This window comes from Pleurodeles waltl, chromosome 4_2 (genome assembly GCF_031143425.1).
Source record: "Pleurodeles waltl isolate 20211129_DDA chromosome 4_2, aPleWal1.hap1.20221129, whole genome shotgun sequence".
Classification (NCBI taxonomy): Eukaryota; Metazoa; Chordata; class Amphibia; order Caudata; family Salamandridae; genus Pleurodeles; species Pleurodeles waltl.
In genome coordinates this window covers 572,067,090-572,139,178 of record NC_090443.1, presented here as the reverse complement: position 1 = coordinate 572,139,178, position 72,089 = coordinate 572,067,090, and positions in this window count along the sequence as shown.

Sequence of the window (72,089 nt, the reverse complement as noted above, 5' to 3'; positions counted from 1 at the left end):
CACTGTGTGGTTTTAAATTGGTCACTTGTGGCTCTGGAGTGGCATCTCTTGTTATTTGCATCTGTCATTTGTCCATAGGAGTGTATCTCATTGGGTCAGGATATCAAACATGACTACCAGTGTCACAACCTCAGTGTCTTCCTGGCCACGTGTCATTGTCGTGGTGTATGTGTTGTGTGTCATACAGGGTTGCTGTGCTGTGTGTAGATGACTAGGTTTCTGTACTTACCAACCATTAGCCATTGCCACATCATCCATCCTGGAAGTGCTGATTGATGGTGCTGTGGCGGAAGATGAATGAATCATGTACACTCCCAGGATACTTTGCCATGATGTTGGTGAACAATCCACGGTGACCCACAATGGCCTGCACATTGATGGAGTGTGTGTGGTTCCTGTTGCGGTATAGATGCTCCATTGCAGAAGGTGGCACAATCCGTACGTGAGTGCAGTCAATGGCTCCAAGTACGTGTGGGACGGCATTAATGTGATGGACCCCCTGTTTGGTCTCCTGCTGCTTCTGCTGTGTGTTGGGGAAGCTGATATGGTGGGGTGTGAGGGAGATGATGGCATCAAGGGGCATATTTATACTCCGTTTGCGCCGAATTAGCGTCGTTTTTTTCGACGCAAATTCGGCGCGAAACTAACGCCATATTTATACTTTGGCGTTAGACGCGTCTAGCGCCAAAGTATGGGCAAATAGCGTCATTTTTTTGCGTGAACGCCTTCCTTGCGTTAATGAGATGCAAGGAAGGCGTTCCCGTCTAAAAAAATGACGGCGACGCAAATGCGTCGTATTTATACTCCCGGGCAAAAATCACGCCCGGGAGTGGTCGGGTCAAAAAACCCCACATTTGCGCCACTTTTTAACGCCTGGGTCAGGGTAGGCGTTAAGGGACCTGTGGGCTCAAAATGAGCCCACAGCTGCCCTCCCATGCCCCCAGGGACCCCCCTGCCACCCTTGCCCACCCCAGGAGGACACCCAAGGGTGGAGGGACCCATCCCAGGGACATTCAGGTAAGTTCAGGTAAGTATAATTTTTTTTTTTGTTTTTTTTTTTGGGTGGCATAGGGGGGCCTTATTTGTGCCCCCCTACATGCCACTATGCCCAATGACCATGCCCAGGGGACACAAGTCCCCTGGGCATGGCCATTGGGCAAGGGGGCATGACTCCTGTCTTTACTAAGACAGGAGTCATGTAAATGGCATCTGGGCGTCGTTAAAAATGGCGCAAATCGGGTGGAGGCGTTTTTTTGCGTCAACCTGACTTGCACCATTTTTAAGACTCCCTAGCGCCACTTTTCCCAACGCCGGCGCTGCCTGGTGTACGTGGTTTTTTTCCACGCACACCAGGCAGCGCCGGTCTGCTTGCGCCGGCTAACGCCATTCAATAAATACGGCGCCCGCATGGCGCTTCAGAATGACGTTAGCCGGCGCAACATTTTTTGACGCTAAACTGCGTTAGCGCAGTTTAGCGTCAAAAAGTATAAATACGGGCCCAAGTACCTTGGGAAGGAAGGCAGAGAATGAGGGATGTGAGATCCCGGCAACCAGGGCACCAGTGGTTTGAAAAGAGCCACTTGCCAACATGTGCAGGACAGCTAGCTGATTGTTGTCTGGTGGATTGATGTGGGGTGTCTGCAAGCTGAGTGCCAACTGTGGCTCAATGTGGCGCAGCAGCTGCTGTATGGCTTGCCAGTTTAGCCTGTACCCCTGGATGATTTCATGTTCTCTGAGGCCCAGGATGGTTGTCCTGGTCCTGAATATCCTCTCATGCCTTCTGCATTGCCTTTGGGGTCCCTGTTGGTGTGGTGGTAGCTGCTGCTGTTGCTTCTGTGCTCCGCGTCTTCATGCATACTGGATGAATAGCACCTCCATGTCTTCCTTTTTGTGTTCTGATGTTGCTTCTGTGAGTTTTCCTTACGTAGTGGTGTGTTTGCCCCATTTTAACAGCTGCCTTGATCCAGGCGTTAAATTTTGACACAAATCAGGATTTGCGCCATTTTCCGGCTCTGCCTACCAGACGTGCACCTTTTTTGCACGGTTGGTTAAATATGGCGCACAGGAGTTCAAGTCATTTTTTAGACAGGAATCCTACCTTGCATCTCATTGACGCAAGGCGATTTCACGCATCCAGAAAATGACAAACACTGGGATATTTTGACGTTAGACGGGTCTAGTGTGAAAGTATAAATATGGTGTTAGCTTTGCGCCGAATTAGCATACAAAAAATTACACTAATCCGGCGCAAAGGGAGTATAAATATGGGCTTGGGGGTAGTGAAAATCTGGGCTATGGTGTCTGGGGTCTGGTGGTATGCACCCAGGACCTGGTTGAGGGCCTCCTGGCCAGTCTGATGTTGTTGCTGCCCCTTCCCTTGGACCACAGATCCCCTCCCACAAGCCCTGGCCCCCTGTGCCTCTGACACAGTGTGCCCACTTCCAGTAGCACCAAGGCCTTCATTGTCTGGGGCGGGTGCCCGTGACTCAGGCCCCTGTACTGTGGGACACACCTCTAATTGAATTGTCCCTGATGCACCGGTTTGGGGGGAGGGGCTAGCCGTGGTGTTGTAGCCACATAGGAGGGTGAGTCCTGGGTGTCTAGATTGGGGCTGCTGGAGGTGGACTGGCCAGTCACCCCATATGGCCCAGGCATTTCGTCGTCCTCCAGACATCCATTGGGGCCTTCATCCTGGGAGGTCTGTCTGACCCTGGAATCCTCTGCTGGATGGCAGTAGCAGGGTTAGCTGTTGATGGAAAGGGTGAGAGTTATTATGTGGAAATGTCATTGTAGTGTCATGGTGTGCAGCTTCCAGTGGGTGGAAACGTTACCTAGGGATGGCAATGACATTTGCAGCAATGCTGACACTGCATGGTGAATGGCCTTTGGGCCATACTTGTCATATCAATTGTAGTTGTGGGTTTGCTGTTTGACATTGCTGTAATTGGCATTGGTAGTGAGGTGGTGTTAGCTAGCAGTCTGGGTGGGCTGTGGGATGACTATCCATGCAGGTGCACCATTGTGAGATGTGAGTGTGACTCGGATCAAGCATTCCTAGTGATGGATTGTGGGAGTGGTAGTTGAGGCGATAGAGAAGGTTTTGTGTGCATTGTGCTGGGTGGTGTGTGGATGATGGGAGATGGGTGCTGTGGCATGGATGGTAGGATGGTGGGGTGATAGTGGGGGGTGCATTCTTGTGGTTTGTGATATGATGGGCAGTGGTAGGTTCTTGGGAGGCATGCAGGACTGGAATGGTTAGTGCTCTGTGGGGGTGTAGGTTCCTTACAAGTTTCAATCCCTCTAACAATTCATGCCAGGCCTTCATGATGCATGATGTCCAAAACCTTCTCCTCCTAGGTTGTCAGGTCAAGGGGAGGAGGTGGGGGTCCACCACCAGTCTTGTTGAGGGCGATGTTGTGCCTGGATGCAGTGGCACACACCTTCCCCCTGAGGTCGTTCCACCTCTTTCTGATGTCCTCCTTTGTGAGTGGGTAGCTGCCGACTACGTTCACCCTGTCGACGATCCTCTGCCATAGCTCGGTTTTCCTGGCCATTGATGTTTGCTGGACTTGTGCTCCCATCAGTTGTGGCTCAACTCTGATGATCTCGTCCACCATGACCTGCAACTCATTGTTGGTGAAGTGTGGGTGCTTGAGGCATGACATGTTGTGGGGGGGTGTGCTATGCGTGTGAGGTGCAGTGCGGGTGGATGATTTTTATGGGGGGTGTGCGCTATGCATGAGAGGTGCAGTGCGGCAGATGATTGTTGTGGGGGTGCATGCAACGTGAAAATTATTGCTCAATGTGCAGTGATTTGTGGGTTGCATATCTCTGGTGATATTTGCAAGGGTTTGTGTGTGTTTGAGGGTGTGTGTATTTTAGTGCGGTGAACAGGTGGTGTGGTGTGTGTATATGTTTCAGGTGTGGGGTATTCTGACTGTCCAATCTAGTGTTGCCTTCTATTGGCAGTGATTTTCTAGCCCGCTGCGGTGCGCACCGCCAATGGTTTACCACCATGCATGTTCCGTTGTAACTCATAATATGGCGGCCGGAATGGTGTCAGCATGGTGGGCCCAGAGGACGGACAGTCAATCTTTTGCCGTCAGTGGCACTGGCGATGTTGGATTTCTTGCTGTGTTTTGTCGGCTTGGTGTTTGTGACTCGTAATATGGCAGACACTGTACTGCCAACACTGGTGGGATGGTGGAAGGATTTTGTATGGTGGTCTTGCCTGATGACTGCCAAACTCATAATGAGGACCATAGTGTGGTATGTGGCCTTTGTGCATCTTTACTGCAACTGAGCATTTTGTTGCCTGCACAGCATTGCATAAATAAACACTTCTGCAGATGCAGGTGGCAAAATGCCTGTCAACAGAATGGTAAGAGAGACTGGGGGAGCTAGAGGGAACCACGTAAATAAAAGTAATACAGAGCACATTGGCGTTTGCCCTACTGTGAAATGTCCACAACTCACATTATAAATGGTCATACTACCCATGCATAAGTTAAAATAGGTTCATGTTCTTTAGTATGTATAATGTGTAAAAGTATTAAACAAACATTTACATACAATTGGGTTTGGCTAAAGGTTGAAAAAAAAAGCAAACATACTAGATCCCAGCTCTTCAAAGGTCCCGGCCAACAAATTTGAAAAACTTTCATTAAGGTTACCAAAGATGGAGCCTGGGTCAGGTACACCAAGTGGATTAGTCCCAGTGAAAGTCCGCAAGTCAAGCATGTTGAAGCACGTTGAAAAAAACTTGGAGGATAGAAGTGTCCTAGCAGGCATTACTGAACTCTTAGCTAACATGAAAGAATATTTGTAAACAATTTCCAACCATATAGCTAATATGTTACCTGTTGTTGTAGAGTATTTATGTAACAGATGACAACAATTCCTCAAGTACATTTTTGCATGTGTAATTTTCCGCTCCCAGTCGATTTCTTCAAAGAAACTTGAGGCATAATTTTGTTGTCAGCTGTAAGGGCAGATGGAAGGAGAGAAAGAGGAACATTGTTTTGTTTAGGATTTACAATTTAGTGTTTATTTCTAGCACATTCAGGTAAAATGTTAAAGACAAAATTAGATGTTAAGTCTAGTGGTGGTCTCTGCCAACAAAAATGAATTACCGACCTTGTGAAGGGTCCTGTCAACGTTTTTAAAAGCACTTGATACCTGTGTTGTGGCTCTTCCTAAACCCTTCTCTGATATTTTCATATAATGGGAATAGCAGAAGTAGATTGTGAAACCTTTACTTTAGATACAGGCACTAGGTGGGACCAGGACAGTATCTCTTGGGGGATAATGTGGTGATATTTCAGGCATTTAGACTATTTCATTCCAAACGATGATGGAGTTATTCACTTTGAAAACCTATCTCTCCAAAGGGGCTAGTCGTGGGCAGTCAAGACGTACCCCAGGAGGTGATATAGGGGCTAGAACTCAAGCACAGTAAGATAGAGTAATAGACTTGATTAGCTCAGTATCTCACCAAGTAAGATCTTTCATAAAGACCTGTTTTAGAAGACTGAGCTATGTAATTACACCCCCAAAATGTGCTCCAAGGCTCATGATCCCTCCTATTTCCCGATAAACGTCTTCTGATATGTTTGAGCGTGCTGAGTGTCTACATGAGCACAGTGTCCTGCAATGTGAGCATAAATTGGAGGTACCTGGCTGATATAAACAAATTTTGTGAAAAGTACACGTACACAAAGACAAGGATGTATGCTGCATTAGTATACTTCGTGGCCATGCACGAGATATCAACATGTCACAATTATCAAAACACAAGTTGACCCAAGCTGACATCAAACAAAGAATCATTCTGGTAATTATGATGGTTTGCACAGAGCTTTTTCCTTAGACTGGATTGTGCCATTAACAGATGCTAGGCAGCAGAAAATAAAGGATAAGTACAAAAACAATTTTTTAAGAAGAGTAAGCGTAGGAGGATGACTGAAAGTGGGTCCACTCCGAATTAAGGCCCATATTTATACTTTTTGACACAAAACTGTGCCGACGCAGTTTTACGTCAAAAAATGTAACGCCATTTCTTTGAGCCACTCGGGCCTCAAATTTATACTTTGATGCACGGCGGCGCAAACCATTGGTGTGAGTCATTTTTTTGTACTCAAACCAATGTGTCACGTCGTAAAGAAAAACAACGTTAACGCGGCTAAAAGGACTTTGAACCGGTTTACGACGTCGCAAACCAGATACGTGCCTTTTTTGGATGCAATTGCATCAAAAAGCATTGCAAAGACTGCAAAATGTGCAAAGGAGAGCCAAAATGGATCCCAGAAGCTCTGAGAGACCCCAGGAAGATGACAACAGACCAGGAACCAGCCAGGAGGACCCACACAAGACCCAGGAGAGGGAGAAGAAGAAAAGGAAATGTTGGTTCAGTGCAGAGGAGCAGGAAATACTGGTAAGAGAGGTGACGGAACACCAGCACCAACTTTTTGTCACCTCTAAATTGCCAATTGGTAGGAGAGAGGCAATTTGGCAACACATTGTTGACAAGATAAATAGTGTGGCAGAAGTACGGAGAAAAGTCATTGAGTGCAAGAAACGCTGGCAATACTGAAAGCGCAGGACCAAGGAAAAGTTTGCCAGGAACAGGAAGGCAGCACTGCAGACTGGAGGTGGGAGTCCAGCACCGCAGGAGGCCGTGGACCACATGGAGGAGATGGTGACAGCCATCATCCCTGAAGAGATCATCACAGGGATTCAAGAAGAGGACAGCGCAGACTACCAGGAGACAACACAGATGCAGGGTAAGTCGCATGGGGAACTAAAATGCCTAATTGATAAATGCAAGCAGGGGGGGACATACCTACTACACAATGCATGGAAGTCATGATATTCAGGGAGTGGAATGGGCAAAGGGACACGGAACGGGGGCATGGGCTGTTCAGAGGAAACCTGGGGCACAGTACTACACTACACCAACAATCGTAGCATTGGGGTATGCTGCCATGCCAAGGATGATGGAAAGGTAAAGCCAGTCCAGGAGGGTAGGGTAAAACGTAAAACTGGCCTGCTGCCACATGACAGCTGGTATTGTCGCTACATGAACTAGGGCTCAATTGACAGTCTCAGGCCAAATCCGTAAGTGGAATGTAACATTGACAACAGTTGCCACTACCACCTCTGCCTTGTGTGCAGGTCAAGTAGCTAATGGCAGTTATGTGCCCATGGATCAAACACACCCAAATTAGAGGATTCAGGATAACTACGTTATCAATCTCCTGATATCAATAAAACTGTGCTAAACCTGTCAAATGTGAATGTCCATAGTCGCTACAAACCTCAGCCCTTGTCATAAACATTATGAGGTACACAGCAGTAATGTCATACCCATGCTGCATATGTCAGGGTCCACCCTGTGCCTGGGTCACAATAGTTGCAATGACACCAAGCAACATCCCAACTGTCATACTGCTCGGACAACAGCATTGAGGGACTGGCTAGTGAAATACACCCGCACAGTCAAAGGAGGAACTAGAACACTGCTAGGACCATCAGTGCAATCCAATGTAGCACACATTCCCCAACATCAACATTACACACTACTAATGCTGACATCTGTAGCGTGCCATGCCTATGCTATACATAGTATATGCTAGGTCTCAGAAACATATAGCTGGATGTGAAATATCTGAGACTGTGGCAGTTCCACATTGTTAAGTGTGGTGCAAGTGCCATCAGAACAACCACAGCCAGTACAAGGCCACAAAATGAGAATGGAAGTAGACGGAGGGTTGAGTAGGACAAGAAAGTGGCAACATACAATGTGGGCTCAACCTACACCTAGAGGATATGACGCTGACATTGCCCCAAACTGCTCTCACTACATGTGACATGCAGATGGGGCATAGACCTGGGAGAATGCTAATATTAATGACAGGAACAATGAACAGGAACCAATATCACAATGTGCAACTATTAGGAATACAGGCACGTCACAATACAAATGCCGCAACACAGACACACTAATTGTACCATATATCATGGCAGAGGACGATGGCTCTCCTGCGATATGCCTGTCCTAGACTTCCCTGATGACATGGATGATGAGCTGACAAACATCAGCCTAGAGGCTATCCAAGATGTCCTCGTAACCCTCCAGACCCCACCTTAAGTCACAAGGAGAAGCACAGATACAACAGCCATCACAGAGGACCCACCCACCACCCCAATAGTATGATCTGCCAGCTCCAACCCAGCTGAGGACTCTGACGACACTGGCACCAGCTTTGAGAGAACTGTAGTTGGAGTACAGAGGGAGCAGGCAGCAGCCATGCAAGGACAAACATCTATCTTGCAAGAACTGCAACAAAGTGAGAAGGAAATCAGCACAGCAGTAAGGGAGTTGACACAACACCTCCAACAACAAACCTTTCAATACGTGCACAAATGCAATATTGACCCCTCAGGGCCAACCTGGCTGCCTACCAAAGTGATGTAGCTGCTATCCTTAAGAACCAGCAGCTCCTCCTTACTGCAGTACTGCCCTTAATAGCCCCACAGTTAGCAGCTACTGGGATTTCTGACTCCACGTCTTCAAACACTGAAGTGAAAACTGTAAACTTGTATAGCGCACTACTCACCCATTAGGGTCTCAAGGTGCTGTACGCAAACCGCTGTGGAACCCTTCCTAGCTTTTTCCTGTAAGGCGCCCACTCCTGGGCACCCCCATGGTGAAGCCAGGCATCCAAGCACTGTCAGGGACTTTGTGGAGATTAAGCAAGCTATTGCCCAGAGTTACAGAGTGGGACCCATTAATTATATTAGGCAGTGAGGTGCGAATTATCTGGTCCAAGGAAATTGAGTCCAAGACCCGCTGAGGTGGGAATTGAACCCTGGTTCCAGGCCAGATCTCTGCATCAGGGTCTGCTGCTCTAACCATGGTGCCACTATTCTCCACAAGTGTGTGTTGCCCCTTCAAGCCCACCACCACCAAGGGCAGAGGAGACAACACACACATCAGAAGATGAAGACGTGGAACAGATCACCTTCACCCGTAAGAGTACCCGGTAGCACAAGTCCATGCCACATGGCCACTTATAACTAAGGTCCTGTGCTTTGTAACGTGCCAGTCTTGCCACAGCTGCTCACAAGCACTGTTCTCCAGCCCACTGTTTATCTTGTCACTCTGCCCTGTGATTGTCTCTCATTACCTCATTGGCAATTCATGTCCCTCTGCACTGTATGACACTTCACCCCAGCATGTCCAATGACATGTCCTTTTGCACTTGTGTAGGATCACAATGGAAGGTGTCACACTAATGGACTCACAATCCTTGACTATGTAAATATAGCACTACAGCACTTTAAAATAAATAGCACTTACACAACCACTTTGTCTTTGTGTAATGTGACACATCAAGCGTGAGGGAGATTAATGATGTTTGCCCCATGTCAATGCGTAGAGAATGTCAATACAACTGACCTGAAAGAATGTGGGCTGATAACTATGCACTGTGATCTGGATTGTACCATCATCTACCCTTCCTGAGGCTTAATTCTGAGGTAACTGGAAACTATACAATATAATGCTGTGTTGGACAGAATAAGTCTTCTTCAAGGGATGTCTAAGCAGAAAAATATTGTGTTCTAATTTTTCTCTCAGACAATCTTACGTATGTGACATTTGACACAAATTTTTCCTCACACACACCATACAGCAGGAATGGATGTGTATGAGTGTACGTACAAATAAGTAACCTGGCTGTACAATGTAACAAATGATAGGTGTGAGTTATATATACTATACTACATGAGATTATACCATCACTCACCTTATCAGGGTTCCCATGAACATCAGGCTGCAGGCAGACATAACACAGTGTCCTTAATACCAAATCTAGTGTCAAAGTATGTCAGATTGAAAACATGCATCCAAACTTAACAACACATTGGGATCCATAGTAACCTTGACTGGTGGGTGCAATGGATGGCAGATGCATAGAGAAGTAACTTTGGTGTAGCTGCCAATGTGACAGCTCAATTGGGATTTGGATGTAGGATGGAACACAAATGCAAATACTAAATTGACACTGTTCACCCATGCCAAGGTACTGATCCCCAAGCATATGACACATACTGTAAAGGAATACCTAAATATTTATTTAACAGTAAAAAATTGATATTTAAAGTAGGGGAAACACCTTAACTAACCTAACCTATCCTATCCACACATTAGCCACAACTGGCCCTAACTAACCTAAGGTAAACTTACTTATCACATTTAACTAAACACTCTAAACATCAACCCCCGCCCCCCTTATATGACGGAACACATCGAGGACAACATATACTAACCTAAACACATACTATCTTATACTAAACAAATATTTTTGTTGTTGTTGATTGTTTCTATATATATATATATATATATATATTTATGTTAAACTCAAAATACCCAACATCATCCCCCACCCACACACCCACACACATATAAAAACATGTAAAAATATCATACCCCCACCCCACAACCCACTACTACTAACTAAACTAACAGCCTATTCTAACCTAACACTAAGCCCCCAAAACCCACTAATTAAAAGAACCTGGAACGACAAGGGAGGGGAGGGAATCATGGGTGACGGTATCCAATTTACAAGTTCGCACTCCGCATGGTCTTCTTAATGGCATGCTGTAGGAGGCTGGCCTGGCTTGTAGTGGGTACCAGAGGTACTTACACCTTGTGCCAGGTCCAGTTATCCCTTATTAGTGTAGAAGAGGCGTTTCTAGCAGCTTAGGCTGATAGAAGGTAGCTATGGCAAAGCAGCTTAGGCTGAACTAGGAGACATGTAAAGCTCCTACTATACCACTGGTGTCATGTGCACAATATCATAAGAAAACACAATACACAGAAGTACTAAAAATAAAGGTACTTTATTTTTATGACAATATGCCAAAAGTATCTCAGTGAGTACCCTCAGTATGAGGATAAGTTATATACACAAGATATATGTACACAAACCAAAATTATGCAGGTAATAGCAAGAAAAGTAATGCAAGCAGTGTAAAATTACAGTAGATTGCAATAGGAGCACATAGGTATAGGGGCAACACAAACCATATACTCCAAAAGTGGAATGCAAACCACGAATGGACCCCAAACCTATGTGAGCTTGTAGAGGGTCGCTGGGACTGTAAGAAAACAGTGAGGGTTAGAAAAATAGCCCACCCCAAGACCCTGAAAGGTAGGTGTAAAGTGCACCTACTACCCCCAGAGAGCACAGAAGTCGTGATATGGGGATTCTGCAGGAAGAACAAACACCAGCAATGCAACAACAGTGGATTTCCAGACCTGAGTACCTGTAAGACAAGGGGACCAAGTCCAATAGTTGCGACAGTGTCAAGAGTGGGCAGGAGTCCAGGAAATGTCAGCTGAGGGTGCAAGGAAGCTACCACCTGTTGGAAGACACTTGGAGTTCTGCAAGAAAGAAGAGGACTAGGAACTTCTCCTTTGGAGGATGGATGTCCCACATCGAGATGAAGCTTTCAGAGGTATTCCCACGCAGAAAGACCACAAACAAGCCTTGCTAGCTGCAAGGGTCATGGTAGATGTTTTTTGGTGCTGTTGAGACCTAGGAGGGACCAGGATGTTGCCACTTGGAGGAGAAGACAGAGGGGGCACCCAGCAACTCAGGGAGCCCTCACAGAAGCAGGCAGCACCCACAGAAGCAGCTGAACAGGCACTTGGAAGAAGAGTGAACCGGAGTCCATGCGAAGTCACAAAAGGGAGACCCACGACGCCGGAGGACAATTCAGAATGCTGTGCACTGCAGGAAGGAGTGTTGGGGACCTAGGCTTGGCTGTGCATGAAGGAAATCCTGGAAGAGTGCACAGGAGCCAGAGCAGCTGCAAATCACGTGGTACCCAGCAATGCAGTCTAGCGTGGGAGGCAAGGACTAACCTCCACCAAACTTGGACTGAAGAGTCACTGGACTGTGGGAGTCACTTGGACAGAGGTGCTGAGTTCCAGGAACCACGTTCGTCAGGATGAGAGGGGACCCAGAGGACCAGTGATGCAGTCCTTTGGTGCCTGCGGTTGCAGGGGGAAGATTCAGTCGACCCACAGGAGATTTCTTCAGAGCTCCTGGTGCAGAGAGGAGGCAGGCTACCCACAGAGCATGCACCACCTGGAAGCAGTCGAGAAAGCCGGCAGGATGAAGCAATACGAGGTTGCTAGTAGTCGTCTTGTTACTTTGTTGTGGTTTTGCAGGTGTCCTGAGCAGTCAACGGTCGATCTTTTGGTAGAAAGTGAAGAGGGAGATGCAGAGGAACTCTGATGAGCTCTTGCATTCGTTATCTGGTGAGATCCCCAAAGCAGAGACCCTAAATAGCCAGAAAAGGAGGTTTGGCTACCTAGGAAGGAGGATTGGCTTCCAAGAGAGGTAAGAGCCTATCAGAAGGAGCCTCTTACGTCACCTGTTGTCACTGGCCACTCAGAGCAGTCCAGTGTGTCACAGACACCTCTATTTCCAAGATGGCAGAGGTCTGGGACACACTGGAGGAGCTCTAGGCACCTCCCCTGGGAGGTGCAGGTCAGGGGAGTGGTCACTCCCCTTTCCTTTGTCCAGTTTCGCGCCAGAGCAGGGCTGGGGGATCCCTAAACCGCTGTCGACTGGCTTATGCAGAGATAGGCACCATCTGTGCCCATCAAAGCATTTCCAGAGGCTGGGGGAGGCTACTCCTACCCAGCCTTCACACCTATTTTCAAAGGGAGAGGGTGATACACCCTCTCTCAGAGGAAGTCCTTTGTTCTGCTTTCCTGGGCCAGGGCTGCCTGGACCCCAGGAGGGCAGAAACCTGTCTGAGGGGTTGGCAGCAGCTGCAGTGGAGACCCCGGAAAGGCAGTTTGGCAGTACCCGGGTTCTGTGCTAGAGACCCGGGGGATCATGGAATTGTCCCCCCAATGCCACCTGGGCATTGGGGTGACTATTCCATGATCTTAGACATGTTACATGGCCATGTTCGGAGTTACCATTGTGACGCTGTACATAGGTAGTGACCTGTGTACAGTGCACTCGTGTAATGGTGTCCCCGCACTCACAAAGTCCGGGGAATTTGCCCTGAATGATGTGGGGGCACCTTGGCTAGTGCCAGGGTGCCCACACACTAAGTAATTTTGCACCCAACCTTCACCTGGTGAAGGTTAGACATATAGGTGACTATTAAGTTACTCAAGTGCAGTGGTAAATGGCTGTGAAATAACGTGGACGTTATTTCACGCAGGCTGCAGTGGCAGGCCTGTGTAAGAATTGTCAGAGCTCCCTATGGGTGGCAAAAGAAATGCTGCAGCCTATAGGGATCTCCTGGAACCCCAATACCCTGGGTACCTCAGTACCATATACTAGGGAATTATATGGGTGTACCAGTATGCCAATGTGGATTGGTACATTTAGTCACTAGCCTGTTAGTGACAAATTTGAAAAGCAGAGCCAGCATAACCACGGAGGTTCTGGTTAGCAAAGCCTCAGTGAGACAGTTAGGCATCACACAGGGAACACATACAGGGCACATACTTATGAGCACTGGGGCCCTGGCTGGCAGGGTCCAGTGACACATAGACTAAAACAACATATATACAGTGAAATATGGGGGTAACATGCCAGGCAAGATGGTACTTTCCTACACACGCACCCTCTTATTTATTTGTGACACCTCCTGCTGCAGCCTGTCTAGTCTGCGCAACATACGTTGCATGTCACATTGCATAGCTCGAAAATCGGCAGGGTCAATGACTGCAGCAGGGGTGGTCTGAGTGCCAGTTGTTGAGGGTTGTCCAGTTGGTTGTGTCATGCTTGGAGGGGGAGGTGCAGGTGGTGTTGTCAGTGGTCCTGGAGCTGAGGAAGTCGATGGTCCTGCAGTGGTGGCGGTCATCCTTGGTGCCACCTGGGTCGTAGTGGTGGTGCTGGTGGTGGCACCGAAGGGCCCCCTTGGGCAAATGCTTTCCATACCCCTGAGGCTCTTTCATGGCAACAACGCTGTGCCATGTGGCAGAACCCAGACTCCACATCTAAAATGTGGCGGTAATGCATCGCCCGCCGCTGAAATTCACGGATCTGGTTGAAATCCATACTGATTGCTGTTAAAAAAGATAAAGCCAAACATTAGGTACTTCATTGTGTGATATAGGTACTGATGAGAATCAGACAATACATCTAATGTAGCTGGAACAGGCCATATCACCATACAGATCACTGATTCTCCCTGAGGAAGTACATGCCAACGCAGCCTACACATGTCCTATCTAACAGCACAGCAATGCTCTAAAAGATGTGTACCAACTTAAATGACCTATGCATCATTGTTCAGTCATTAGTCACGTAAAAAATGCTGCAAGTCCTCCACATGTGACAGACCAACTAATGACTATGTTCTGGATGACAATCAAGGGCCATAAGATCTGTGATTTGTAAATAGATTTGCCAGGATGATATGCAGTTGCTAATCAAGAGTGGGTGCCCTAGATTTGGACAGGGGGGGATGGACAAGCAACACATACTTTCAAACATCAAGGACACCCAGGAAGCTTTGGACAGCTGTACATGGGTTTAGGCAGTCCACCACAGGTAAGGAGGGTGTTGAACTAGGATATACACAACCTTGGACAATCCCATCAACATTTATGATTGTAATTGCAGACAATTTTCAACATCATTTGATACCACTAATACCTGTCCTACAACAAGCTGATAGATGCAAGCACACATCTGGGCATGAACTGTATGCACACCTATGACATTTTACTCAAGTGCCACCGACACATAGCACAACATGTGGAGCTACATGCTGCTAGGAAGTCAAACATACAGTTGAACATGTTCATTAGTGAACAGGGAGGCTCAAGTCTGTGGGTAAGACTTTGGCATCCCTATTCTGTGAGATTCAGGGTCTGACTTGCTGACTAAATCATGAAAATGGCCCTCTGTTAATTTTTCTTTATAAACATTTCAAAAACAAATGTCACCCTCTTCACATGGCCATGACTACAGGGCTTCACTACAATCCCAAAATATGACTATACGCTACTGATTGTCCGACTCAAAGATGGAAGAAAAGTGAAACTCCAGTCAAGTTACATATCAGATCATGTGCCAGCACATCATACCTTCCTATGTATCCAACACACAGGAGTCAATCACACAACAGCTGCAAACACAACACAGAATAGAAATATCAACACTTACTGGAAATGTCTGGGTCCGCAAATCGAGCCACTTCTCCGATTGTGTAAGTAATTGGTCACGGGTCCCTTGCACAACATCATGCATGTAATGCATTGTGAGCATGCATTCCCCAACGTCAGGTATCCCATGATGACCCCATAACTTATGAGAAGTGCATTGCTATAGAGTAACACAGATGGGAAATGCATTAGCTCTGTTCCATCTATTGTGCCCAAGACCATTTTAAAACACAAAGGTACAATGAACAGAGGGCTATGGATAGTTGTTATCCCTCAATTTGTATCATTTGCTTCATGGTATATGCCACAGCTATGGAAAGTAGCACCAAACATTTAGATATGAACCTGTGTGCATTACTTTGGCATGCATTCCTAATTTAATTGCGGCACAACCAAGTCAAACTATCAGCCTAAGATATTACCTGAGGTTAGAAATAAATGTGTACGTATGCACCAGAATACAGTTCAGACATGTATTTGAAATAATTGGGAAACACATTAATTCTTGGAATTAGCTTGTGAAAAACATCTCTTTCCTGGTACACTCACAGACCATGGATAAAACATATGTTTGAGCCGCATTAGCATAATCTATTGACGTGAAGGCAGCACTAATTTACAAGGTACAGTTGTGTTTTGTAATTTAGTGCAGCTGTTGCGTCAACAAATGACGGTAATCTGTAGCAATTATTGTATAACTCGGGCCACTGTATGTTTAACTTGCATTCCACATGTCCAAAAACATTGCCTGCAGCATATCAACAAATCTGCTAGTGTCACTACAGAGCATGTAAATGTGCACATTACTCTGAATTGTACTCACCAACAGGGCTATCAGTCACAGTACTCAGGTGGTCCAACAGGTCTTGCTCTCTGGCAACAAGGTCAGCCCAGCAGTGCTTTAGTTGGTGGTCGGTGCACAGTGTGTTGTAGACGCGTTGCAGATGGTACAACACTTTTGACCACCGGAGCCTCCTCGTCTCTATGTGATACCCCTGTATCACCCTGCCAACTGCTTCGATCATCAAGTGGAGGAAGTAGCACACCAGCCAAATGAATCCCCCCAGCTCCTCCTCACCCATTCTTCCCAGACGTGGCTTACCCAACATGACAGAAATTATATGAAAATTAAAAGGTACAGAGGATAATAAAGAGAAAGGTGGGAGGAAAATTAAATAAAAGTAACCCTAAAACAGCCCAACTAGCCCCAAACTAACAATATCCACTACAGATTCCCAATAGTACAAAGACAAAATTAGACACCAAAAATGACAAACAAACACTTACAATGAACAACAGAGACAATTAGAAATGGCACAAATGACAAATTGGATGGCACACGGGAGACAAAATCACAATTGGGACAGACAAAACTCTAATCACAGCCACACAGTCTAGAAAAACCACAGACTGCAAAGTAAAAGTGAAAGTGCACCCACTGTACCAATGCTGTAAACAGGATATCCTATTACATCACTTCCTGCCTCAAATGTGGTGCGTTTTTATTAGGATGCGTCAAAATATTATGACGCTTACAGTCTGTGAGTCATTTGTTTTTACGCACATGCTTAAAAATGACCCCGCATCCATAGTTCCAAATATTTAGCATTGGTAACCAATTTCATGGGGTACAGTGTAGGAATTACTGCTCGGGGCCAATGGATGTATCATGGCTGTGAGCGTCATTTTTCTATGCATATGCAGCAAATTTTGACCACCGTCGTATGGCCCAGGCCAACCCCGCCCGGGGCTCGGATCCGTTTTTCCGCCCGCCACTTCTCATATGCGGCGCAGCGATTGCTTCCCTCTTCTACACGCTGTGTCTTTGCGCGCGGGTGCCACTCCCTTCCAACAGAGCCTGGTTTCACTTGCTGCTCGCCACCTGGGCCGCCATTTTGTCAGGCAGCCCCTCCGCGCAGCTCAGGTCGATCGTACTTCTAGGTCTCATTCTGCTCTTTGCTCCGCGACCGTCGACCATCTCGGGGTTTCCCCCACTTGCCGCAATGTTTTTTGGGTGAAGGCCGGGGGTCGGGGGATCAGGATAAGTGCTTATAGGTTGGAGGCCGTCGGGAATACCTCTTTACGTGTGCTGCTCCATCGGCCTCAGGCCACGACCCCAACAAATGCTGAGTGCACTTTCCTGACTTTTGGGACAAAAGCCTCTCCCATGACAAACTATGCACAGGATAGATAGAGGACGGGTGATATTGGCAATGTTACAGGACTAAGCCATCACATGTACTGGAATGTTGAATACCACTGTCTGGTCACTTGTTTGTATACTACCCATAAGTCAGGCATTTGACAATGCTATGTGGATACTGTGTTTGGTGACACAGAGTCCCAAAACCAATCCACAAATGTAATGTCACTCCACAGTTTGAGTCATATAAATGACCTATGTTTCTCCTGTGGCATTGGAGGACCAGCAGACAAAGCAGCACGTGTTCACATATTTCCATTGATTAATTGCACAAAGGTGTCCAATTCAACTGTGTGGCCATGTGTACCCTGTGTCATTATTGGGGTCCATGTTGTCACAGTTACGTGTAGGTCTAGTCATGAGTCTGTGGAGCCATTCTCTGAATTAACAAAGTGTCCTTCAAAGCAGAATTGAACGAAAGCCAAAGAGGAAATGACAACACACATGGGGATAGTCCAGCTATGGCACTGCCGAAGTTTCATGCGACTGATAACAGGGCAACCTTGGTGTGCTCACAAAGTTAATGAATCAGTAATTTTAAACCAGCAGGTTTCATCACAACATTTGTACACAGGGTGGCCTCTAGAATTCCCACTGCAACCGGGAACATTAGTGCCTCTGTGCTGATTAATCTTACAGCTATTCACCACGCAAGCCCCATCAATAGGTTGGGGCCGATGTGAATCTGTGTGTGGACCGTCAGGGCACAAACATGTTTTGTCCTTTCATGCACATTAGCAAACGTTGTTTGTTGTGCTGGAGGCACCATACCCAATCCATGCATACAACCATGGTACACTGTCACTGTTTGTCACTCATGCATACATGAAACCCAGACAAGGGATGGGCCATGATTAGGCTATTTGAAGACATGTCCCACACCATGATACGATAAGTAAACTGATTACGTTATACAATCTATTTGAAGATTCATCGTAGACCTACCAGACACAATACCCTAGGAGGAAAGAGAGGGCATGGAAAGCAACTTTGAGACAAATGTAGCCACAGGGAACCTTTATGGTAACACAAAGACAGGAACCAATCAGGCTAACAGGATGGAGGCTCTGTTAGGAACTAACATGAACAAGGCAAATATACAGTGAGCAGACTCTGACTGGGAAAAGCTGGAACAACACTGTGGAAAATGAAAACTGTATTTGTCCTGTGGGCTGCAATGTTACACAATCACCCAAAGCCTGTGTTACACAAGTGATTTATACGGCAATGCATAACAAGGATATACATATAATGGCAGCTTCTAAGCGTTCCAGGCAGCAGCAAGGGAAGTTCAGGTTCAAATGGCTGATCTGCATGCAAGTGCTCACAGGTGTATGCAGCTTCAGTCTCTCACAAGTCCTGTAGGTGAGAATCAAGTTCAAAGGGCCAACAGTACCTTTCACATGGGAAGCAATGGACAGGTGATTACAGGTCCTACAGACTACCAGGCTGTGCATTATCTGACCTGAAGTCCATGGAGACAGATGAACTATGACTATGGCATGCCATACTAAAGAGGGAAGCACACTGGAGTCAGAATGGAAGTCTGGGTGTGTGTAGATGAAGGATTATCTGGGTACAAACAGTCCATTTCCAGGGCCCCCTAGAGAATGGTGGGGTGAGACTGAAAACATGGCAGTGGCAGGACGTATGACCTGGGATGGACTGTTCAGGGAATGTCTTGTGAGCAATGCTTGTCATACCTGGGGCACTTGTGCTATCCATTTGCAGCTTACATGGACTTCTTGTCACACATACTCCTTGCAGAGATAGCTGATGTCACACTTACTGCTGTCAAGGGTCTGGTCATACAATCCTGTTACCAATGCAATAGCACATCCACTGCCTCATCTATGAAGCAGGTTATTACCTTATGAATGATGGTGTCTTAGTTGTGTGCCATATGCTGCAATGAACCATGTTGCCAACATGTATGCGTGCCATAGCTGTGGTCCTCTGCTATTGCCCTTCAAATGTGGAATAGACAGGATATATGTCATTTACAGTGTATGTGAAGTTGGTTGTACATTCATACCCTCCAAATGTAATGTGGATTTTTCAGGATCCTAATCTGTATATCTGCAATGCTCCATGAGGCTAAACTCTGATTATAAATTCTAGGAATAATGTGATGCATAAATAATTACCCAGACCATGATTTGGTGATTAGAATAGGTGTTTAATGACAAATGATAAGACAGTGGTGATGGTGAGTAGAGTTAAAATAATTTTTGTACAATGTGTTGTCTCCGACGCAATCCTGCTGCAGTGTTTGGATGGTCCCCCTCATGTTGGTGGACAACATCTTCCTTTTCCTCCTCTTCAGGCATTTGTGGGTCTGGTTCATAGAGGGAAATGTTCCTCCTTACACAAATGTTGTGCAGGATGGCACAGGTCAAAATGATCTTGAAGACCATTTCAGGTGAGTATGGGAGGCTGCCTCCGGTGATGTCGAGGCACCTGAATCTTGACTTCAGGATGCCAAAGGTCCTCTCTACTATGGTGCGTGTCCTCTGATGTGCATAATTATAGGCACGCTCTGATACTGTGCTTGGGTTTGCAAATGGGGTCATGATCCATAGCTGGATCCCATACCCCTGATTAGCTGAAAGGGAAAATGAGTGAAAATGTTTGATGGAGCTTGCACCATGCTTATCACTTTGCATGACAGTTGTTATCTTGTGTTGTCTGTGACTCATCTGTGTTCGTGTTATTGTGTGGAATCCTAGGCTTCTAGGATGTACCATCGTCATTGGGATGTTTCATTATCTGAACTGCTGTTTGGCTGATTGACCGGATGTCAGCGGTATTTTTGTAGACTTGCAGTACATTGTGTACTCCCATGCATTATGTCATGTAAAAGAGGTGTCCATGTGTCTTAACTGGGGGTGACATGATACTTCCATACACAGAATCAATTCCACAGTGGGGGTAACACGGTTGCATCTATATGGCCTAGAAATCCCATTCAATTTAACATATGCAATAGAATTTGTTAAACATCAGTGAGACCCTTTGATTTGGCTAGGTGACAATGTACAACACATCTCCATAAGTTGGCAGCACTGACGTGTTGACAATTGACAATGCACAAATATCCCATGTGTGACAAGTTTTCTGCAGAGCTATTTATCTACCCTTACTGAGTTGACTCATGTTCAAATGTGTACATACACTACTGAACCTGGTCCAGTTCAGCTGGCTAACTTGGTTGTAGGGTTGACGGTTTAAGTGTCAGAAGGTCCATATGCCAGTACATATGTTGTGTATATGTGTAATTGTCTCAAACCGTATGTGTAGGATTGTGCACTTGGAAATATTGTCACATCTATATGTGTTCTTGGCACAGTCCGCTTGCTTATTGGTAGTGGGTAATTTCAGCCCAGGAGTGATGTGAGATGTTGGTACAGCCTCAATGATTCCATGTCCTATTCATTAGAGTCATCATCATCATGCTATGTGTGTCATGGTGTTATACCTGCAGCGAAACACACTGCATACCCCTTACACTGTACAGATTGTTTGGACGGGTGTGTGATTGAGTGTTATTGTTGTGATATTGTAAGAGTAATCTTCCAAGTTGTACTGGCAGTTAAGGCCATGTCATTGACACTGTGTTGTTTTAAATTGGTCCCTTGTGGCTCTGGAGTGGCATCTGTTGTTATTTGCATCTGTCATTTGTCCATCTGTGTGTATCCCATTGGGTGAGGATATCACACATGACTAGCAGTGTCACAACCTCAGTGTCTTCCTGGCCATGTGCCAGTGTATTGGTGTATGTGTTGTGTGTCCTACAGGGTTGCTGTGCTGTGTGTATATAAGTAGGTTTCTGTACTTACCAACAAGTAGGCCATTGGCATATCATCCATCCCACATGTTGATTGATGGTGCAGTGACAAAAGATGAATGAATCATGTACACTCCCAGGATACTTTGCCACGATGTTGGTGATCAAACCCCTGTGATCGACAATGGCCTGCACATTTATGGAGTGTGTGTACTTCCTGTTGCGGGATAGATGATCAGTTGCAGCAGGTGGTACAATCCGTACATGTGTGCAGTCAATGGCACCAAGCATGTGTGAGAAGCCGTTGATTTGGTAGAAGCCCTGTTTGGTCTCCTGCTGCTTCAGCTGTGTGTTGGGGAAGTTGATGTTGCGGGATGTGAGGGAGATGATGGCATCCAATACCTTGGGTAGGAAGGCAGAGAATGAGGGCTGTGAGATCCCGGCAACCAGGGCACCAGTGGTTTGAAACGAGCCACTTGCCAACATGTGGAGGACAGCTAGCAGCTTGGTCTCTGGTGGAATGATGTGGTGTGTCTGCAAGCTGGGTGCCGACTGTGGCTCAATGTGGCACAGCAGCTGCTGAATATCCTCTCCTGCCTTCTGGGTTGCCTTTGGGGTCCCTGCTGCTGTGGTGGAAGCTGCTGGTGTTAGTCCTGTGCTCTGCTTCTTCGTGCATGCTGGATGAATAGCACCTCCACATCTTCCTTTTTGAGCTCTGCTGTTGCTTCTGTGTGTTTTCCTTAAGTAGTGGTGTGTTTGCCCCATTTTAACGGCTGCCCTGACCCTGGAGTTATTATTTTACGCAAATCGGGTTGTGCGTCATTCTCCGACTCCTCTTCCCAGCCGTGCAGGATTTTTGCGTGGTAGGATAAATATGACACACGAGTGCTTATGTCATTTTTTGGACAGGAACACCTACCTTGCATGTCATTAACCATTTCCCCCCCAGTGCTGAGCCCTTTTTTGGCAATTTGGGGTAGTTCGCGCTTAGGCCTTCATAACTTTTTGTCCACATAAGCTATCCATGCCAAATTTGCGTCCTTTTTTTCCCAACATCCTAGGAATTCTAATGGTACCCAGAGTTTGTGGTTTCCCCTGGAGGAGACCAAGAAATTAGCCAAAATACAGTGAAAATTTAGTTTTTTCCAAAGAAATTGGAAAAAAGGGCTGCAGAAGAAGGCTTGTGGTTTTTTCCTTGAAAATGGCATCAACAAAGGGTTTCTGGTGCTAAAATCACCATCTTCCTACCTTTCAGGAACGGGCAGACTTGATTCAGAAAACCACATTTTTCAACACAAATTTGGCATTTTACTGGGACATGCCCCATTTTTACTATTTTTGGTGCTTATAGCCTCCTTCCAGTTAGTGACAGGAATGGGTGTGAACCAATGCTGGATCCCGGAAAGCTAAACATTTCTGAAAAGTAGACACAATTCTGAATTCAGCAAGGGGTCATTTGTGTAGATCCTACAAGGTTTTCCTACAGAAAATAACAGCTGAAATAAAAAAATATTGAAATTGAGCTGAAAACAATAGCCATTTTTCTTTATGTTTTACTCTGTAACTTTCTCCTGCGATGTCAGATTTTTGAAAGCAATATACCGTTATGTCTGCCGGACTATTCTGGTTGCGGGGATATATAGGGCTTGTAGGTTCATCAAGAACCCAAGGTACCCAGAGCCAATAAATGAGCTGCACCCTGCAGTTGGTTTTCATTCTATACTGGGTATACAGCAATTCATTTGCTGAAATATGAAGAGTGAAAAATAGGTATCAAGAAAACCTTTGCATTTCCAAAATGGGCTCAAGATAAGGTTTTGAGGAGCAGTGGTTATTTGCACATCTCTGAATTACGGGGTGCCCATACTAGCATGTGAATTGCAGGGCATTTCTCAAATAAACGTCTTTTTTACATGCTCTCTTATATTTGGAAGGGAAAAATGTAGAAAAAGATAAGAGGCAATAACACTTGTTTTGCTATTCTATGTTCCCCCACGTCTCCCGATAAAAATTATACCTCACTTATGTGGGTAGGCCTATCGCCCGCAACAGGAAATGCCCCAAAACACAATGTGGACACATCCCATTTTTTGACAGAAAACAGAGCTGTTTTTTGCAAAGTGCCTACCTGTAGATTTTGGCCTCTAGCTCAGCCGGCACCTAGGGAAACCTAACAAACCTGTGCATTTTTGAAAAATAGAGACCTAGGAATCCAAGATGGGGTGACTTGTGGTGCTAGGACCAGGTTCTGTTACCCAGAATCCTTTGCAAACCTCAAAATTTGGCTAAAAAAACACGTTTTCCTCATATTTCGGTGACAGAAAGTTCTGGAATCTGAGGGGAGCCACAAATTTCCCTCCACCCAGCGTTCCCCCAAGTCTCCCGATAAAAATGATACCTCACTTGTGTGGGTAGGCCTAGCGCCCGCGACAGGAAATGCCCCAAAATACAACGTGGACACATCCCATTTTTTGACAGAAAACAGAGCTGTTTTTTGCAAAGTGCCTACCTGTAGATTTTGGCCTCTAGCTCAACCGGCACCTAGGGAAACCTACCAAACCTGTACATTTTTTAAAACTAGAGACCTAGGGGAATCCAAGATGGGGTGACTTGTGGGGCTCTGAGCAGGTTCTGTTACCCAGAATCCTTTGCAAACCTAAAAATTTGGCTAAAAAAACACGTTTTCCTCACATTTCGGTGACAGAAAGTTCTGGAATCTGAGAGGAGCCACAGATTTCCTTCCACCCAGCGTTCCCCCAAGTCTCCCGATAAAAGTGATACCTCACTTGTGTGGGTAGGCCTAGGGCCCGCGACAGGAAATGCCTCAAAACACAAGGTGGACACATCCCATTTTTTCATAGAAAACAGTGCCTACCTGTGGATTTTGGCCTCTAGCTCAGCCGGCACCTGTGGAAACCTAGCAAACCAGCGCATTTTTGAAAACTAGAAACCCAGGGGAATCCACGATGGGGTGACTTGTGGGGCTCTGACCAGGTTCTGTTACCCAGAATCCTTTGCAAACATAAAAATTTGGCCAAAAAACACTTTTTCCTCTCATTTCGGTGACAGAAAGTTCTGTAATCTGAGAGGAGCCACACATTTCCATCCACCCAGCGTTCCCCCAAGTCTCCCGATAAAAATGATACCTCACTTGTGTGGGTAGGCCTAGCCCCCGCAACAGCAAATGCCCCAAAACACAATGTGGACACATCCCATTTTTTTACAGAAAACAGAGCTGTTTTTTGCAAAGTGCCTACCTGTAGATTTTGGCCTCTAGCTCAGCCGGCACCTAGGGAAACCTACCAAACCTGTGCATTTTTGAAAACTAGAGACCTAGGGGAATCCAAGATGGGGTGACTTGTGGGGCTCTGACCAGGTTCTGTTACCCAGAATCCTTTGCAAACCTCAAAATGTGGCTAAAAAAACAAGTTTTCCTCACATTTCGGTGACAGAAAGTTCTGGAATCTGAGAGGAGCCACAGATTTCCTTCCACCCAGCGTTCCCCCAAGTCTCCCGATAAAAATGATACCTCACTTGTGTGGGTAGGCCTAGTGCCCGCGACAGGAAATGCCTCAAAACACAAGGTGGACACATCCCATTTTTTCATAGAAAACAGTGCCTACCTGTGGATTTTGGCCTCTATCTCAGCCGGCACCTGGGGAAACCTAGCAAACCAGCGCATTTTTGAAAACTAGAAACCCAGGGGAATCCACGATGGGGTGACTTGTGGGGCTCTGACCAGGTTCTGTTACCCAGAATCCTTTGCAAACATAAAAATTTGGCCAAAAAACACTTTTTCCTCTCATTTCGATGACAGAAAGTTCTGGAATGTGAGAGGAGCCACAAATGTCCTTCCGCTCAGCGTTCCCCCAAGTCTCCCGATACAAATGATACCTCACTTGTGTGGGTAGGCCTAGCGCCCGCGACAGGAAATGCCCCAAAATACAACGTGGACACATCCCATTTTTTGACAGAAAACAGAGCTGTTTTTTGCAAAGTTCCTACCTGTAGATTTTGGCCTCTAGCTCAACCGGCACCTAGGGAAACCTACCAAACCTGTACATTTTTTTAAACTAGAGACCTAGGGGAATCGAAAATGGGGTGACTTGTGGGGCTCTGAGCAGGTTCTGTTACCCAGAATTCTTTGCAAACCTAAAAATGTGGCTAAAAAAACACGTTTTCCTCACATTTCGGTGACAGAAAGTTCTGGAATCGGAGGGGAGCCACGAATTTCCTTCCACCCAGCGTTCCCCCAAGTCTCCCGATAAAAATGATACCTCACTTGTCTGGGTAGGCCTAGCGCCCGCGACAGGAAATGCCCCAAAATACAACGTGGACACATCCCATTTTTTGACAGAAAACAGAGCTGTTTTTTGCAAAGTGCCTACCTGTAGATTTTGGCCTCTAGCTCAGCCGGCACCTAGGGAAACCTACCAAACCTGTGCATTTTTGAAAACTAGAGACCTAGGGGAATCCAAGATGGGGTGACTTGTGGGGCTCTGACCAGGTTCTGTTACCCAGAATCCTTTGCAAACCTCAAAATGTGGCTAAAAAACAAGTTTTCCTCACATTTCGGTGACAGAAAGTTCTGGAATCTGAGAGGAGCCACAGATTTCCTTCCACCCAGGGTTCTCCCAAGTCTCCCGATAAAAATGATACCTCACTTGTGTGGGTAGGCCTAGCGCCCGCGACAGGAAATGCCTCAAAACACAAGGTGGACACATCCCATTTTTTCATAGAAAACAGTGCCTACCTGTGGATTTTGGCCTCTAGCTCAGCCGGCACCTGGGGAAACGTAGCAAACCAGCGCATTTTTGAAAACTAGAAACCCAGGGGAATCCACGATGGGGTGACTTGTGGGGCTCTGAGCAGGTTCTGTTACCCAGAATCCTTTGCAAACCTAAAAATGTGGCAAAAAAAACACGTTTTCCTCACATTTCGGTGACAAAAAAATCTGTAATCTGAGAGGAGCCACAAATTTCCTTCCACCCAGCGTTCCCCCAAGTCTCCCGATAAAAATGATGCCTCACTTGTGTGGGTAGGCCTAGCCCCCGCGACTGCAAATGCCCCAAAACACAACGTGGACACATCACATTTTTTCATAGAAAACAGAGCTGTTTGTTGCAAAGTGCCTACCTGTAGATTTTGGCCTCTAGCTCAGCCGGCACCTAGGGAAACCTACGAAACCTGTGCATTTTTGAAAACTAGAGATATAGGGGAATCCAAGATGGGTTGACTTGTGGGGCTCTGAGCAGGTTCTGTTACCCAGAATGCTTTGCAAACCTAAAAATGTGGCTAAAAAACACGTTTTCCTCACATTTCGGTGACAGAAAGTTCTGGAATCTGAGAGGAGCCACAAATTTCCTTCCACCCAGCGTTCCCCCAAGTCTCCAGATAAAAATGATACCTCACTTGTGTGGGTAGGCCCAGCGCCCGCGACAGGAAATGCCCCAAAACACAACGTGGACACATCCCATTTTTTGATAGAAAACAGTGCCTACCTGTGGATTTTGGCCTCTAGCTCAGCTGGCACCTGGGGAAACTTAGCAAACCAGTGCATTTTTGAAAACTAGAAACCCAGGGGAATCCAAGATGGGGTGACTTGTGGGGCTCTGACCAGGTTCTGTTACCCAGAATCCTTTGCAAACATCAAAATTTGGCCAAAAAAACACTTTTTCCTCTCATTTCGGTGACAGAAAGTTCTAGAATCTTAGAGGAGCCACAAATTTCCTTCGACCCAGCGCTCCCCCAAGTCTCCCGATAAAAATGGCACCTCACTTGTGTGGGTAGGCCTGGTGCCCACGACAGGAATAGATCACACAACAGTCAATGTTGGTCCTTACATGAGGCAGCTTTTGACCCTGGGGTGATCCATTCCTGATGCAAGCACTAGGTGTAGGCACTCAAGTGGGGTAGTGTTTTTATCAGGACAGGTGAGGAATCACTAGGTGGTAGGAATTTTGTGGATCCCAGCATATTCCTGTAGTTTGTGTGACAGAAATGCGAGAAAAATAGAGTTTTTATTCAACATTTCAGCTTTGCAGGGTATTCTGGGTAAGAAAACTTTGGGGAATCCACACAAGTCACACCTCTGTGGACTCCCCCGAATGTCTAGTTTCCAGAAATGTTTGGGTTTAGTGTGTTTCTCTATATGGCCGCCGAACCCAGGACCAAAAACACAGGTGCCTGCCTTACAAAACCAGTTTGTTTTGCGATAGATCATTTTGATGTCTCCACAATATGATTTGGGCGGTGGAATTTGGGGCTGAACTAAATTGGGGAGCTCCCAAGAGAGCACTCTCTCTCTCTGCTTGCCGCCGCATTCACCTGCTCTCTGGGTTGGGCTAACCCACTATTACCCAGTTGCACAGACTGCTTGCGAAGGGACAGCAGGACTGTCCTCATCACCTCCCTCATAATTTACTGGAAGAGGAGTTATCAAATGGGACTCCTCCGACTGAAAAATCACTCCCAGAGTCTGCGCCATTGTCCTATCCCTCAGATGCTGTCTCAGTATCTGATGTCTCAGTCTCTGATCCTATGTCAGAGCTGTCCTCTATAACCCGACTGACGGCAGCAGTCATCCATCAAGATGCCATCTCTGCTATTGGCTAAACTGTTGCTCTAAAACACTAGCCTACGTAGACAGTCACAAAATCGATGGTGTGTGTGAGATACGTGCAACAGTAGAGGCCATCTTATCTGCGCTTCTTCCCTCAATCAGCACGTTCTTTCAAGACACTCAAAAAACACCTTGTCACATACCATTCGTCACAGTCTTTAGCACCTCCTGCGCCCAGTCCAACAATCATTATTGGTGCTCCCACTCCCTCCTCCTCGGATTCCCTCATTACCACCCAGCAAAAGTGCCCTTCATCTCTCCATAGCCGCCCTCCACCCCGCACATACATTTCATTTGTATTATAGGTAGTGGCTGACTTTACTAATGTACTCAGCTATTTACATAAAATACGGATTTGCTCTTTGCAGTAGGCATGTAAACCTTCTGCACTTCTTTATGGCACTAAAACTGCCACTAGACAAGTCTTACCCTTTTGTAGCAGAAACATAATCACAATACTTACTTGACTTTTTTACTGCTGCCTAAAAGCTACAGTTGAAAAGCGTCAGTTGAAGTATGTGCATTGCTTTGAAGACACAAGCTGCAACTGCAAGACAACTGGTGGCAAATCTCTCTATATATATATGTATATATATATATATATATATATCTGTATATATATATATATATATATATATCACTTTTATATGTGTGTCTGGTTTTCCTGGGGGCCGATCGCAGCCCCCAGGGAAACCACACACATATTGACAAAAGTGATATATATATATATATAGATCTATCTCTATATATCTATCTATCTACATAGATATATCTATAGATAGATGTATATATATATATGTATATATATATATATATATATATACATATATCTATAGATCTATCTATAGATATATCCATGTACATAGATATATCTACATAGATATATTTATATATATATAGATCTATATATATATATATATATATATATATATATATATATATATATTTTTTTTAGTTGTTGTATGGTTTCTTGGGGGCAAAATGGCCCCCACGGAAACCCTACAACAACTGAAAAAAAACTATTGCCCCCACAGGGGGTCGCACTGCCCACAGGCAACACCCTGTCCATTTTTTTTTTTTTTTTTTTAATTTAGCCCCGGGGGGGGTGCGATTGCGCCCCCCCCCGGGGGCACCTACCTTTAAAAAAAATAAAATATGCCCGACCCCCCCAAGTGAAATCCCTGGTGTCTAGTGGTGTTTCCTGGCCCCCAATCGCAGCACAGACCAGACCAGGAAACACTTTCAGAAGGCCTCGTAAGAAAGGGGAGACTCTCCCCTTTCTTACGAGGCCTTCCCGAACGTGGGGAAGGCCGCTTGTGGCCGATTTCCCCATCGGAGCAGGAAGCGGCCACAAGGCCGCTTCCTGCTCCGATGGGGAAATCCACATAGTAACGTCAGTCACAAAGGGGCGGGGGGGGGGGGGAGACACGAAGAGCTTCTGGGGCATATTTATACTCTGTTTGCGCCGGAACTGCGTCGTTTTTTTTTACGCAATTCCGACGCAAAACTAACTCCATATTTATACTTTGGCGTTAGACGCGTCTAGCGCCAAAGTCCATGGAGTTTGCGTCATTTTTTAGCGTGGTCATCTACTTTGCGTTAATGATATGCAAGGTAGGCGTTCCTGTCTAAAAAATTGACTCCGAGGCATGTGCGCCGTATTTACACTCCCGGGCAAAATTCACGCCCGTATATATATATATTTTTTTTTTAGTTGTTGTATGGTTTCTTGGGGGCAAAATGGCCCCCACGGAAACCCTACAACAACTGAAAAAAAACTATTGCCCCCACAGGGGGTCGCACTGCCCACAGGCAACCCCCTGTCCATTTTTTTTTTTTTTTTTTTTAATTTAGCCCCGGGGGGGTGCGATTGCGCCCCCCCCGGGGGCACCTGCCTTTAAAAAAAATAAAATATGCCCCGACCCCCCCAAGTGAAATCCCTGGTGTCTAGGGGTGTTTCCTGGCCCCCGATCGCAGCACAGACCAGACCAGGAAACACTTTCAGAAGGCCTCGTAAGAAAGGGGAGACTCTCCCCTTTCTTACGAGGCCTTCCCGAACGTGGGGAAGGCCGCTTGTGGCCGATTTCCCCATCGGAGCAGGAAGCGGCCACAAGGCCGCTTCCTGCTCCGATGGGGAAATCCACATAGTAACGTCAGTCACAAAGGGGCGGGTGGGGGGGGTGGGGAGACACGAAGAGCTTCTGGGGCATATTTATACTCTGTTTGCGCCGGAACTGTGTCGTTTTTTTTGACGCAATTCCGACGCAAAACTAACTCCATATTTATACTTTGGCGTTAGACGCGTCTAGCGCCAAAGTCCATGGAGTTTGCGTCATTTTTTAGCGTGGTCATCTACTTTGCGTTAATGATATGCAAGGTAGGCGTTCCTGTCTAAAAAATTGACTCCGAGGCATGTGCGCCGTATTTACACTCCCGGGCAAAATTCACGCCTGGGAGTGGGCGGGTCAAAAAAAATGACGTATGGCCGCTTTTGCGCCGTTTTTTAGCGCCTGCTCAGGGCAGGCGTTAAGGTACCTGTGGGCTCGGAAGGAGCCCAGAGGTGCCCTCCCATGCCCCCAGGGACCCCCCCTGTCACCCTTGCCCACCCCAGGAGGATGCCTAAGGATGGAGGGACCCATCCCAGGGACATTAAGGTAAGTTCAGGTAAGTGTTTTTTTTTTGTGGCCTAGGGGGGCCTGATTTGTGCCCCCCTACATGCCACTATGCCCAATGACCATGCCCAGGGGACAGAAGTCCCCTGGGCCAGCCATTGGGCAAGGGGGCATGACTCCTGCCTTTGCTAAGACAGGAGTCATTTCTATGGGTGTTGGGAGTCGAACAAAATGGCGCAAATCGGGTTGAGGCGAAAAATTTGCCTCAGCCTGACTTGCCCCATTTTTTGGCGCCTAAGCTCCATATCCCCCTACGCCGGCGCTGCCTGGTGTACGTCGTTTTTTTTCACGCACACCAGGCAGCGCCGGCAGCTAACGCCGGCTAACGTCATTGAATAAATACGGCGCCCGCATGGCACTTCAGAATGGCGTTAGCCAGCGCTAATTTTTTTGACGCAAAACTGCGTTAGCGCAGTTTTGCGTCAAAAAGTATAAATATGGCCCTCTGTGTCTCCCAGGGAACAAAAACAAAAAAAGATAACCCCCTCCCTGGTGTCAGCCACTGGTTGTGACCCGCACCAGGGAGGTAGTGTGGGCGTCGGCCGCACTTAAGAGGTTAACACAAGGTGGTTTCACGCATTCAGAAAATGATGCAGATGGCGGAATTTTGACGTTTGCGGGGTCGGGTGTCAAAGTGTAAGTATGGTGTAGGGTTTGCGCCGAATTTGCGTCAACATTTTTGATGCAAATTCGGTGCAGGCAGAGTATAAATACGCCCCAAAATACTTATGCTGCACCTAATACAAGCATTCTGTTAATATTTACCTTCGCTGTGAAAGACATGCACTTTAAATAATTAGGTCAAGATGTTGTTCCTTAGTCTCTCACTGATTGCTCTCAGCATACCGTTGCAATGACAAATAGCATATACCTATCTGCCTTCAGTCACATGCTGACACAGCTACTGAATACATTGTTAAGTTTACTAGCAAATCTTACCCACAATTTTATTACCTTCTTTAAATGCCGTCTTTTTTAAATGTGTTAGTCACCTAAATTTCTCTTTTAACATTATAAAGAACTCTGGTGCCAAGGGTCCAAATGTGCCTTATACAAAATTACGAAATCATTTTTAATGCAAATCCGCATCAAACACATAGCCGTGCATCTCCCTTGCATCTCCCTTTTAACCTTTTCCCATTTCACAAACTCACAGTGTCACCCCTTAATTTTCAAGCACATACTTTGAACACAAGAATAATACTATCAATGCTCGTGGCCAGATTTGCAGAAAATCTTCCCTCGAAGTCACGGTTGACGACAGACAACTGGACCTCAGAGACTTACCCCAGTAATCTGGCATCATCCATATTATGAACAAACGCAGTTCATTAAATGTTTCATTATGTAAAATGAACATTGGGCCAGAGATTTTTAAGAAATCGCCTTTTAAAGTAATGCAAAATAGGATGTATGAAAATTGCAATTCAGTAATAGCGATTTCTTAAAAGTTGCAATTGCTATTACCGAATCACAATTAGGGAATGGGTCTCCATTCATCCCGATGGGCCTGTAGGTCCATAGGTGTGAATGGTTTTGCATTACCTAATTTGCGAATTCCTGTTAGGAATTTGCAAATTAGGTAATGCAAACCCCAGGGTGCTGTGGGGCCTAACACCCCCTTTGTTGCACCCCAAAAATAATATTCTTGGACATGTAAAGTGCACACACGCCCAAGGGTGCACTACATGTCATTTTTAAAAATGCATTTTTTATCAAATAAATTAAATTGCACATGCTTACCACTAAACTTGAGTTTGTGGTAATTGCATTTCCTGAATGCCAAATTCGCATTTAGGAAATGAATGATACATGTGAATAGGTAATCGCAAATAGGTATTCCCTATTTGCGATTACCTATTTAGAGAATCGCAAATTGCCATTCCCTAATCGGAGTCGTAATTTTAAGGAATCGCGATTCCTTAAAATTGCCCTGCTAATTTCTTTCATAAATCATGAAAAGCGATTATTTATTTGCAAACTGTGGAATTTTGTGATTCGCAGTGTTTGTGAGTGCTAAATCCTTTGATACATCAGGCCCATTGTTTCTAAATTATGGACAGTCTATTTAAATCACCAACGGGTGGTAACTCTACCCCAGAAATACAGAGGAATGCAAATAACCCTCATGAGAGCTTTCAGAGAGCTACTGCCAGTACTCACCAGCTTTAGAGCAGAGGTGCATGTGGCAAGAGAGTGAAGGTGGATCATAGTAGGACACAAAATATTGCTTTTTTTAAAATGGGTAGAGAGATGGCAAGTATTGGAAGTGTAGTGACATGAGTGGCAGGATGGCAGTTTAATTCATTTATAATTAATTTGGAGCAAAAAAGAAAGTAATATAATAGACAGTGTGATAGAATGAAGGAGGAGAGAGATGTAATAAGATGGTTGATGTGAATGACAGAACACCTAGGGCCTGATTATAAGCAGAGGTGCTATTTTTTGTACCTGGAAAAAAGCGATATCCTGGGGTAAATTATCAGGTGGGATAAATGTCTAACACACCAAAAACCGCATGGTACGATGAATACTGTACACATTTCCCTGTTAAATTTCAAAAGGTATGATCTGCTGAAATTTAACAAATGTTTGGTCATTTAGTCATCCAATACTATGCCGAACCAGGGGGACTACATGTCCCCCTTTGCCCCGGTGTGAGGAGGGGCGAGGAACCAGGAGAACTATGCGCTATATAAAGCTCTTCCATATCTCACAGCATGGAATGTTGAACCAGCAGGACTACAAGTCCCAGTTTGCACAGGCGTGAAGGGGTTCAGGAACCAGGAGGGCCCTACGCTACATAAAGCATTCCCATATCCCGCAGTGGGGGATGTGCACAGGACACACCCTGGCCAAGGGCAGGTCTTGCACCTGTCATCCCCCGGCGGAGTCTGGGCTGGGCCACCCCTCTAACATCTCCAACTCCAAGAAGGTAGGACTTTTAATCCTCTCAATTTACTTGCTGTTAGACCTGGCAGCTTTGGCATGGTTTCCCCCTCACGTTTTGTCCTCTAACCTCCTTTTGTTTGACTTGCTGGCTTTTAGGATTATGGGCACATTACCACTGTCACCAGTGCTAAAGTGCAGGTGCTCTGTACTCTAAACTTGGTGACATTGGCTTATTCACTATTGACATATTTAATTTGCTTATAAGTCCACAGTAAATTGCATCATATGTGACCTAGTCCAGTAAGTAACTGCTACTAGTGGGCCTGCAGCACTGCTTGTGCCACTAACCACTGTAGCCCTGTAAACATGTCTCAGGCCTGCCACTGCAGTGCCTGTTTGGGTAGCTTCCTAAACTGGCATTTCGACCTGGCAAGTCTACCCTCCTGCCAGGCCAAAACCTTTCCTTTTTATTTAATGTAATCCACCCCTAAGAAAGGCACTGGCTGACTTCAAGGGCAGGGCCTAGTATATTTAAAACGCTGGATATGTACTTTTAAGTTTAACACGTCCAGGTAGTGAAAAACAGTTAAATTCATTTTTCACTATTGCAAACCCTGTCTCTCCCATAGTTTAACATTGGGGTTACCTTGAAGCATCCTTTAAGTGTAACTTCCAATTGCAAAAACATAGGAATGTGGAGTTTGGTATCTCTGGATTCACTATATAACATCACAACTTATTATGAAGTCAGGTTTTGTAAGTCTGAAAATGCCACTTTTAGAAAGCTGGCATTTTCTTACTTTAACCATTATGTGCCTTTGCCTATCTCTGAATGCACGTCTCGGGTAGATCACAGCTGGGCCTTGTGCATCCCTTCTAGACTGTTACACACAAAAGGAGCTTAGGAGTGACATTTGCATTCTGATGGCCCATCACCTGACTGATGGGTCTTCCTGAGTTAGATGGGAGGAAGGAGGTGACACCTGCACTTGAATAGAGCTGTGCCTCTCCTCACACAAAGGGCTGCATACCCCTCTGTAGAATGTCTGTAGCCAGGGAAGGAGGGGAAGAGACCTCGTGATCTTCAAAGGCCTCTTTTGAATTCCCCCTCAGATACATTTTAGTATAAGTACCGGACCCCAAACCACACCCAATTAGTTTACCTTGGGGTCCTGAGGAGACAGCAATGAAGAAGAGTTGTGCTGCCAGGAGGGACTGCCACTTTGCCACTGGCTTTGCTGTGTTGCCTGCTGCCTGCCACTTTTCAACTTGCTTGGCTGTGTTGGGCTGCTGTCCGCTACTTCTTGCAGCAAAGAAGGATTAAAACTGTTCCTCTACAACCTTTTTAACCCAAGAACTAGAAGGGCTTGTTTGCTTGCCCTATTATTGGAGTCACAGGGCCATCAAAGACTTCACCAGCATCCCCACTACCATGGACGCCTCTAAGGATCAGAGCTTACAACTTCCCTCATTGGCACATGCTCTGCACCCTGTGCTGGGTTGTATCCAGGACATGAACCTCAACTCTGGGCTACCTCCCCACCTGTAGTTATTGCTTCCCAGTGTACCACTTGCAGCTACTAACTTTCTGCTGACAGAGAATGAGGTATTGAAGGAAGCTATCCATCAGCCCGGCTCCCTTGTGCCTGTGTTGCCAGAGCGACCAGAATGACGCCTTAACTCTCGAGTGCTTCGGGAGACCTCTGGTATCTGGATTGCTTAAGGGCAGCTCCCCTGCCCCTGTGTTGCTGGAGAAACATACATATATGTTTTGAAAACCTACATTTACAAATATTTAGGAGGAGTTAGGTAGTCCTATGGTGGTATATCCAGCAGACAAATATGGGGAAAAAGTAGTCACTTGAGACATCTATGCAGGGATCTACCACAAAGAAAACATAGAGTGCGTCACAAGTAAAAATGCGTTAGCACAGATTGACACCTTAATAGAAGAAGTTGAATCAAAGTTGAATGGTCAAAATTTTCAGCCGGCGGCTTGACTGGTTCAGTCGCTTAGAGTAGCAGAGTGGCTGAAATCTTTACAAAATAAGTGGGAGAAGAGGCTGTACTCAGCTGGCCACAAGTTGGTAACCTCTTGAGCTTGAGCAATGGCTGTGTGGCAAATGCTCCTCTAGATATCATGCAAATACCAGAGACACCTTTAGAGACTGTATTGTTCATGGTTACTACATGGTTACTACACTCACTGATGTCCCATGTAGCAACCATTTTGCCCCTCTTGCCAGTTTGGACAATGTTAAGGAGATCATTCAAGCACTTTTGGGGAGCCTAGAAAACTTGGAGAGTCAATCTGTTCCCCCGCCCAATTTGTCATTTGTACTACTTAATGTTGTTAAATAGTTGCTAGAAATAGTAAAATCGTTGAGAGCCCAGATTACACTCTTGAAGGAGGTTTAGAGTCTAGTAACTCCCCTTCTTCAGCAAATGCCAATGGGCAGCTCACAACCTGTGAATATGCCACTTATGATCTCCATTACAGATGCATCTTGTACACAGCTAAATCAGTGGCTATCTTTGCCCACCATCCCAACATTTTCAGAACAAAGGCGCCTGACAAATCTGCACCTGTGGCAGTGTGGGTTGGAAGGATCCACTTTGAGTATCAACCCTTCTGCAGCACACAAGACCTGATATAGAGTGCCTGTGGTCTGAGGGGAGCAGCAGGGGTATTATCTTTACTCAAACTACAAAGGGGTCTACCTATCATGGTTTTTCTTATGGTACTTCAATGGCCCATCCCACATGGGAGCAAAGGCTAGGTCTTAGTGGCAGCGGAGGCAGCACAATGTACATGTAAAATGTCGCAAGGCTCCTACCAGGTTTGAAAGGAGGTCATGAGTCGCTGATCACTAAAGTGATTTATTGGATGCACAAAGTAAGGAACTGCCACTCAGTCATACGGCTGGATATTGTTGGTGTGAAGCGCTTCACCCATTTGGAGGGCAATTTTGACTACCTGGAGGTTAAATTGGTTTCTCGGGAACTAGCTGACAACATCATTGGTTTGGAGGTGCGTTTTCTATGTCCATCAGAACCCTAACTTGCTTGAAGTCCAAGGTGCCCCAGGGTAAAGAGTTTTTCTGTAAAAGGATATCATCCAGTTTTGTAGTTAGCACTGGCACTTTCGATTATTAAGAATGGTAATGTGATATTCATCTGAAATGGAATTGACATTTGTCTACCAAGGCTTCTATTTAATCTCTTGCAATACGAATGCACTTTGATGATGGTCTACATCTTTATCTTATGTATTCTACATGTTCTTATAACTTTTTTTCTTTGTGTTTTTTTATTGCTGTGCCAAAATATGTTGACAATGTATTGATTGTTTTATTATGGTTTTATGATTTTTTTATATCCAAAATAAATTAATGATGATGATGATAATAATTGGATGTGTTAAACAAAATCAAAATCATAATTACGTCCCCTGCGTAAATGGAGGTTTACGCACAGGATGGAATTAACCGCACAACTTGTAATCAGGGCCCTAGTTCAAGGTTTTTCATTTTCATACAGTACAGGACAGAGGGACGCAGGTAATGATGTTATAATGACCTTTGCTCCCACCGGACTTCTGTACCACTCTGTAGTCAATCAGTAAAAGGAAACATGAATTCAAGGTTCTAAATAATATATTTGTAGAGAAGTATCTGTCACAAACTGGGATGATTTCATCCTTAGCTTTCATGGTCACATCATGGAAAACTCAAACTTCACTGTCACCTTATTCATGTTAGTTGCAACTCTTAGATGGATAATAATAGACAAGCTTATACTGGGGCAATGTATAAAGTGTTTGTGTAGTACCAAAACAGTAATAAAGTCAAAACACAAAGCATCAAACATCCCAAACTGAATTACAAAAAATGAGTAACATTTAATAAACACAATTGTACCAAAATGACAGAAGTCGAGTAGGGGTAACCAGAGATGTGAATTTTAAAAGATGTAAGTGCAACTAATGCCTAAAAGCTCTAAGCACCAATGACAGCCCAAGGCAGTCAATGGAAGCAGTAGAGCAGGACTTGGTGGCAATTTGAGGCTGACCGTAATGGAGCCTAGATCGGATACACCAAGTTGATTTGTCTTGGTGAAAGTCTGGAAGTCAAAACGTTTGAAAACCTTCAGAAAAATTAATAAAGACCCACTTTAGAAAGGGATTTATTCCTTTCGACTAAAATGTTGACTCTTTTTGTGAAACAAATTCTCCCCACTTGTGCAAGTGCTGAAATCGTAGCCACCGCCATGGAACCAAAGGCACATACCTGAAGTAGTTTGGTCCAACTTTCACTTTGGATCTTTGGAGATTTCTGGCTACAACATTTTAAGTCCCAGTGCAGGAAAGGACTTAGTCATATTTTCAGAAGTGCTGAAATTTGTGAGTGAATTGAGCTGAAATCCAATGCACTGCTCTGGAACAAACAAATGGATACTTTTTCCATCAGGTCACTCTGAAGCTTTGGAGGAGAGTTTTTAAAAAGTTTATAAACTTTCTTCTGCTACCCAAACAAATGCAGGAGTACAATTCTAAGGCCTCAAAGACCTCATAGGGAGATATTTAGAGACTAACAGCACATCAGACAACAGCAAAATCCAGTCCAGGTCTCACTATGTATCTGGGAACTTCAGGGAAAATGTCTCTTGCAGCTTGCTGTGTCCCTGCAGCCACACAGAAGGTCAGCCAACGGAGACTCTTGGAGTCCAATTCGTTGTCCTTGGCACAAGAAGGAGGAAGCCCATTCCTTCAGGGCTCCTCTCTCGTCGACAGCAGATTCAGTCCTCTTCTGATCCTCCACATGTTGGTACATGCTCTGATGATGGGGCCTAGGGGTGCCACATTTATGCCTACCATCAGCTCATTGGTGGGGGTGACACCTGGTTTTTCCCTAACCAATAGGGTACACAATTACAAGGCAACCCTACCCACATTTGCAACAGTTCCTGTTTGCTCTATTGCAAAAAGGTGGGAAAATCCTACTCACATTGTGCAGAGCTTCTTTGCCTACCCAAACGTGTGGCCTGGGTAATTAGCAGTCTGATCCTCTGGGGCATCCAAACTTGACCATGGGAGTAGCTTTCCTCCCACAGCTTTGGTGCCATCCTGACTAGGGGGGATAAAAGTTGTGGACTTTCCAGTTGTCTCCCAATGTTTACTTGTGACACAGCAGAACATTTGAGGTTAATTAAGTTCCGGAGGCCACCCAACTAGTATTCCAGTCCTGAACCTCCCCACTTCCAGGCCATTGTTTTTGCTCCAGGAGTTGTTTTCTCTTTTTCACCTTTTTCAACCCAAATACAGGCTGGGCAGTTGTTGACGACCTAATGAAAATTAGCCTCCCACAATTTTAGGCAGGTAAAGGTAACTTTCAAAAAGGTTACATTACAAATATATTTAATGAAAACACAACTTTATCATTAGATCAAAAGTGTATTAGATATATAATCAAGTCTTTGAATGGAGCCTGTAACTGGTACAAGGCAAAAGTTCTACATTGAATTGTATAAGTACATTGCATTTTCCAATGTGCCACTTACAGCCTGCCAAGTGACAATGTAGTTTTGGGCTAGGTCACTGGGTGAACTTGCCATTTTTCATGTCACCCATGTTCCATTTTTTTAATATTTGACACCCTATCTTAAGGGCAACAAGGTGCACTTAGGAGTAACTTATTCAATATTTAAAATAAGATTTTCCTATCAGTCAAAAGGGGGATTTTTACAGGTCTGCGCAGCAGGGTTCAAGCTGTCCCCGCAAGGCTACACAGGGTAGCCCTGAAACCATGTTTCCAATGCCAATGCAGCAGATTCCACAATAGGTGGTGCAGTCAACAGTAACATTAACTTTCAATGCCGGGGTTGCATTTATGCACTATGTACCATGGCCTTATAGAAAATTGCACCAATCAGGTTTAAGCAAATTTTGACATGTTTAAAGGTGAAGCCAGGGAAGGGTAAAGTGCAGAGAGATCTAACGACATCAAGAAGATAGGTCAACAAATGGGGAGACATCACACAAAGATGCTAATTTCCTGCACAAATACATTTTCCTCATACTTCTGTAATCACAAGTTCCTGGAAGCTGCAGAGATCCATAAAATTCCAAGCACCCAGCATTTCTGCACTTCTCACACAAAAATGGTACATCCCTTGTGTGGCTGGTGTCAGTTCCACCACAGTAAAGGTCTCAGAACATAACATGCACACATCAATTTTTTCCACTCAAAACTTACTTTCTTTCCAATGAGAGTAACTGTGGATATTGGGCTGGGGCTCAGCCACCACCCAGGAAACCTTCCAAACTCAGATATTTTTGTAAACTAGTCCCCACGGGGAGTCAAGGATGGAATGCCTTGCATGTATCCCATGAGGTTTTCTCACACACAATGCTTTTCAAGCCTCGAACTTTTGGGACCTCAAACATTTCCTCACATTTCTGTGACAGAAAGCTCCAGCATCTGGGGGATTAACACATTTCCTGCCACCCTGTGTTCCAGATAAAAACAGTATCCCACTTGAGTGGCTGGCCGCAGCGCCCACAACATGAACAAATTGATTCAGGGACCATGTAAAGACCATATTGACTTAAAATGGTCCCTGGCTTGATCCATTCCTGTCGTGTGCACTGGGCACAGCCACACAAGTACGATACTCTTTTCATTGGGAGAAGTGTGGAAACAGTAGGAATTATTTGCCACTGTCCATATTCTGGCGCTTTCTCTCATGGAAATTTGATTTAAAATATGTGATTATAGCATGCCCTGGGCTCCCACTGGTATCTAGTTTTAAAAAATGTCTGGGTTTAGTAGGTTTTCCTGTTTGCTGCCTGGCATTCTGTCCGAAGAGTGCAGCTATTTAGTATGGCAAGGGAGGGAAATTTGGGGTTTACTGATACTCTGCTGGTTCACATGTAAAAATACACCTAAAAGAAACAAAATGGGGAGGGGGATCGTTTAACCCCCAGGATGGCAGGCAGACTATTGCTCCCATTCTGCGATGGTGCATCACCAGGCTTGCTGACCACACCTTTCTTTTTTTGGTCTATGTTTTCAATGGTGCTTAGTGGGCTACCTGCACCCTCAGAGTTGTAAATTAGAGAAAAATGTCCTATCTGCCACGTAGGAGGGTAGATAGAATGTATTGCCTTTTTGGAGTGTGGGAATGGGTCCATGCTATGGTGGGTTCCCCGATCCGTTTGTTTGTTGTGCTGCAGTTTTAAAATCCCTGGTGTCTAGTAGGCCTCCTTCAATTCTACCGGGCAAATCAGAGGCATATCCTCCAAGTCAATGCAAACCACCTATCTACCTATCTAGATGTAGAAAAACTGTTTTGTACCCTATTAGAGTGGAGACATCGCCCTTTGCCAGGGTGGGCCGTCCCACCACTTTTCATAAGTTTTTTGTTTCATGACATTTTTCCTACCCCCTCCTCATGTTTGCCCAACTCTGTCACCCAAGGAGGGGAGAAAGACTGTATTAACCCTTTTGGGGAGAAGGTATTGGCACAACAAATGTTACATTTGGCTACAGCTAATTGACTTCTACGGTTGCCCTTGCCCTCACCCACTGTACCCTCCTACCATGATTGTGGAAAAGGTGGAAGGAGGATGCTGTGTTTAGGCCTGTTTGATGAGGGGGCAGAGATCTGTCTCTTGAAAAAAAAAGAGGAATAGGAGGTATTTCAAGCACATAATGATAATACTAGCACAATAATACAGAAGAAATACTGAAGGATCATTAGATCATTTTAACATTATCACTACATAGTTGGAAGTGGCAGTCTCATGTTGCCAAATCCACAGGAGAAACATTCAATGCTGAAAGTGTTAATGAATAACAGACATAGGGCCTAATTTACAGGGAACTGGTGCATCGGCTGTGATGCACCAGTTTCCTTGTGTCATCCTGGGCCCAGCTAAAAACACCATGGTATCTCAGTATTTATAATAGCACTTGTTAGCACAACTGCATCAAAATGTTTGAAGCAGTTGTGGTGCTTTGCTGGACTAGAATCAAAAATGTTGATGCTAGTCCAGCAAAGCTCGGGAGGCCCATTAAAAAGAGCCTAGCATCAGTTTAACACCTGCCCTGGGCAGGTTTTGAAAAATGATGCTAGAATGGCACAGTGAAATCTTGTAAATTTCACTGTGCAATTTCTTGGGCCTCCCTACGGAGGAACACCTCCCTTGCATACATTATACCTTGCACAGGTATAATGTGGCACAAGGGTTTACAAACTGGCTCCATGGTGACATTGCACCAGTTTCTAAATATGACGCAGGGTGAGGGACTGTTGTGCGCCACTGTAGTGTAACAAAATATTCTACAGTGGCGCAAGGGGCTTGTAAACTAACCCTATAGATTTTCCTGATAAGAACCGTCAGCTGACTCTGGTAACCGAGATGTTGTTTTGCTTAGATGGACTTTTTAAAAATGTCTTTCTGATGTGCATGAACACTTGCCCACTTGCTCATTCAGTTATTGCTTTTTTGAAACTGACTATTATTCATAATTGATGGAGTGTCATTCACATCCAGCAAGAATAAGCTGTAGCTGAAAATGGCAAGTGCTTGGTCATCTGGACTCTGGGTGAGGGAGTGAGAGGATTAAAGTGCTGAGCATGACTTGGCAGGAACACCCCACTGGACTGTAGGAGGATTACTTCCATCTAAGATGGCCTCCAACTTCACTTGATGACATTGCTGTCCTTTAAGATGGCTGGCACATGACACAATGCATACATAGCTGTAGCACCGACTTTGACTACTTTGCTGTTCTAGCAGCAAGGGTGCTGGCAGGGGCAGGAAATGCTATCTTCAGCGACTTGGAAGTGTAGAATGTTTCCCAAAGCAAAGCACCCCAGAGAGCTACTCTCAGCTACATGACATGGAGCAGCTATGGATCTTTAATGGCCATGTGTTTCATGGGGTCAGAGGTGACTGCAGTCTGCCCCCAGATGAGAGCCCTCATGGCTACCTGGTGCCTCTATGCACACTGCAATTGCACTGTTGATTCATTCTGCAGACTTCAAACACAGTGATTACATAGACTCATGTTGTATAGACAGAGAAAGTGGAGTCATACTACCAAGGAGCACAGTGGAGGGTTCTCTGTAGAATCTGGATGAAAATACTTTTTATATTTATGTGCAGCTCAGGCCTGACAAAAGGTGCTGGCTATAGTCTGTTTCAGGTATCACAGACAACAGGATGAAGCAGGAGGGTTGTGTTTAAAAAAATGTACTACAGTAACTCACTAATACAGCAGTGCTACAGTGTTGGAAAATGGGTTATTGGTAAGGGCAGGTAAGTACCTACACTTAGCAATAGGCCACTAACCTCCACTTAGGTCCAGTTAGGTCTCAGTAAATTAAACCTAGCTCAACCCTTAGTAGCTTGGCCACGAGAGACAAGGCTTAACTTAGGAGACAAGCGTAAATCATTAAAATATCACAAAACAGTAATTAAATAAAACACAGGAAACAGTTTAAAAATCTAAAATCAATTTATAATAAAGGGAAATATTTTTAGCTTTAAAATGACACAAAATCGGATAAGGGGAACTGGAGATATGAATTTTTAAATAATTATTGCTTTCTAGCACATAGAAACAAAAAGCACCAATCTGGTCATCTGGTCACACCTCGACCGGGGCAAAGTCAAAGTTTAAGGCCGACCGTGATGGAGCCCGGCTCAGCTACAGCCCACAGAAGGCCTCGGTCAAAAGTTTACCTTTGGACTTAGTCAGTTTTCTGGAGCTTTTCTTCAGTCCAATCCGACCTCTGGAAACTCTTCCTCGGATACGTGTTGCGGGAGCTCTCGGTGGAGATTTTTCCGGCAGTGGGTGCTCTGTCTGTGGTAGATCCCCAGGGTCCGGACGTCCTTGGCGATGGCACGCCAAATATCTTTTTTTCTGGTGGGCGCTTACCTACATGAATTGTACAGGGGGAAGAGAAAGTTATTACCAACTGCACCGTCAAAGTGATTGCCCCCCTGCCCTACCCTTGGCATGTGGCACATGCACTCACCATCGTTTCATGCACGCCGCACTCTCCCCCCTTCCTTCTTACATCCACCCCTCTCCACACAGGCGTAGCCCATAAAGCATGCTCCCAGTGTACTTACCTGTTTGTCTGGAGGACTGTAGAGTAGCGTGTACTGGGGAGGACCCCATCCACGAGTTTCCCCAACTCCTCCGATGTGAAGGTAGGGGTCCTTTCCCCAGACACTCAGGCCATTGTCTCTTCCAGACCGAGGTCACAGCAGCACTTGCAGTGTAGGTCCTCTCCTGTCGAAGATCAGGTATCGAGTGATTGAACAGATAGAAAATGTCGGTCACGTCCACGGCAGTGCGTACCGTCACCGCCGGCGTACATCGTCATTGGCTCCTGGGACCCATAGGGTCCAATGTTAACCAATGCAGCATTGCGCCGCGGTCTTCGACCATCTACCGCAACGGTGTACAACGCCAGCGCAGTTACCTCACATCCCATTGTCCCACTTTACAGGTCAGGCAGCCGCCATTTCAGGGGCCCACATGGCTACATTTTCAACTGTGTCACACATACCTAGGCCTAGACTCAACACACATACAGGCCACTTTTTAGATTATGAATGGTGTTCTGTGTAAGCTGTGGGTACGTACCTCTGAGTTGGTTGACTCTGTGCTCGCTGTTGTCCTTCATAGGCACCGTCCGCTGGGACATGTGAGGAGATGGCGGCATCCTCCGGTGTACTGACCGTTGGTGGACCTGTCGACAATGGAGGAAAGACATGTGATCATCACCTACAGGCTTGACCGTGCCACAATCCAGGAACTGTGTACCCAGCTGGAGCCAGACCTGATGTCAGCTATCCACCATCCCACAGGAATCCCCCCTCAAGTGCAGGTGCTGTCAGTACTTCATTTCCTTACAAGTGGGTAATTTCAAACAACAATGGCCATAGCATCAGGGATGTCCCAGCCTACGTTTTCCAATGTGTTGTCCAGAGTGTTGTCTGCCCTGCTGAAACACATGTGGAGCTACATCGTTTTCCCTCAGGTGGAGTATTTGCCTACAGTGAAAGGTGATTTCTATGCCCTGGGACATATCCCCAACATCATAGGTGCCACTGATGGGACCCATGTGGCTTTGGCCCCGCCCGCAGGAGTGAACAGATGTACAGAAAATGGAAGAGTTAGCATTCCATGAATGTACAGATGGTATGTTTGGCAGACCAGTACATCTCCCATGTGAATGCCAAGTTACCTGGCTCAGTGCATGACGCCTACATCCTGCGGAATAGCGGCATCCCTTATGTTATGGGTCAATTCCAGAGGCACCGTGTGTGGCTATTAGGTGAGCACCTGGAAGCAAGACAGTGGGAATGGTTGTCTGGGTATGGGGATATCCCTACAGGTTAGTGTGTGTCTAACAGTTGTCCCTCGCCATTTGCAGGTGAATCTGGTTACCCCAACCTGTCATGGCTACTGACCCCAGTGAGGAATCCCAGGACAAGGGCAGAGGAACGCTACAATGAGGCACATGGGCGTACACGGCGGATAATCGAGTGGACCTTCGGCCTCCTGAAGACCAGGTTCAGGTGCCTCCATTTGACAGGTGGATCACTATTCTACTCACCAAAGATCACCGTGGCCTGCTGTATGCTTCACAATTTAGCTTTGTGATGACAGGTGCCTTTTCTGCAGGAGGATGGTCCAGATGGCGGTGTTGTTGCAGCTGTGGAACCTGTGGACAGTGAAGACGAGGAAGCAGAGGAAGAAGACATGGACAACAGGGACTCAGTGATCCAGCAATATTTCCAGTGAGACACAGGTAAGAATACAAACCAGCCTACTACATGTACTTTAACACTACTACCTCTCTACTGTCTGTCGTTTTCACCCAATGTATGGTCACTGAGTTGTCACTTTTCCTTATGATTTCACAGATGTGTGTCCCACAGTGTGACTTCTGCTTTGATTCATCATGGACTACAGCTGAGTGACATAGGTATGTTGACATTACAAATGAAAGAGCATTTTGCCACAGTAATTGCTAATACACTATTCTGAAACCACAGACTGACTCCAGATTGTTTTGTGCTTTAAGGGTGTTTATTTTAGTACTCAATATTGGAGGGGGTAGAAAAATGGTGAGGGGTGATGGTGGAGGAATGTCCATGGCAGAGTCCAGTCCATTAATCTCACAGGTGCATTGCCCAAATGGGCATAGGAAGTGGAGCTGGGGTAGTTTAAGGATGGACAGGGTGACAAAGTGGGACAGAAGGATTACAATCAGGGTGGTCTCATTTCTTGGCGGGGGTCTTGGCATCGTTCTCTGTGTTTGTCCTGGATCTCAGGACCGTTTGCAAGGTGGTTCTCCCTCTGCAAGGGGTGGGGTGCTAGTGTGGTGGTCCTGTGGCGGGGCATCCTGTCCACTAGAGCCGGCGGAGGTGGTGGGCAGTTCATCGTCCAGGCTAGTGTCAGGGGCCCCTTGTAGTGCCACAGTGTCTCTCCTGGTGTTGAGTACTTCCTTCAGCACCCCTACGATGGTGCCCAAGGTGGAATTGATGGATCTGAGTTCCTCCCTGAAGCCCAAATACTGTTCCTCCTGCAGGCGCTGGGTCTCCTGAAACTTGGGCAGTACCGTTGCCATCGTCTCCTGGGAGTGGTGGTAGGCTCCCATGATGTTGGAGAGGGCCTTGTGGAGAGTGGGTTCCCTTGGCCTCTCCTCCTCCTGTGGCACAGCAGCCCTCCCAGTTCCCCTGTGTTCCTGGGCCTCCGTCCCCTGGACCGTGTGCCCACTGCCACTGCCCCCAGGCCCCTGTTGTTGTTGGGGTGGTGGGTTAGCCTGGGTTCCCTGTAGTGGTGGACACACTGCTGATTGACGTGTCTTGGGGACGGAGGTATGGGCCCGCTGGATGGGTGCTGTGCTGGTGTTTCCAGAGGGGGGGAAGCTCTGTAGTGGCCTGTGACTGTGTCAGGGGAACCGACTGTCCCGAGGTCCTCGATGGACCGGGCTGGTCATCTAGATCCAGTTGGACAGAGGTGCTGTCATCACTGTGGGCCTCTTCTGTTGGTGTTGTGGACATGTGTGGACCCTCCTGTCCGGTGACGTTGGGTAGGGGTCCTGCAGGGTTATAAAGGATGTTTATTACATCTGTGTGTGCCATGGTGTGCAATGGGTGGGTGACCATGTACCCCAGTGCTTGCATTCTTGTGTGGGACCTTATGTGATGATGTTTTAGGGGGGTGTATGGGTATGTGCATTGGACATGCTTTAATGATGTGTGTCCATGCTTTGTTGTTGCATTCAGGGCTTTGTGTTGGGATGGGTGGTTTGTGATGTTAGGACATTTGTGAGGAGTTGGAGTGATGGCATGCAGGTAGGGTGGGGGATGTAATAGTTAAGATTTGACTTACCAGAGTCCATTCCTCCAGCTACTCCTGCGAGGCCCTCAGGATGCAGAATCGCCAAGACCTGCTTCTCTCATCTTGTTAGTTGTGGGGGAGGAGGTGGGGCTCCGCCGCCAGTCTGCTCAACCGCAAGGTGGTGTCTTGAGACCACGGAACGCACCTTCCCCTGTAGGTCGTTCCACCTCTTCCTGATGTCATCCCGATTTCTTGGGTGTTGTCCCATTGCGTTGACCCTGTCCACTATTCTGCGCCATAGCTCCATCTTCCTTGCAATGGAGGTGTGCTGCACCTGTGATCCGAATAGCTGTGGCTCTACCCGGACGATTTCCTCCACCATGACCCTGAGCTCCTCCTACGAGAACCTGGGGTGTTTTTGCCGTGCCATGGGGTGGTGTGGGTGATGTGTGGGGTGGTGTGTGGGGTGATAAGTGTGCTGAATTGTAGTGGTGTGTTGTGTGAGGTGCGTGGAAGTTATGTGGGTGATGGTGTTGTGTGCTTGTGGATGCTAGTATCGTTGATGGTGGTGTCTCTCTCTGGCCTTCTCTCGGTAATTGTGGTCCTAGGGGTTTGTGGGTGATGTGGGTGTGTTTTTTATATTGTATTGGGTGTGTGGGAGTGGTGTGTGTATGTGTATCAGGTGTGTGTATTTCGAATTGTCCAATGTGGCTGTGTTTTGGAGATGTGTGTGTATTTTGAGCGCGGCGGTGTGTACCGCCAATGATATACCGCGGTTGAAAGACCGCCGCGTGGATTCATGGGTCGTGATAGTGTGGGCATATTCCGGTTGGCGTGACGGTGGAGGTTTTGATTTCGTCAGTTTATCACTGACCTCTGGTGTGGCAGACTTGTGTGGGTGTCTGAATATTGGCAACACATCCCCTCACACATCACAACACACACCACCTCACACATCACCCACACCACATCATGGCACCTCAACGACACCCCAGGTTCTCTGAGGAGGAGCTCAGGGTCAGGGTGGAGAAAACCGTCCGGGTAGAGCCACAGCTGTTCGGATCACAGGTGCAGCAGACATCCATTGCAAGGAAGATGGAGATGGCGCAGAATTGTCGTCAGGGTCAACGCAGTGGGACAGCATCCAAGAACACGGGATGACATCCGGAAGATGTGGAACGACCTACGGAGAAGGTGCATTCCGTGGTCTCCAGACACAAGATTGCTGTACAGAGGGCTGGCGGTCGACCCCCACCTCCTCCCCCACAACTAACAACATGGGAGGAGCAAGTCTTGGCAGTACTGCATCCTGAGGGCCTCGCAGGAGTAGCAGGAGGACTGGACTCGGGTAAGTCAAATATTTACTACCTTTCCCCCTTCACCCCACCTGCATGCCCTCACATACCCACACCTTCACCCCTATCACTCCAACACCTTACATATGCCCCACTATCACAACCCAGCCATCCCAATACCAAGCCCTGTATGCAACACCAAAGCATGGACACCCATCACCAAGGCATGTCCAGTACAGATACCCATACAGACCCCAAACCAACAATCACACAAGGACCAAGCCAAGAAGGCAAGCACTGGAGTAGAGGGTTACTCATCCATTGCACACAATGGCACACACAGATGTAATAATCATGCCTTTACACCCCAACAGGACCCCTACCCAACGTCACCGAACAGGAGGTTCCAGACATATCCAGTCCCCCCACAGAAGAGACCCACAGTGATGACAGCAGCTCTGCACAACTGGATCAAAATGACCAGCCCGGCCCATCAAGGACCTCGGGACAGTTGGTTCCCCTGACACTGGCACCAGCCACCACAGAGCCTCCCCCCTCAGGAAACCCCACCACAGCACCCACCCAGCGGGCCCATCCCTCTGTCCCCAGGACACGTCACTCAGCAGTTGTCCACCACTACAGGGAACCCAAGCAACCCCTGTAACACAGGACGATCAGGGACCTGGGGGCAGTGGCAGTGGGCACACGGTTCAGGGGACAGAGGCACAGGAAAACAGGGAAGCTGGGAGGACTGCTGTGCGACAGCGGGAGGACAGGCCCAGGGAACCCACTATCCATGAGGCACTCCCCAACATCATGGGAGCTTACCATCATTCCCAGGAGACGATGGCAACGGTACTGGCCAAGTTTCAGGAGAGTGGCTGCAGGAGGAACACTATCTGGGGATCAGGGAGGACCTGAAGTCAATTAACAACACCCTGGTCACCATTGCAGGGGTGCTGGTAGAAATTGTCAACACCAGGAGGGACACAGTGGCACAACAAGGGGCCCCTGACACTAGCCTGGACGATGACCAGCCCTCCACCTCTGCCGGCGCTAGTGTACAGTCGGCACCGCCACAGGAACACAACACCAGCACCCCACCCCCTGCAGATGGAGAACCACCCAGCAAATGGTCCCTGAGATCCAGGAACAAGACAGAGAACATTGCCAAGACCCCGCCAGGAAATGAGACCCCCCTTAATGTCACCGTTTTGTCCCACTTTGTCACCCTGTCCATCCTTCAACTGCCATTGCTCCACTTCATATGCCCCTTTGGACAATGCACCTGTGAAACAAATAGACTGGACTCTGCCATGGACAGTCCGCCACCATCCCCCCAGCCCGTTTTACAACCCCCTCCACTTATTTGCACAGAAATAAACACACTTCAATCACGAAACAATCTGGAGTCAGTCTGTGCTTTCACAAACGTGTAATTGCAATAACCATGGAATATAGCAATGTTAATTTACTTGTGCACATACCGATGTCACACAGCTGTAGACCTGGAGGAAATATAGCAGAGGGCACAAAGTGGGACCCACATCTGTGAAATGGAAAGGCAAAATGACAAGTCAGGGTCCATACACTGAGTGAAAATGACAGACTTATGCTAGCTCCAGAAAGTGTATGAGATGTGGGAGGCAGTGACATCTTATTACCTGTGTCTCACTGGAAGTATTGCATGATTATGTTGTTTTGGTTGTCCATATCCTCTTCTTCTGCCTCCTCTTCTTCACTGTCCACAGGCTCCACAGCTGCCACAAGACCACCATCTGTACTATCCTCCTGCAGAAAAGGCACCTGCCATCGCAAAGCCAGGTTGTGCAGCAAACAGCAGGCCACGATTATCTGGCACACCTTCTTTGGTGAGTAGTAGAGGGAACCACCTGTCATATGGAGGCACCGGAATCTGGCCTTCAGGAGGCCGAATGTTCGTTCGATCACCCTCCTAGTTCGCTCATGTACCTCATTGTAGCGTTACTCTGTCCTTGTCCTGGGATTCCTCACTGGGGTCAGTAGCCATGACAGGTTGGGGTAACCAGAGTCACCTGCAAATATCAAGGGACAACGGTTAGACACACACTAACCCTTAGGGACAACCCCATACCCAGACACCAATTCACACTGTACAAGGTCCTTGTCTCACACGGTGCCTCTGGAGTTGCCCCATCACATAAGGGATGCTGCTATTCCTCAAAATGTAAGCGTCATGCACTGAGCCAGGAAACTTGGCATTCACATGGGAGATGTACTGGTCTGCCAAACACACCACCTGCACATTCATTGAATGGTAGCTCTTCTGGTTTCTGTACACCTGTTCACTCCTGCGGGGGGTACCAATGCCAAATGTGTCCCATCAGTGACACCAATGATGTTGGGGATATTATTCCAGGGCATAGAAGTCACCTTTCACTGTGAGCAAATCCTCCACCTGAGGGAACACGATGTAGCTGCGCATGTGTTTCAGCAGGGCAGACATCACTTTGGACAACGCGTTAGAGAACATTGGCTGGGACATCCCTGATGCAATGGCCACTGTTGTTTCAAAGGAACCACTTGCCAGGAAATGGAGTATTGACAGGACCTGCACTAGAGGGGGTATCCCTGTGGGATGACAGATAGCTGACATCAGGTCGGGCTCCAACTGGGCACACAGTTCCAGGATTGTTTCACGATCAAGTCTGTATGTGACTATTATGTGTCTCTCTTCCATTGTCGACAGGTCTACCAGTGGTCTGTACACCGGAGGATGCTGCCATCTCATCACTTGCCCCAGCAGACGTGCTCTATGGAGGAGAACAGCGAGCAGAGAGTCAGTCAACACTGAGGTATCACAAAATATCATATGCACACATTTATTAATCTGTAATGTGCCTGTAATTGTGTGTATTCCAGGCCTACATAGGTGTGACACAGTTATTATTCCTCCCATGTGGCCCCCTGAAATGGCGGCTGCCTGACCTGTAAGGTGGGACAAGGGGATATGAGGTAACTGCGCTGGCGTTGTACACCGTCGCGGTGGGCGGTCGAAGACCGCAGCGCAATTCTGCATTGGTTAACATTGGGACCTATGGGTCCGAGGAGCCAATGACGATGTACGCCGCGGACGTGACCGCCCTTTTCTGTCTGTTCACCCACTTAATACCTGACCTTCAACCGGAGAGGACCTACACTGCAAGTGCTGCTGTGACCTGTGTCTGGAACCTACCATGGCTCATGTGTCTGGGGAAAGGGCCCCTGCCTTCACTTCGGAGGAGTTGGAGAAACTAGTGGATGGGGTCCTCCCCCAGTACACGCAAGTGTACGGTCCTCCTGACAAACAGGTGAGTAGACTGTGAGCATGCTGCATGGGCAATGCCTGTTTTGAGTGGTGTGGATGGAAGATACATGGGGGGCTGAGGCTTGCATGTGCGGACGGTGAGTGTATGTGTGTCAGGGCAAGGGTGGGAACGGGGGGCAATGATTATAACGGTCTGGACTGGTAATGAATTTCCTTTCCCCTGTACCATTCCTCTAGGTCAGCGCCCACCAGAGGAAGGCTATTTGGCGTGCCATCACCAGTGACATCCGGACCCTGGAGGTCCACCACAGACAGAGCACCCACTGCCGTAAAAGATGGGAGGACCTGTGCCGCTGGAGCAAGAAGACGGAAGAGGCCCTGCTGGGGATGGCCTCCCAACGTGGGAGGGGTGCCCGTTGCACCATGACCCCCCTGATGTTCCGGATCCTGGTGGTGGCCTATCCAGAGTTTGATGGGCGCTTGAGGGCATCACAGCAGCCACAAGGGGGTGAGTACACTCTCATTCAGATGACTTTGCACGCATTACAAGGTGTCTGGGCGGGGGAGGTGGCCAGTGGGTTCCCCTAGGCCAGGGCGATCTTGGTAGACAAGATCCCTTGTGAGGCAGCCTATGTGGCACCTCAACCCCACTAGTGGTTAGAGCCATCTACAACTAGTCAGGCTCCTGTGACTTCCAGGTGTGCAGCTATTGGGCTTAGGCCTCGTATCCCATGGGCATGTGATTAATCTAGGAACTATAAGTGGATGGTATAGTAGAGAGGGCTGCTGTGTCTGTTGTGTCTGCCAACGGTAGTGGTGTTCCATTCACTGAACATGTCTTTCTTCTGTCTCCCCCCCCCTTTTGTGGTCTCCCTGTTCTTGTGTGCAATAGCATCATCAGACGGAGGAGCATTGGCACCAGAGCAGGAGCGAGCTGCATCCCACTTGGCCCTGGAGGATGAAGCAACGGAGTCTGAAGCCACCAGTGGGACGGAGGGGACAGGAGCAGAGACCAGCGACTCCTCCTCTGATGGGAGCTCCCTTGCAGTGGCGGGCCCCTCTGTGCCCACCGCATCAACAGGTACAGCCGCCACCCCCCTTACCAGCACCGCCCTCCCAGCAGCCCCCCAGTGTGTGTCCCGTGCCCGCTCACGCAGGAGGGTGGGCATCTCCTTCGCCCCAGGCACCTCAGGTCCTGCCCCAGTCAGCCCTGCTGCCCTCAGTGAGGAGGCTATTGACCTCCTGAGATCCCTCACTGTTGGGCAGTCTACCATTCAGAATGCCATCCAGGGTGTTGAGAGGCATTTGCAACAAACAAATGCATACTTGGAGGGCATTCATTCTGGCCAGGCAGCCCAACAGAGAGCATTTCAAACTCTGGCCTCAGCTCTGATGGCAGCCATTGTCCCTGTGTTCAGCCTCCCCCCTCCAACCTCCTCCACCCAGACCCAATCCCCTGTACCTCAGCCTATCCCAAGCACATTATCAGACCAGCATGCACACACATCAACACACAAGAGTGACTCGGGCAAACATAAGCACCACACATCCCACAGGCACTCACACAAGCATCATACCCATGCACACATACCAACATCCACTTCCTCCACTATGTCCCCCTCCTCCACTTCTCCCACCTCCCTCCCAGTCTCATCTCCACTCACACCTGCATGCACTACATCCTCATCCACTACCTCCATCACCAGCACGCCCAGCACCACACACCGCTCACGTGCAATCACCACCCCCACTACCATTCACACACCCCCAGTGTCCTCTCCCAGTGTGTCAGTGAGCCCTCCTCCCAAAGTACACAAACGCAGGCACACACCCACCCAACAGCCATCCACCTCACAACAGCCTCCAGACCATGCACCTTCACCCAAATTCAGCAGACGTACACCTCCTACAACCACTACCTCTTCCTCCAATCCCAAACACCCTCCATCTACCCGTCCCCGTGTGTCTAAAAAACTTTTCCTGTCAAACCTTGACCTCTTCCCTTCACCTCCCCCTCGTCCTTCCCCTAGGAACAGGCTTTCCAGGTCCCAGCACCTCAGCCACCACATCCCCAGGCACAGTGGTGCCAGCAACTGCGGGGTCATGGAGTGCGCCAACCATCAGGGCTGCCAGTGTGCCACAGAGCGAGGGCAAGGACATTCCGCCACCTGCCATGGTTAAAAAGGTGCCCACATCCCGAAGGGAGAAGCCGAAAACACCTGCCACCAAGGGGTCGGCGAAAACGAAAGGGGATAGTGGCAAAACAACTGCGCCTCCATCAAAGGTGAGGAAGGGCAAAAAAAACTGAAGGGCAGGTCAGGAGAGGGCATGGTGGCACCTACTGAGGGACCAGTGTCACACCTTCTGTCCACGTCCACGCCAACCTGTACGGCGGCGAGCACCGCCACCTGCACCGCCACCTGCACCACCTCCGGCACGTCTACAGCCGCTGCGACAGTCCCCAGCCTCTTCCCCCATGGGCAGCCGTAGGAAGGCTGCAGGAGACATCCTGCTTTCTCCCTCAGCAGGTGCTGACACAAGCCCCGCCACCACAGACCCCGCTGCCAGCACTGCCGCCATAGACCCTGCAGCCAGCACCACCGCCACAGAGCCCACAGCCAGCACCGCCACCACAGACCCCGCAGCCAGTACCACCACGACTTACACCACCGCAAGCACCGCCAGCAGCCCCGCGATGCCCTCGGACAGTGGCACCACCGCAGACATGCCTACCATCCCCAGTGGTCAGTCATCCGAGGCTGGTGGGAAGTTCCAGGACCCTGGGCAGCTTCCATGAAGCATTGCTGTCATCACAGTTGTCACCTGCATATGGAATGCGAAGCCACAGCAGTGTGGGGTGTGTCTCTGCCTCCATGGCGTATCATGCTACCTGTACCTCGGCAATCTCGTGGCACACACACCCAGGTGAGGGAATTGTACCGGCCACACTGCACGTGGAGCACTCTGGGCACAAAGCCCCCTCCAGAACCAGTGGAGAAAGGCATCCACTACCTCAGTCCTTTCAAGATGAAGCACTCTGGGCACAAAGCCCCCTCCAGAACAAGTGGAGTAAGACATCCACTTGAGAGACTGTGGTTTTGCACTCCCCAGGATAAAGCAGTGGGCAAACCACCCACTGGAAAGTCTTGAGAGACTGTGGCTTTGCACTCCCCAGGATAAAGCAGTGGGCAAACCACCCAATGTAAAGACTTGAGAGACTGTGGCTTTGCACTCCCCAGGATAAAGCAGTGGACAACCCACCCACTGGAAAGACTTGAGAGACTGTGGCTTTGCACTCCCCAGGATACATCAATGGGCATGGAGCCCCCTCGTGCAGCAGTGGTGTTGTGCGTTCATCTGGCTGAGGTGCCACCCTCCCCCAAAGGTGCCTGTTTCATTTCGATCTGATGCCCCTGCAGTGTTCTCTCCGTTTCCAGTCAGGTTTCTAGTGTGGGCATCGCCCATGCATTTTGGGCCCAGTGGTCCACAGACAATGATTGGTGCACTATCCGGACTTGTGTAGTTGGTGTACATATTTGCGTTTTTGAACTTTGATAATGAGATTACACATGATTACATTTGTTCAAATCAATTCCTTTTGTCCTTGTGTTCTGTTCTGGGGGGCGGGGGGGTGTATGTGTACTGTTGCTGCATGTATTTGTGTGTATGGTGTTGTGGGTGAGGGTAGGGTGGGGGTGTTGTGTGTTGCGTGTGTGTCACTCTCTTTTCCCTCCCCCCTCCCCTGTGTTGTAGGTGCAGTACTCACTGTGGTCATCGCCGCCATCGTTGGAGCTCCTGATAGAAGAGAAGGAAGACCATCATTGGCAGTATCTGCAATTCGGGCTCCATGGCGTCCTAGTTCCTCGTGGGGTGTGGAGAGGTGAGTGTTTTCCCTTCTGTGTACTGTTTCTGCTCTGTTTTTGTTTGCGTTGGTTCCGCCCCGGAAAAGGTGGCGGATAGGCATTCTTGTGATAGAGTGGGCGGTACATTGTCTTCCACCTGTCTGTTGGCGGTGTCGGCCGCGCTGTTTGTTTGTACCGCCGTGGCGGTCGGAGTGTTAAAGTGGCTGTCTATGTTGGCGGTTTCCTCCACGGTCATAATCCCATATTTTTTTCCGACGGCCTGTTTGCGGTACTTACCGCCACTTTAACACCGACCGCCAGGGTTGTAATGAGGGCCAGAGTATAGATTTTCTTTAGGTAGATAACCTGGGGGTTACTGCTTCTGTTGCAGAAATCTTGATGTGCGCTTTTGGTCAGACTATAATCCTTTAAATAGAGTTTAGTACGTTAAGAACGAGCTGTATGCAGACTACAAAGTTTAGTACCTTACTGTTTTTTTACCAATCCTGTTACTCTGTTTTCTAAAAGCGTTTCTTTGGGTATCAAAAATAATTATTAGTAAGTGCCTCCTAAATGGTCATTAGTGGTTATTACTCATTAAGACAGATGCATCACACATTCTTACAGTGTGTGTGTACAGAATTAAACTGCAATTAAATCTTAAACAATATTTTGAGCACTTAAAAAGTGACAAGCTAGTTGTCTTTGCTTTCTGGCATCAAAGTGTTAGACTCCATCTAGGTACTAGCAGGAATAAGGTTCAAACAAAGTGAGTGCTAATGGCTCTTTAATTGAGGCAAATTTGCGTTATGCCCAGCTGGAATTGATGTCATCCTCCAACTAGGTCGTAGTCAGGAGACAACTCAAACAATATGCGTGCTAATGGCTCGCTAATTGAGATATATTTGTGATATATTTGTGTAATGCCCAGCCAGAACTGATTTACGAGGCCTCCCTCGCAGCCTGCAGGATGATGCACTATGCTGTAATGTGTACAATTTTCATCACTGTTGTTTTAAAAAAAAATTATTGAGGAGAGAATTCCTCAGGTCACCCTGCGCTGATCAGGCTCAGTCCCAGTGCACACCTATAGCAGATAAGTGATTATGTGGCAGGTGTTGCAAATCCATAACTGTGTCAAATCCAGCATTTTTTATGCTAGTATAGAAAAGCACCACAACTGTGTCAAAAATGTGGATGTGGTTGTGGTAACGAGCGCCACGATGCAGTGTGTTATAAAAACAGATCTACCATGGTGCCATTAGGAAGGCGCAGGAAATTGGCGCATCTGAGCCGATGTGCCAGTTCCTTGTAAATGAGGTCCTATATTGCACAGGAAAAAAGGCATGCTACATTAATTTGGTTGGAATTATGGTGCATAGAGCCTCCAAACTGTCATAAGTAACATGATGGGGGCCCCTTTCATAATGTGAAGAGGGTCTTCTGAGTCTCCAAAATCTCACAAATATTCATTGCCCCTGAGCAGAATTTGGCCCCTCTGAAGGGTTTGGGAGTCTATCCCACCACCACCCTCACCCCAGTCCCCTGCAGTCCCTTTTCCCACATTGTCTACAGGGGCCGGTGTTACGCCCCTGCCGCCAGACTGTAATTCCAGAGCGCTCAAGGAGGACAAGGGAGATGGAGACCAGGGGACAGGATAGATGTGGACTGGCTCTTTCCCAGAATGCTCGACTCTCCCTGGACGGAGCGTCAATGCATTTTGGGCAGCAGCCTCATGCTTCTTGTCAGCTTGTCAGGATGAAGAAAACAAGAAGTACTGCATAAGCGCCACACGATGCACAAATCATTGCATAATGTGCTGTCTACATTTTTTTTTTTAATAAAGTTACAAATACATTAAAAACATTTCAAGCGTGACACACCTATTTTGAATCTGCAAATCTTTCGACTGTCAAAAGTAGAGACCAGTTTCTCAGATCAGCTTCTTCAGTGATTAATCAGCTCCACCTAGTGGTAGCATTAATTATCTTTGTTGCGATAACGTCACGAACTCGGAATAGCAACAGTGCAAGCCTACGTTTTCATTGTACAAACCCACTGAAAATTAGTTTGGAGGCAGTGCTTTAAATGGTCCGGTACTGTCCGGTACTGAGTACCAGCACTTTTTTATTTTGAGAGGGAGAGTACCGGCACATCTCAAGAAAAACGTAGTGCTTTTAATTGGAGAGTACCGGCACTTCTCGGAAACAAGCAGGTACTGTGGCACAGAGTACCTGCACCTTAATTTTTCAATTTCAAGCACTGTCTGGAGGCTGTTCAAAAGTATGTGCACAGGTACATTGTGGTGGACTCCGCCTTTCAAAAACAGGTCAGAAATCAAGGAGACTTGACAAGTTTGTTATATTTAAAAGTAAGACGGCTTAGATTTACTTCGCAGCACAGAAGAAAAATGCAAGGTACAAGGGGGCATATTTAAGAACCCCTAGCGCCATTCCAGCGCCACACTAGCATAATTTTTTTTACGCTAATATGGCGTTAGTATTAAAAAATGCCGTGGCATATTTACAAGGTGGCACAATGCATGCATTGCTCAACTTTGTAACCCTTGGCGCTACATTATGCCTTGCGCCATTTTTTGCAGCACTTTTAACACCTGCTCAGAGCAGGTGTTTAAAGGAAGCTTCCATTGTTTACAATGAGTCTCTGGGTGCTTTGCAGGATTAGCATCATCATTTTTTTACGCTAATCCTGCAGACGTTAGTCCCCTAACTCCCACCATGGTGCACCATATTTTAAATACAGCACACATATGGTGGCGTTAGGCGGGGCACTAAGGAGCTCAAGAAAAGTGGCTCTGCCCTGTGTGCAGTGCCACTTTTCTTAAATATGTCCCAAGATGTACAGTTTGATTTACAAATACAGACACCAAGTAACAAATCTTGATGAAGCCAGTAGGGGCATATTTAAGAGCCCCCTAGCAGCAGTCCAATGCCAGTTTAGCGTAATTTTCTAAATCTTATGTGGCATTAGAAGGCCAAAAGCGCACGCCATATTTACAAAGTGGCGCGATGCACACATTGAGCCATATTGTAACCCTTTGTGCTACATTATGCCTGCGCGAGCCATATTGTATGCACAGGTGGCGTTCTACCATTAGGGGGTCCCAAAAAAAATGGCTCAAGGAAATCTAAGACATTTCCTTGTGCCATTTTTTTGGCCATTTAAACGCATGCTCAGAACAGGCATTACATTTAAAAGGAGGCTTCTATTGCTTACTATTGGCCTCTAGATACTTGGTAGAGTTAAAATCAGAAATGTTTATGCTAATCCTGCAAAGCGCTGGACTTGCGTACAAAATTCAGACGTTAGTCCCCTAACTGCCACCATGGTGTGGAGTATTTTAAATACGGTGTACATATGGTGGTATTGTGGGGTGCAAAGGGGCGCAAGACAAGTGGCGCTGCACACATAATATGCCCCATAATGTCTGCATAACAAATTGACACAGGTTCATAGATCACTTTTCAATGGCCTGACTCAAGCACATTTGCCTCAGCTATTGACAAAGAACAACAAGCCGCTTTAGGTGCCTCTGACAGATGTATACATACTCTCTTCAGTTCCACATCTGTCTTGGACCTTTCCTTACCATGGACCACGATATGTCTGAGAAACCTCTCTGTGTTCACTAAGTGGCCCATATGTTGAGTCATGTTGCCTCCGGAGCACACACTTGGGACTTGCTGCTGCCACCTCTTTATTGAATTTATAGAGCATGACACATATGAGTGAACTGCACCCAGTAAATCTTGAAGGGTAGTTGAACATTTGCTGGTCAGGGGTCTGAATGTGAAGCCAAGAGACATATAAACTAATTTTATGAATGGGATGCTAATGAAGCTCCCCTAGCTGTTCATAGATGATGTGATGTCTAGACACGTTCAGAATTAGTCAGGCCACTGTATTTTGAACAGTTTAGAAGGGTAGAGCAAGTTACATTGGGAGATCTAAATAGAAGTTCCCATACTCTAATCTGGCCCTGACCATGGTATGAACTACTATTTGTACAGGTCAAAATAGGAAGGCTATCCAACACATTCCTTAAATACTTCAGCAAGAAAGAAACAGGTTACTGAAAGATCTTGATCAAATGTCATTCCTAACTGTGTAGCTGTCTGTGTGGGTTACCTTGCTTGACAACATTCAGCAGGCCACCAAGCCCATGACCAGATAGAGCTGAGTTAGCTGACGATGAGCATTTCACTTTCGCCTTAATTAAGCTGAAGATACCTACTTGCAATATATGAGGCCACTGAAGAGAGATAATATTTGATTTACTATGGGGAGGGGGGTATTTTCTCCGTGATAGAAGCAACCAACTGCTCTTCATCACCATAAAACAAGATAGGAAAACCAAAGGACTGAAATAAATTAACCAGAGGGGTCATATAAACATTTAAATCTGTGGGGCTCACCAGGGAGCCTAGGTAAACTGGGGGGAGGGGGCTGCGAGTGTGTGAAGACTAATATAATACTTTCTCCTGCATAGCTCTCAGTATGCATCATTTTTTACATGCAATTAACAGGAGCAGGTTTAATCTGTGATTTGCATGAACAATTCTTTAACACTATAACTGCCTGACTGTCTATGCATTCCTATGACAGATTTATGTGTCATAAGGGCAGTTAAAGGATTAAAACTATGGGCACTCATGAATTGGAGTGTTTTTCCAGCTATTTCACACCTTTTAATCCCTTCTGCGCCAGGGACATAATGGTTACGTCCCGCGGCACAATGCTCCTGTGCCAAGGATGTCACCATTACGTCCTGGCACCAACCCATAGGGGGAGCCCTAGCGCTCCCCCCATGGGCCAAGGGCAGGGATGGAAGAGGAAGCTGCCCCCGACCCCCCCTCCATCTAATGATGTAGCATGCTGGGGCAGAAACCACAGTGATGCCAGGGATTTTTTTTTTTTTTTTGTGTGAGGTGGTGGCCCCTTGGGCAAGGGTCGCCCCCCAAAGGGGGCACAGAACTGTTGGCCATTTGCCCCCTTGGGGCCAGATTGGGCTTTTTTTAGGCCCATCTGCCCCCAAGGTGGGGGGGGGGGCAGAAGACACTTAGGCACCAGGGATTGTGTGGTGTGTTTTTTGTTTGGGGGCGGCCCCTTGGGCAAGGGTTGCTCCTGCATGGGGGCACATTACTAATGGCCATTTCTGGCCCAATTGGGGGCAGGTCAGCCTACTTGTTTTAAGCCCATCTGCCCCCAAGGGGGGCAGAATCTACTAAGATGACAGGGGTAGTCCTTATTTCTGTATTTTTGTGTGGGGGAACAGCCCCTTGGGCAAGGGTCGCTGCCCCAAAGTGGGCACTTGACTGTTGCCCATTTCCCATTGGAAGATCTGAACTCTGGGTTGCCCCCAACATGGAGCAGCCAGAGTTGTCTGCCTTTACTGGTCTCCTGGGGTATAGAGCCAATATGGAAAACGTTTTTCCTATCAATTTCTTTCAGTTGTTTATGGAAGATGTATATTTGAAACTGTTGAGCAGACTAATCTGTATGCTGAGCAGTATTTGAGGGACAACAGTGCCAGACTTAGGCCACACTCTAGAGCTACTCAGTGGATTCCCACAAATCTGGAATAGATGAAAAAGTTTTTGGGTTTGACTTTTTTGATGGGGCTGATGGAGTTGATAAGGAAGCCGTCACTGGCTTCTTATTGATCTACTAGTCCTTTCGTGGCAATGGCTATATTTCCTGCAGCCATAACTCATAATCAGTATTTGCTTCTTCTTTGGATGGTGCATTTTGTTGACAATGTTTTAGCCTTGCCATGAGATCACAGTGATTATGACCACCTTTTTAAGATTAGACCTGTCCTTGATCACTTTGTAGATCGGTTTTAAGAGGTCTATGCTTGAGGGAAAGAAATATCTGTGGATGAGTCTTTGGTCCTGTTCAAGGGCCGTTTGGTTTTAGACAGTACATTCCTAGCAAGAAGGCAAGGTATGGAATTAAGATGTATATGCTGTCTGAAAGTAGTGCAGGATATGTTTATAATTTTCGGGTCTACACTGGTAGGGATACCAATATTGACCCCCCTGGTTGTCCTCCTACTTTTGGAGTTAGTGAGAAAATTGTGTGGCCACTTGGTTGACGACTGTTTAACAAGGGTCACCATTTGTACCTATATAACTTCTACACTGGAGGGCAATTGTTCAGGGAATTATTCAGAGTGGACACTGTTGCTTGTGGCAAAATCCTCTCTAACCGTAAAGGCTATCCAAGGGAGCTTGTGTGAATAAAACTTGTGAGGGGACAGTGCAGTGCCTTGCGCAATGACGAGCTGCTAGCTGTAAAATTTGCAGACAGGAGGGATGTTCACATACTGACTACCATCCATGATGAGAGTACTTCCCCTGTGACTCTTTGGGGTCATGTTGCCAAAGTGAGCAAACCTGCGTACATTTTGGACTACAATAAGCACATGGGTGGTGTAGATAGAGTAGATCAGAGGTTGGAACCTTACACTGCTGTTTGTAAGTCTTACATTTGGTATAAGAAGTTAGCAATTCATCTTTTCCATTTAGAAACTTTTAATGCTTCTATTATGTTAAAGGATTGTTCTCCAGATTCAAGGATGACCTTTGTTAAATTTCAGGAGTCTGTGATAGAGAGCCTTGTTGTGGTGGAATCGGCAAGAGTTCCTAGAGAAGCAGTGGTGGAGGATGTGGCTAGATTGAAAGATCGCAACTTTCCTGATCACATTCCTCCCACGCCCAAAAAAGACTTTCCCGCTGAGAAATGTATAGTCTGCGTCCAAAGAGGTATCCGGAGGGAGATTCGTATGTACTGCCCTGATTGTCCTTCTAAGCCTGGGCTACGTGAGGCCGGATGTCTCAGAAGCTACAACATTATTGGAAACTACTGTGAGCGTAAACTGCCTGTTCTATATTGTTTTATATTTGTGTTCAGTTTAATGGTTGACATAACTGTCATGTATTTAGTTAGAGCTTTTGTGTTTGTAGCTTTGAACTTTCTTATAATTAGTTAGTGTTTTCTTTTTAGTTAAATAAAGTGCTGACTGTGTGCGTGGAGTGGTGCTTGGCTAGCGGTGTGTGTGGAGTGGCGCTTGGAAAGCGGTGTGCGTGGAGTGGAGCTTGGCTGGCCAAGTGAGAGGAATTGCGCTTGGCTGGCAGCGTGTGTGAAGTGGCGCTTGGCTGGCGGTGTGCTTGGTATGGAGCTTGTCTGGCGGCGTCCGTGGAGTGGCACTTGGCTCGGTGTGTAAATAGTGACTTGCTGTTGGCCGCTACAACACACTGCTAGCCAAATGCCAGTCAACAGACTCTTTCAGCTGGTGTGATTGCTGTGTCAGGCATGTGAGTGTATGAAAAGGATGGGCCCTTGAATGGTGCTGTTTGTTGATGTTAGTGTTATAATGTGCTGGGCCCGGACCTGGCGGTGTGTGAAAGGTGTGTGAATGGACTCTAAAGCAGTTGGTGCCTTGACATGGCTTTACAGCTCACGAGCTGTAAGTCATTGGTTCCGTTTTTTGGCCTTTCAGTTATTAACAGTACTTTCATTTTTGTGAAATCTCTTCTTAATAGAATTTGATCTATTGACCCATCACTCACCCTCCTGCCAAATCCAACCAATATGTGTGGTAAAATTAAAAAAGGAAAAAACCCGCTCTGCTGTAATCAGGCATTGAAGCACACCCGTGACATGCTAGGTGTCTCGGGTGGGACCCCAATGATAAAGCATACCATCAACTCAGTTGGAGGTGAGGGGGTCTTTTTAGCATAACCTAAGGACATTTATTTTCACAATTTGAATGTTTGGAACATCACAGAATGACGTGGACATATCAAAATAATCTATTACAAGACTACCTGTTTTTGTGGGGGGTCACCTGAGTCTTTGGTCCGAGTGTGGTGGTCATCTAGGGAAACCTAACAAACCCAGACCTTTTTTTAAACTAGACACCCGGTGGAGTCCAGGGAGATATAGTTTGTGTGGATCCCCAACATTTTCTTACCCAGAATCCTTTGCAAATCTCAAATTTAGCTAAAAAAATCATATTTTCCTCACTTCCTTTGCATGATCACCGCACTAGCCCTGGAATCTACTGGGTGTCTAGTTTTCAAAAATGTCTGGGTTTGATAGGTTTCCCTAGATTGCTGCCAAGCCCAGGACCATAAATGCATGTGTCCCCTTGCAAAAACAGGTAGTTTTGTAACATTTATTTTTGTTGTGTCAATGTTGTGTTATCGACCCTTCCCTATCGCGGGGATTAGGCCTACCCAAAAAAGTGAGGTACCATTTTTAGCGGGAGACTTGGGGGAGTGATGGGTGGAAGCAAGTTTGTGACTCCCCTTAGATTCCAGAATCTTCCATCACCGAAACGTGAGTAAAAGCACTTATTTGCCAACTTTTGAGGTTTGCAAAGTTTTCTGGGTATTAGAACCTGGTGAGAGCCCCACAAGTCACCCCATTCTGGATTCCCCAAGATGTCTAGTTTTAAAAAAAGTCTGGGTTTGTTAGGTTTTCTTAAGTGCCAGTTGAGCTAGAGGTCAAAATCCACAGCAAGGCACTTTGCAAAAAACATCTGTCTTCTTTACGAAAATGTGATGTGTCCACGTTGCATTTTGGGGCATTTCCTGTCGCGTGCATTAGGCCCATCCACACAAGTGAGGTACCATTTTTATAGGGATACTTGGGGGAATGCTGGGTAGAAGGAAGTTTGTGGCTCCCCTCAGATTCCAGAACTTTGCAGCACCAAAATGTGAGGAAAAAGTTTTTTTTTGCCACATTTTGAGGTTTGCAAAGGATTCTGGGTAACAGAACCCACTGAGAGCCCCACAAGTCATCCCATCCTAAATTTCCCTAGGTGTCTAGCTTTCAGAAATGTAAAGGTTTACTAGGTTTCCCTAGGTGCCGGCTGAGCTAGATGCCAAAATGCACATCTAGGCACTTCGCAAAAAAATGACAGTTTTCTTTGGGAAAATGTGATGTGTCCACGTTGTGTTTTGGTGCATTTCCTGTCACGGGAATTAGGCCTGTCTACACAAGTGAGGTACCATTTCTATTAGGAGACTTGGGGGAATGCTGGATGGAAGGAAGTTTGTGGCCCCCTCAGATTCCAGAACTTTGCAGCACCGAAACGTTAGGAAAAAGTATTTTTATTGCCAAATGTTGAGGTTTGCAAAGGACTATGGGTAACAGAACCCAGTGAGACCCCCCACAAGTCACCCCATTCTGGATTCCCCTAGGTGTCTAGTTCGCATAAATGCACAGGTTTGCTAGGCATCCCCAGGTGCCGGCTGAGCTAAAGGCCAAAATCCACAGCTAGGCACTTTCCAAAAAAACACGTCAGATTTCAATGTAAAAATGTGATGTGTCCATGTTATGTTTTGGGGCATTTCCTGTCGCGAGCACTAGGCATACCCACTAATGTGAGGTTCCATTTTTATCTGGAGACGTGGAGGAACACAGAATAGAAGAACAAGTGTTAGTGCCCATTGTCTTTCTCCAAATTTTTTCCTTCCAAATGTAAGATAGTGTGTAAGAAATAAGTGTATTTGAGAAATAGCCTGTAATTCACATGCTAGTATGGGTACACCCCGAAATCAGAAATGGGCAAATAACCACTGCTTCTCAACACCTTATCTTGTGTCTATTTAGGAAATACAAAGGTTTTCTTGATACCTATTTTTCACTCTTTATATTTTACCAAATGAATTGCTGTAGACCCAGTACACAATGAAAACCCACTGTGAGGTGCAGCTCATTTATTGGCTCTGGGTACCTAGGGCTCTTGATGATCCTACAAGCCCTACATACCCCGCAACCAGAAGTGTCCAGCAGACGTAACAGTATATTGTTTTTAGAAATCTGCCATAGCTGGAAAAAGTTACAGATGAAAACGTGGAGAGAAATGTCTATTTTTTTTTATCAACTCCAATTCAATATTTTTTTATTTTAGCTATTATTTTCTGTAGAAAAACCATGGAGGATCTACACAAATTACCCCTTGATGAATTCAGAATTTAGTCTACTTTTCAGAAATGTTTAGCTCGCTGGGATCCACCATTGGTTTTACACCCATTCCTGTCACTAACTCGAAGGAGGCTATAAGCACAAAAAATAGTAAAAATGGGGTATATCGAAGTAAAACGCTGAAATTGTTTTGAAAAATGTGATTTTAGGATTCAACTCTGCCTGCTCCTCGAAGCTAGGAAGATGGTGATTTTAGCACCACAAACCCTTTGTTGTTGTCTTTTTCAGGGAAAAAACACATTCTTTCTTCTGCAGCACTTTTTCCCATTTTTGTGGAAAAAACTAAATTGTAGCTGTATTGTGGCTAATTTCTTGGTCTCCCCCAGGGGAACCCACAAACTCTGGGTATCTTAAGAATCCCTAGGATGTTGGAAAAAAAGGACACAAATTTGGCGTGGATAGCTTATGTGGACAAAACGATGTGAGGGCATACGCACAAACTACCCCAAAGAACCAAAAATAGGCTTGGCACAGGCGGGGGAAAAGGCCTAGCAGCCAAAGGGTTAATTCATTTATTGACTTTATGTTCCCCGTCCTTAGCATACAGGCTGAGTCTGTGTTGCTGGGAATCAAACACTAGACCACGTGTTGAGTGCCTGCTTTGCAGTCAGTGATTCACTCACAGACCTACCCTCCTGGCTCTCATTAGGACACCACAACCATCATAGGTTTTTAGTACTGTACCTCTACATTCAGTAACCATGGCAAAGCGACACTTTGAGTTAACCTGTTGTTCATCTATTTCTGTTGGTTGCCTGATTTGGAGCTGATTATATCTGTTTGTTACATACGCTGATGAAAATGCCCCCCGAAACTTAACCAACTGCATTCTTCTAGTCACTTATGTGCAATGGCACCAAGAAAACATCATCCATAGCCAAACATCCTTGGGAATTTGCTTTCCCCATTAAACAGCTCCATTGATTAATTTGTAAATAAAAAAGTGGCGCTGTCGGAAGGACTCCCCTGAAACACATGACTGCTACATTTAAATGTGCGAGAACAGAATAGTGAGTAATCCTAATCCTAAAGCCATTTCAGGCCTTATTAATGAAAGTGCAGCTACTCCCTCTCCCTTCAGCTCACTCTTGCAGCTTTCTGCGTTCATCCTTTGTGACGTTTTTTTCCGTTTTTCTCTTCCGACGTCTTTCCCATATGTGTATTTTGCTCGCAGCAATTGCCTGATACCGAAAAAAAAGTGCCGGCCCTCAAAAATAAATTCTGGTGACCCCACCGGCAATCACCGCTCAAATTAAGCACTGAACTGCACCTGCCAAACTTGAATTGTCAAATTTACAGAGGACTGAGGAACTAATTGGTTTAGGAGCACTTAGCGTAGAAAAACTGTTGAGGACATCTTTAGTTGCATTGCCAAATAAGCTTGATTCATCCTGCTGTCCGTTTGTGCCCACATATGCAACCCGCTCATTAGTATGTTAGTAGAATTTTGAATTATGAATGCACTTTCTCCGCTGCCCTCACCCTGGTTCACAAAAACATCCGGTCTGGGATTAGCTGTGTGAAATATATTGAGCCTCTAAAGAACCTGCTATCAAGCCGGTAGCCAGGTGCATGTTTTTAAGGGGTGATGGCACCCATTAATGAAGATAATTTAGGATAGTGGAAATGAGGAATTCTCATACTATATTTTGTATGAAAAATAGTACAATATGCTGGAGTTTAAAAAAAACAATGTATTTTGGCGATTTTTCCTGATAATTGGTGTTCTTTCCTTTCCATAGACTAAAATGTGAAATATGTACCTTTAACAAATTATTTTCAAAACACACAATACCTTTATACACAACATAATTGTGGTCATTCTGACCCTGTCGGTTGGTGTAATAGTGGCGGTAATAGCGCCAATAGGCTGGCGGTACATACCCCCATATTATGACATTAATGTAACACACCTACCGCCACAGCGGTTACGACCACCAGGCTGGAGACTATAGTCTCCAGCCCAATGGCCGTTACTAGGCTGCCCATGACATTATGACCCCGCCCACCCCCATGATTTCCGTGGCTTCTGTACCGCCACGAAAACCATGGCGGTAGGCACTATCAGTTCCAGGAAATATCTTCCCTGACACTGATAGGGTTCTACACTCCACCCCCCTCCCCAGAGTCCTCTCCCACCCTCCCCCTCCCGAGCCCCCCCGGCATACACATACCTACACGCACATACATACACACTCACACACACACCCATACCCACATTCACCCATGCATGCATACATTCATACACACTCACAGCAACATTCACTAACATACATACTAGCACACATGCAATCACACAACACAACATACACGTACACTCACACCCATTCATGCACACATGCATTACACACGCCTCACACCCGCATGCACCCATCCAAACACGGTCACACACACACACACACAACACCCCCTCCCCTGTTGGAGAACCTGACTTACCTGCTTGCAAGGGTCCTCCGGCAGGAGACAGGATGAGGCGCTGCTGCCAGCAGCAGTGTCCGACAGCAGAACACTGCCAGGCCGTATCATGGGTCATGCTACAGTAGGCGGCGTTCTACTCGTGTGGCGCTGTTGCTGGCAGCAGCGCCTCCTTACCGCCATCCGCCGCTATGACCGTAGCCAGAATCCTGCCAGCCTTCTGGCGGAATTCCAGCTACGGTCATATTTTGGTGGACGGTTGGTAGCCTCGGCGATGGTATGTTGCCAGCTGTCACCGTGGCGGTAGGCGGCATTTGCCACCAATGTTATAATGAGGGCCAATATAATTTCAAATCGATTCTCAGAGGTGGTTTGTAAAGTATCCTCAGGAACACTGGTGGAAAGTGACAGGCAAATAGTGTTATGTAAGCACATTTAGAAAATTGATAAGAAGACACTGTGATATTTATTGCACCTGATTAATACTATACATTCCGGTAGTTTACAGTGCCATAAACAGCACCTGATATGAGGTTTCTCCAGTGAAATGGAGAGTAATATGGATTTTAGTGTGTTACTTACAAAAATATTTATGGATCGATATATACTTGGGTTTTTTACGCGGCCAACACTACCTGCAAACATTTGCCTGGGGAAAAATCACATCCGTGCTGAATACTCCTATGCACTAGTAATTGTGGGACCCGTAGAAACAGGTGTTTGCATGAGTGCTGAAATTTACAAAGATACTAGGAAGAGTCTGTGACATCAATAAAAACTAAATATAAATTAATGCAACTTTACAGGAGAAAGAGGAGGAGAGAATGTGGCATGTCCCTCAACAAATTGTGAAAAAGGTGTGGTAACTGGTGGGCTTGATCTATTTGCAGTAACTAAAGAACCATCTAACTAGATAAAAGCCAGGATCTAATGATTGCCATTCATTAGTAATTTTCACAGGTCAGACCTATGTTCCTGCTCAATGGTAGCCTTTCTATCTAAGTTGCTGCTCGTTAAGTTCTCCCCATTTAGGTGACAATGAGGGATTAAGGCCCTCATTACAACATTGGCGGTAGATGCTGCTGACCGCCGTGCCGACGGCCACCAACATGCCTTGTCCGCGGCAGAAATCCGCTATGGGTATTATGACCAACACTGAGAAATCCTCCACAATACAGACACCTGCACAAGTCTGCCACACCAAAGGTCAGTGATAAATTGGTGGTACCAAAACCCACACCGTCACACCAACAGGAATACGCCCACAGTATCACAACCCACGAATCAACGCAGCGCTCTTCCAACTGCGGTAAACCATTGGCGGTACACACTGCTGCTCTCAAAATATATAAACACTTACAAAATCCAACCACATTGGACAATTCAAAATACACACACCTGACACACATACACACACCACACCCACACACTCACAACACTATAAAACACACACCCACATTACCCACAACCCCTTACACTGAAAAATTTGGAAGAAGCAGAGAGAGAGAAAAGCAAAGACCACACCAGCATCCAGAGGCACACAACACCAACACTCATACACCATCCACGCACAAAACACCACACACCCCAAAACATCACCCCACACATCACATCACCTCACACATTACTCACACCGCATCATGGCACCTCAAAGACACCCCAGGTTTTCTGAGGAGGAGCTCAGGGTCATGGTGGAGGAAATCATCCAGGTGGAGCCACATCTATTCGGATCACAGGTGCAGCAGACGTCCATTGCTAGGAAGATGGAGCTATGGCGGAGAATTGTCGACAGGGTCAATGCAGTGGGACAGCATCCAAGAACACGGGATAACATCAGGAAGAGGTGGAAAGACCTACGGGGGAAGGTACATTCCGTGGTATCCAGACACCAGGTAGCCATACAGAGGACTGGCGGTGGACCCCCACCTCCTCCCCCACAACTAACAACATGGGAGGAGCAAGCAAGTCTTGGCGATCATGCATCCTGAGGGCCTCGCAGGAGTAGCAGGAGGACTGGACTTTGGTAAGTCAAATATTTACTATTATATCCCCCGCCCTACCTGCATGCCATCACAAACTCCTACCCCTACCCTCACACCCATCACTCCACCACCTCACACCCATCACCAAAGCATGTCCAAGAGAGAGACTCATCCAGGGCACACAATCACCACTAACAAAAGGGCCAAGGCGATAGTGCAAGCACAGTAATAGAGGAAAACACACCCATTGCACAAGATGGCACACACAGATACTGCATTTACTGCATTTACACCCCAACAGGACCCCTACCCAACCTCACCGGACAGGAGGTGCCAGCCATATCCAGTCCCCCCACAAAAGAGGCCCACAGGGATGACAGCAGCTCTGCACACCTGGATCAAGACGACCAGCCTGGCCCATCAGGGACCTCTGGACAGTCGGTTCCCCTGCCACTGTCCCAAGCCACCACAGAACCTCCCCCCTCAGGAAACACCACCACAGCACCCACCCAGTGGGCCCATGCCACTGTCCCCACGACACGTCAATCAGCAGTGTGTCCACCACTACAATGACACCGGGCAAACCCACTAACCCAAGAAAATTAGGGATCTGGGGTCAGTGGCAGTGGGCACACGGTTCAGGGGATGGAGGCACAGGACAACAGGGAAGCTGGGAGGACTGCTGTGCAACAGGGGGAGGACAGGCAAGGGAACCCACTCTCCATGAGGCACTCGCAAAGATCATGGGAGCATACCACCATCCCCAGGAGACCATGGGCACGGTACTGGCCAAGTTTCAGGAGACCCAGCGGCTGCAGAAGGAACAGTACCTGGGGATTAGTGAGGACTTGAAAACCATTAACACCACCCTGGTCACCATTACAGGGGTGCTGACAGACATGGCCAACACCATGAGGGAGACAGTGGCATACCACCGGGCCCCTGACACCAGCCGAACATATGAACAGCCTTCCATGTCCGCCGGCGCTAGTGGACAGGAGGCCCCACCATAGGAACAACAGGCCACCAGCACCCTACCCCCTGCAAAAGGAGAACCACCCCGCTAACGGTCCCTGTGATCCAGGCAGAAGACAGAAAAAATTGCCAAGACCCCACCAGGAAATAAGACTCTCCTGAATGCCACCCTCCTGTCCCACTCTGTCACCCTGCCCATCCTGGAACTGACATTGCTCCCCTTCCTATGCCCCCTTGGACAATGCACCTGTGCTACCAATAGACTGGACTCTACTATGGACCTTCCTCCACCATCACCCCAGCCCTTTCCACATACCCCTATACACATTAGCCCATAAATAAACACCCTTGAATCACAAACCAAGGTGGAGTCAGTCTGTTCTTTCACAAATGTATAATTACAACATCAGCCACTGATATCAATGTAAATGTTCATTTGCTCATTCCACTCTATGACAGTTGTTGGGCAGCAGTAAATATTGCAGAAGGCAGAATGAGGTACCCATATCGGTGAAATGGAAAGCCAAAGTGACCTGTCAGTGTTCATAGACAGATGTTAAGAGGCTGACTTATACAATGTCCTACAGTGGTCAGATATGAGAGGAGCAGTGCCAGTCACTTACCTGTGTGTCACCGGAAGTACTGCATGATGATGTTATTTTGGTTGTCAATATCTTCTTCCTCTGCCTCCTCTTCCTCACTGTCCACAGGCTCCACAGCTGCCACAAGACCATCCTCCTGCCCATCCTCCTACAGAAAAGGCACCTGGCATCGCAATGCCAGGTTGTGCAACATGCAGCATGCTACCAATATCTGGCGGCACCTTCTTCGGTGAGTAGTTAGGTTAGGTGTTAGATGGAGGCACCGCAATCTGGCCTTCAGGAGGCCGAACGTCATCTCAATAATACGCCTAGTTCGCCCATGTGCCTCATTGTAGCGTTCCTCTGCCCTTGTCCTGGCATTCCTCACTGGGGTCAGTAGCCATGAAAGGCTGGGGTAACCAGAGTCACCTGCAAATGTCGAGGGATATCTGTTAGACACACACTAACCCTTAGGGACTACCCAATACCCAGACATCTATTTATACTGTGTGGGGACCTTGGGCTCACCTATTATCCACACCTGGTGCCTCTGGAGTTGGCCCATCACATAAGGGATACTGCTATTCCTCAAAATGTAAGCGTCATGCACAGAGCCAGGATACTTGGCATTCACACGAGAGATGTACTGGTCTTCCAAACACACCATCTGCACATTCATACAATGGTAGCTTTTTCGATTTCTGCACACTTGTTCATTTTTGCGGAGGGGTACAAATGCCACCTGTGTACCATCAATGGCACAAATGATGTTGGGGATATGTCCCAGGGCATAAAAGTCAGCCTTCACTGTGGGAAAATCCTCCACCTGGGGGAAAACGATGTAGCTGAGCATGTGTGTCAGCAGGACAGACAACACTCTAGTCAACACATTAGAAAACATTGGCTGAGACATCCCTTGTGCCATGGCCA